The sequence below is a fragment of the Nicotiana tabacum genome, chromosome 19 (assembly GCF_000715075.1).
Source record: "Nicotiana tabacum cultivar K326 chromosome 19, ASM71507v2, whole genome shotgun sequence".
NCBI lineage: Eukaryota > Viridiplantae > Streptophyta > Magnoliopsida > Solanales > Solanaceae > Nicotiana > Nicotiana tabacum.
This window is the reverse complement of record NC_134098.1, coordinates 121243533-121301322: the sequence shown is the minus strand read 5'-3', so window position 1 is coordinate 121301322 and position 57790 is coordinate 121243533. Positions and strand designations below refer to the sequence as shown.

Below are 57790 nucleotides of genomic sequence, written 5' to 3'. Positions count from 1 at the left end.
CCGAGCAGATTGCTATTGATATTTGTGCTGAGCATCCTAGTGCTTTTTGGAATCGAAAAAAGCATATTGTCACTCTTCCATATGAAGACAATTTCTCTGAGGATGATATTCCTACTAAATTTCGACCTAGTCAGATGAACGCAGAATTAGTAGAATTTTGCAAAAAAGAGATTGATAGCTTGCTACAAAAGGGTTTGATAAAACCCTCAAAATCTCCTTGGTCTTGCACAGCTTTTTATGTTAATAACGCAGCTGAAAAGGAACGTGATATTCCTAGATTAGTCATTAATTATAAACCCTTGAATAAATATTTGAAGTGGGTTAGGTATCCTATTCCTAATAAAAGAGATTTATTGTCTAGATTATATGATGCCAATATATTTTCAAAATTCGATTTAAAATCTGGATATTGGCAGATTCAAATATTTAAAGAGCATACTTATAGAACTGCTTTTAATGTTCCATTTGGGCAATATGAATGGAATGTTATGCCTTTTGGTTTGAAGAATGCCCCTTCAGAATTCCAAAAAATTATGAATGATATTTTCAACCCCTATCTAGATTTCATCATTGTTTATATCGATGACATTTTAGTATTTTCCAAAATACTTGAAATGCATATTAAGCATTTAGATATTTTTTAAAGAATTGTTATACAAAATGGTTTGGTTATCTCAAAACGAAAAATGAGTTTATTCCAAACAAACATTAGATTTTTAGGACATTATATCTGTCAAGGAAAAATTGCTCCTATTCAAAGATCGATTGATTTTGCTTCAAAATTTCCCGATGTTATTACTGATAGAACTCAGTTACAAAGATTTTTAGGAAGTTTAAATTATATTTCGCCTTTTTATAAAGATTTGTCGTGTGATTTAGCCCCCTTATATGATAGGCTAAAAAAGAATTATAAAAATCCTTGGACTGATAGTCATACTACTTTGGTTAAAAATATTAAGCAACGTATTAAATCTTTACCTTGCTTAACCCTTGCTAATCCTGCATGGCAAAAGATTATAGAGGCTGATGCGTCTAATATTGGTTACGGAGGGATTTTGAAACAGATAAATCCCAATGATAAGCATGAATATCTGATTAGATTCTACTCTGGTAAATGGTCTGAAGCCCAGAGAAAATACGCTACTGTGGCACATGAAATGTTAACCATAGTAAAATGTGTTTTAAAATTTCAGGACGACTTATACAATCAAAAGTTTTTAATAAAAACTGACGCACAATCTGTTAAATATATGTTTAATAAAGATTTTAAACATGATGCCTCGAAAATGATATTTGCAAGATGGCAGGCTCAATTAGCCCCTTTTGATTTTGAAATACAATATATAAAGGGAATTGATAATTCTCTGCCAGATTTTTTATCCCGTGAATATTTACAGGATGGAACCCCCCTGGGGTAGGGGAAGAGGTAGAGGCTGGGGAAGATCATCCCCACAGTCCAGAGGAAGATCATCACCTTCAGGATCGTCATACGGATCCACATCAAACTCCCCAGTTATATAAATGGGAAGAAAGAGTTTAACCAATGAGAGGATATCTCTCAGAGAAGAATCATCGATCGGACCATCTGTCCATCTGGAAGATATTCCAGAGATAGCCCGTTATACGCACATTTGCAGGTCTATTTGACTGCTCAAAAATAGAAAGATATTTCTGCCAAGCAAAGTGATACTTTTGCTTCCATCACAAAAGATGACAATGATGATATCAAGTCATATGAGAAAATGTCAAAAAAGGAAATGATATTTCTTTTAGAAAACTCTGACATTCAGAGAAAAGAAGAGCCGTGGAAGATATTCCAAAGGTATTTAATAAATGGTTTATATTATCCGGGTGAGTCATACAAAACCCGCTCCTATTATGAAACAATACTAACCAGTACGGGCAGTGCAGATTTTCAGCACTTTTCTGGGTATAGCACAGACGAGAACGTTTATAACTTCTCAAATATTATAATTAAACAGATCATATCTGTTGAAGACTGGGGTATATCAACAATGAAAGAAAGGCAGATAAGCCTTAACAAATCTAGAATGAATTTTACCTATTGGGATTATATCCAGGCATTTGATAAAGTGTTATACTACAATAATGATCGACACAAACATACATGGTTTATTAAAGTATGTGCAAAGATATTTGCAGAAGTTGTTCCTAATTGGTTTCCGAACTGGTGGTCATACCACGGTCCAACAGTAAAAATTTTACCAAATTCATTTCTCTGGTTATATAAAGAATAGATAAAAATTTCCCCTTTTATAAATAACTTATATCACTTAGATCATATATGTTACCCAGATAAAATTAACTAGATTTCTTTCTTTCTGGAATTCTCTATTCCCTGGATACACAAATGGAATCCAGAAGTCGGATTCACCGAAGAACAAGTCCCATGCTTATACAGGACTTTTTACAACAACTTTTGGGACAAGTTAATGAAGAAGGATCCCAAAACAAAGACTTTATATGGTCAAGAACTCTTGGATTCAATCGAAATAAAAATCCAAGAGTATTCCAGCCAACCTCAGAAAGAGGTAATTGATGACAGCTCAGTAAGGCATATTGCCAGAAGAATTTCTTTTCAAGAAGGAGATAAAGCAGAAATGATTAACAACTACTTGGAAGAAGTCAAAAGAAATTTACTTCATTCCATTAATCAATATGACAAATCACACACTTCTATGCAGAGTGAAACCAGCAACGATGATATCGCTGAAGATTCTCAACCCCTTGAATCAGAAAAAATACTTTCTGATGAAGATTTACGGAATGCGGAAGAATTCATCCGCAAAATGAAAGAAACAGACAAAAGACCAGCACGGTGAAACAGCTACACCCCACAAGAGACCCTCTCTCTGTAGAATTCTCTCTCTCTCTTCAAGTGTAATTAAGAGTTTGTAGTTTGAAGTTTTTGTAACAGAAGAACAAGTAAATAAAGTTTTCAGTTCTTCATCTTCAGGCCTTGCATCCCGGCCAAAAGGTACTGTTTTCTTTCTTAGTTAGTTTTTCTTCTAGTCTCTCCTCTCTGGCCGTGACGATGTCCGGCTAAGAGACTTCATATCTATGTTGAGTATCTAACTTCTCTCCTATATAAACCATGAAAGAGACGACATCTATTTAAATATAAATGAACTTTATATATAGAGTTTTGACTTGGTGTCAAGATGGTTGGTACAGTCTAATATAACACTGCTCTTATTGGCTTTGCCTTAGTGGCTTCGTCTAGCCAGCCGTGAACCTCAGCCCGATAAAGGAGTTAAAAGGGCATCTTCTTTCACGGTTAGAACTGCTAGACACATGGGCTCAATAAAAGTATGTATTATATTATGACAGACCCCTTGCTTGAGTAAAGGTTTTTAACCTTCCATACAGTCATTAAACTATATATAAAATTCAAGTATATTTCAATTCTTATATCCTTACTGATTGTGCGGATTACCGCCAGTCTTTAAATATAAGGGTACTGAATTAGCTAGATTAAGAATTCTCAAGTATGTTAAAATAGAAGTCTTTAACTGGTGGAAACCTTCCAGACATATAAATGTCAGATGAGAGGTGCGAAACAAGTCCAGTTCCCGGTCAAACGGTGATTTTTGTTTTAGTTTAATTAAGAAGGCATGGCGGATTACCGTCCGCCACTTGATCCTGTTAAAATATCAATTTTTAAATCATCGAAAGAAGAATCTTTTGCTGGAGTTGTATTTTTGTTCAACAGACGGTTATTAACCTCTAGTAAAGAATAAGGTGGAGAATATTCAAATTCTTTTTCAAAAGGTTTTACAAAACTAGAACTTGAATTAGAACCTGAACTAGCAGCCAAATTAATAATTTTTTCACGAAGTTTTTCATCAGTAACTTCCTTTAAAAGTTCTATTACATTATCAGATGTAATAATTTTCATGTTCAAAATTTTAAATTGTGATTGTAATTTATAAAATTCATCATCACAAGCACATGTATCACCTTTGCAAGTTGTACAAGTATTATCAACATTTTTATCACTATCAGATAAATCAAGTAAATCTATTTCAGCTTCGGATTCTGACTCAGAATAATAATCCGATTCTGATCCAGAAGTGTATAACAATCTTGACACCAAGTCAAAACTTTATATATAAAGTTCATTTATATTTAAATAGATGCCGTCTCTTTCATGGTTTATATAGGAGAGAAGTTAGATACTCAACATAGATATGAAGTCTCTTAGCCGGACATCGTCACGGCCAGAGAGGAGAGACTAGAAGAAAAACTAACTAAGAAAGAAAACAGTACCTTTTGGCCAGGATGCAAGGCCTGAAGATGAAGAACTGAAAACTTTATTTACTTGTTCTTCTGTTACAAAAACTTCAAACTGCAAACTCTTAATTACACTTGAAGAGAGAGAGAGAATTCTAGAGAGAGAGGGTCTCGGTTCGCTTCCCTTTCTTCTGAACGAATGAAACGTATAAATAGAAAAGAAAAGAATCTATGAACAGTAAAATTGGGTCCCGTGGGTCCCTGTTACAGTATTTTTACTATACAAAACAGTATTTTTACTGTTGAAACAGTGTATCTACTGTTGATGAACAGTGTATCTACTATTTAAGTGGGGTCTGGCGGCTTCACTGTGCTGTGGGTCCGGCAGCTTCACTGTTTTTGTGGGGTCCAGCTGTTTCACTATGCTGGTTTTTTGTCTGTTTCTTTCATTTTGCGGATGAATTCTTCCGCATTCCATAAATCTTCATCAGAAAGTATTTTTTCTGATTCAAAGGGTTGAGAATCTCCAGCTATATCATCGTTGCTGGTTTCACTCTGCATAGAAGTGTGTGATTTCTCATATTGATTAATGGAATGAAGTAAATTTCTTTTGACTTTTCCAAGTAGTTGTTAATCATTTCTGCTTTATCTCCTTCTTGAAAGGAAATTCTTCTGGCAATATGCCTTACTGAGCTGTCATCAATTACCTCTTTCTGAGGTTGGCTGGAATACTCTTGGATTTTTATTTCGATTGAATCCAAGAGTTCTTGACTATATAAAGTCTTTGTTTTGGGATCCTTCTTCATTAACTTGTCCCAAAAGTCGCTGTAAAAAGTCCTGTATAAGCATGGGACTTGTTCTTCGGTGAATCCGACTTCTGGATTCCATTTGTGTATCCAGGGAATAAAGAATTCAAGAAAGAAATAAATCTGGTTAATTTTATCTGGGTAACATATATGATCTGAGTGATATAAGTTGTTTATAAAAGGGGAAACTTTTATCCATTCTTTATATAACCAGAGAAATGGATTTGGTAAAATTTTTACTGTTGGACCGTGGTATGACCACCAGTTCAGAAATCAATTAGGAACAGCTTCTGCAAATATCTTTGCACATACTTTAATAAACTAAGTATGTTTGTGTCGATCATTATTGTAGTATAACACTTTATCAAATGCCTAGATATAATCCCAATAGGTAAAATTCATTCTAGATTTGTTAAGGCTTATCTGCCTTTCTTTCGTTGTGGATATACCCCAGTCTTCAACAGATATGATCTGTTTAATTATAATCTTTGAGAAGTTATAAACGTTCTCGTCTGTTCTATACCCAGAAAAATGCTGAAAATCTGCACTGCCCGTACTGGTTAGTATTGTTTCATAATAGGAGCGGGTTTTATATGACTCACCCGGATAATATAAACTATTTATTAAATACATTTGGAATATCTTCCATGGCTCTTCTTTTCTGTGAATGTCAGAGTTTTCTAAAAGAAATATCATTTCCTTTTTTGACACTTTCTCATATGACTTGATATCATCATTGTCATCTTTTGTGATGGAAGCAAAAGTATCACTTTGCTTGGTAGAAATATCTTTCTGTTTTTGAGCAGTCAAATAGGCCTGCAAATGTGCGTATAACGGGCTATCTTCTGGAATATCTTCCAGATGTACAGATGGTCCGATCGATGATTCTTCTCTGAGAGATATCCTCTCATTGTTAAACTCTTTCTTTCCATTTGTATAACTGGGGAGTTTGATGTGGATCCGTATGACGATCCTGAAGGTGATGATCTTCCTCTGGACTGTGGGGATGATCTTCCCCAACCTCTACCTCTTCCCCTACCCCAAGGGGGTTCCATCCTGTAAATATTTACGGGATAAGAAATCTGACCGAGAATTATCAATTCACTTTTTATATTGTATTTCAAAATCAAAAGGGGCTAATTGAGCCTGCCATCTTGCAAATATCATTTTCGAGGCATCATATTTAAAGTCTTTATTAAACATATATTTAACAGATTGTGCGTCAGTTTTTATTAAAAACTTTTGATTGTATAAGTCGTCCTGAAATTTTAAAACACATTTTACTATGGTTAACATTTCATGTGCCACAGTAGCGTATTTTCTTTGGGCTTCAGACCATTTACCAGAGTAGAATCTAATCAGATATTCATGCTTATTATTGGGATTTATCTGTTTCAAAATCCCTCCATAACCAATATTAGACGCATCAGTCTCTATAATCTTTTTCCATGCAGGATTAGCAAGGTTAAGCAAGGTAAAGATTTAACACGTTGCTTAATATTTTTAACCAAAGTAGTATGACTATCAGTCCAAGGATTTTTATAATTTTTTTTTAGCCTATCATATAAGGGGGCTAAATCACGCGACAAATCTTTATAAAAAGGCAAAATATAATTTAAACTTCCCAAAAATCTTTGTAACTGAGTTCTATCAGTAATAACATCGGAAAATTTTGAAGCAAAATCAATCGATCTTTGAATAGGAGTAATCTTTCCTTGACAGATATAATGTCCTAAAAATCTAATGTTTATTTGGAATAAACTCATTTTTTGTTTTGAGATAACCAAACCATTTTGTATAACAATTCTTTTAAAATTATCTAAATGCTTAATATGCATTTCAAGTGTTTTGAAAAATATCAAAATGTCATCGATATAAACAATGATGAAATCTAGATAGGGGTTGAAAATATCATTCATAATTTTTTGGAATTCTGAAGGGGCATTCTTCAAACCAAAAGGCATAACATTCCATTCATATTGCCCAAATGGAACATTAAAAGCAGTTCTATAAGTATGCTCTTTAAATATTTGAATCTGCCAATATCCAAATTTTAAGTCGAATTTTGAAAATATATTTGCATCATATAATCTAGACAATAAATCTCTTTTATTAGGAATAGGATACCTAACCCATTTCAAATATTTATTCAAGTGTTTATAATTAATGACTAATCTAGGAACACCACGTTCCTTTTCAGCTGCGTTATTAACATAAAAAGCTGTGAAAGACCAAGGAGATTTTGAGGGTTTTATCAAACCCTTTTGTAGCAAGCTATCAATCTCTTTTTTGCAAAATTCTACTAATTCTGCGTTCATCTGACAAGGTCGAGATTTAATAGGAATATCATCCTCAGAGAAATTGTCTTCATATGGAAGAGTGACAATATGCTTTTTTCGATTCCAAAAAGCACTAGGATGCTCAGCACAAATATCAATAGCAATCTGTTCGGAAATCAATTGATTTTTTCTTGTACTTTAGTAGAATTCAAAGTATCAAATATATTCATACTAAACAATTCTAATTGTAAAGAATCAACATGTTGTTGCTTCATATCAATTAAAGCATTAATATCTCTAGTTACTGGATCTGTAACAAAAGTATAACTTATTTCTTTATCCTTATAAATAGCAGTAAAACCTTTCGAGTCTATGCTAGTAAAAGGATAAATGGCGTTAATAAACGGTGTTTCGAGTATAATTGGAGGGTATAACTGGTTTTTTACCAAGAAAAAGAAGTGAGGAATACAGACTTTATTCTGACAAATACCCATATTAGGAAGCTTATACTTTATAACTAAAGCATATCCGGATGCAGATCTAACCATATGAGTAGTTTTTTGAAAATATTTCGTAGGTATTAAACCTTCTTGAATGCAGCTAACATCTGCTCCACTATCAATCATGGCAATGTTTGTAATTGAAAAACTATTATCAATGAGAATAGTACATTTGATATACCATTTATGAGCAGTAATAATTTGCATCATTCCCAAAAACATATCATGTTTAGGATTAAAACTAATAGTTTTTTCTTCAATATCATCTTTACAAATACCTTTGTTTTTATCATTAGATTTCTCAGCTGGAGAATCGATTTTCTCAATCTGAGTAATCCTATGATCACAAATCATTTGATTTTGTTTAAGAGATTTTATCTCTCGTTTCAAGTTTTCAACTTCAATTTTTAAATCATCGAAAGAAGAATCTCTTGCTGGAGTTGTATTTTTGTTCAACAGACGGTTATTAACCTCTAGTAAAGAATAAGGTGGAGAATATTCAAATTCTTTTTCAAAAGGTTTTACAAAACTAGAACTTGAATTAGAACCTGAACTAGCAGCCAAATTAATAATTTTTTCACGAAGTTTTTCATCAGTAACTTCTTTTAAAAGTTCTATTACATTATCAGATGTAATAATTTTCATTTTCAAATTGTGATTGTAATTTATAAAATTCATCATCACAAGCACATGTATCACCTTTGCAAGTTGTACAAGTATTATCAACATTTTTATCACTATCAGATAAATCAAGTAAATCTATTTCAGCTTTGGATTTTGACTTAGAATAATAATCCGATTCTGATCCAGAAGTGTATAACAAACCATAAACCTTATCACGTAACTCATCGTCTAGTCTTAAGGTTTTCAGCTTTTGAAGCTTACAATTCGGAGCTATATGGCAAAATTTACCACACTTATAACACTTAATGTCAGCTAGATCTCTCTTAGACCTATTTTTGGTAAATCTAGTAGCCTTACGATGGGCTTTCTTAGCTTCTCGTTCTTCTTTGGATCTATATCTAGATCTCTTTCTCCTATAAGGTCTGTCTTGGTTTGGGTATCTATGATACTTATATTTCTTCTTCTTATGAGTAGAAGTCTCGGATAGACTGAACTGAGTACAAAAATCTCCTAACTGGGATTTTTCCCTAAGCTTATCCATTTTAAGCTGTCTGGACAATCTTAATTCATTGCACAAGTTTAATCCTTCCTGTGTGCAAATTCTATCAACTTACCATAGGTATAGTCTCTGTATGAAATTTCACCATAACTACCTCTTAGAACCTTCTTAACTCTTTCAGCAAATAAGGAGGGAAGGCCATCTATAAACTTAGCTTTCCAATATTCAATCTTATTCTCTGGTAGTTCCATCACTCTACTCAGAAAAGTGTCTTTATACCATCTAAACTCACCTAAGGTCTTACATCTAAGGCCATTAAGAAGAGTATGGACAGTCTCATTCTGATTGGTAAATCTACCATTAAAGTGTTCTAAAATAGTAAGAATAAGGGTATAAACGGCATCTTCTCTATTTGCCACTAGGGCCATGCCTAAGTTATCAACTCCTTCGTCAGTGGCTTGAGCATTAATAACCATTGTTCTTTCTTCGATAGTCAAATAATTGTCCCACCAATCATGAAGTTGGCCAGTAAAACCTGCAACAATCATCCTGCAAATATTCCTATCTGTATTTTTTTACACTTTTACAGATAGTTGCATACATAAGTATTCTATGTACAAGAATAGTTAACTACCTATCAGTCAAACCATCAAGATTCCATTTATAAATTTCGGAACCACTATAAGACGTATTAGTCTGATTCCAATCACGTTCCTCTATTAGAACATCTTGAGGAGTAGGACGATTGTAATAATAAGTTTGCATTCTGGGTTTGTCAGCATATCTGCTATCAGTAAACTTACTATTCTTTTTGGGATAACTTTTGAGTTTATTAAACTCTAACAAAACATCATTTTTATAATCATAAGTAGCATCCATTTTATCAGCAAAATCTTTTGATAGATCAATAGGTTTGATATTCAAACCGGATAACTTTTTATCAAGAAGTTCTTCTAAATCATTAAAAGATTTAAATTTAAAATTCTGAATCTTAGGGGGTCTTTGAATATGAGTAAGAACAATTTGAGCTCCTGATTTGCTTCCTGAAGTAGAGGCAATATCAGTTATTTTCTTGCTAGTACTCATATCTTTTATCAAAACTGTTAAATCATCAAATTTTTTATCAAGAAAACTAATTTGTTCTCTCAAAACCTTAACATATAAGCTCAAATAATTATTTTGAGAAATTAACTTATTAATTTCTGCGATGCTGACTGCAACAACATCTTCATCAATAAATTTTTGAAATGCAGTAAAAGTAATACCTGTATTATTAGGTAAAACAAAAGGTGCTTGAGGAGGGTAAATGGCTTTAGTAATATTGCCACTCCCGTCTTTATAGGATCTTTCTAAAACTTTTATAAAAAGTGGTAAATATGTGGTTATAAACCAAGGAACAAAGTACATAATTTGAATATGTAAAGCACAAGTTTCATAAAATTCTTGAGAAATATTGTTCAAATCCTCTTTACTATAAGTATCAAAAAACCAAGTTTTAAACTGGTTCCATTTATCACGAAAAAATTCTTTTTGAATATAACCTCTAGCTTGTGACCCTGGACTAAAATCAATTTGGTGTGGAATCATTTAAACATCATTTGGGTCAAATCCATCTCGGACGCAGAAGGAATATCCTTATCAGGAATATTATCATTATCCTGAACAATATTTGTCTTGGGGGTTAATATTAACCCTTTCAACTGGCTTATCACCCACTTTAGTAGAAATTGTGTGTAAAGATGCAGCACGATTTCTAGCTGGTCCATAGACTGGTTCAACAGGAGAAATGTGTTGAATATCAGGCAACAATCTATGATTGGTAAAGGAATGTCTAATATAATTAGAACTAATAGTAGGCAATAGTCTATTAGTGGAAAATGACTGTCTATTATAAGTGGAACTATTATCGTCAAACTGAATGCAAATCCTACTATCCGGATTTTGAGTAATATGAGAATATTCAGTATTACTGACAGCATCAGTTATCTGACTAGGGGATATAACCGAATCCAAAGTCCATGTAGTTGGAAAATTAATTTCCTCCCACTTAATAGGTCTCCTCGTGGTGACCTTAGACTTTGCAAAATTCGTTTCCACTAAAATAGTCTGATCAGATGTAGGATATTTATAAGATAGATATGAAATATTCGACATAGATATGTTTCTGAAATATGGATTTAGGAGAAACTAGTATGAAAAATACTAGGTTGGAAGAGGTAGATATACCTCAAAACTTTGATTTGTTAAACAAATAGACTATTACTAAAGTCCCTAATAGAACAATCTATGATTATGGATGGTTTGATAAACTCTCTTCTAAATAACTTGTTAAAACAACTGAGCAATCTTTAGCTTTGAATTCGTCTGAACAGACTATTCGTTTGTTAAACAAGCATGATGTAGATGTTTATAAACACCAGTATAATTATTTGCATATTGGTATGGTACAAATTGCTTTTAAGCCATTAACCCTTAAAGGGTTACTAGAGACATTTTTAGCCGCTCTTAGAGATGCTAGAAATCTGAATTTCAGACAGTCTCTAATGGGTTCTATTGAATCTACTGTTGCCTACGGCCCAGTATATTTTAATACTCAACCCAATCTGCAATTATCTTTATCTGATGTTAATATACTTGATGCATTAACATTAAATGTGAAAACGCATGGTTATAATTATGTGCCTGGTTCTGAACTTATATGTTTATCGTATAGGATTTATTTCAAATTGCTATCTACGTTAAACCCCAGATGTAAATTATATGATACATCTGATCAGACTATTTTAGTGAAAACGAATTTTCCAAAGTCTAAGGTCATCACGAGGAGACCTATTAAGTGGGAGAAAATTAATTTTCCAACTACATGGACTTTGGATTCGGTTATATCCCCCAGTCAGATAACTGATGCTGTCAGTAATACTGAGTATTCTCATATTACTCAAAATCCGGATGGTAAGATTTGCATTCAGTTTGACGATAATAGTTCCACTTATAATAGACAGTCATTTTCCACTAATAGACTGTTGCCTACTATTAGTTCTAATTATAATAGACATTCCTTTACCAATCATAGACTGTTGCCTGATATTTAACATATTTCTCCTATTGAACCAGTCTATGGACCAGCTAGAAATCGTGCTGCATCTTTACACACAATTTCTACTAAAGTGGGTGATAAGCCAGTTGAAAGGGTTAAGATTAACCCCAAGACAAATATTGTTCAGGATAATGACAATATTTCCTGATAAGGATATTCCTTATGCGTCCGAGATGGATTTTGACCCAAATGATGTTTAAATGATTCCACACCATATTGATTTTAGTCCAGGGTCACAAGATAGAGGTTATATTCAAAAAGAACTTTTCAATGATAAATGAAACCGGTTTAAAACTTGGTTTTTTGATACTTATAGTAAAGAGGATTTGAACAATATTTCTCAAGAATTTTATGAAACTTGTGCTTTACATAATCAAATTATGTACTTTGTTCCTTGGTTTATAACCACATATTTACCACTTTGTATAAAAGTTTTAGAAAGATCTTATAAAGACGGGAGTGGCAATATTACTAAAGCCATTTACCCTCCTCAAGCACCTTTTGTTTTACCTAATAATACAGGTATTACTTTTACTGCATTTCAAAAATTTATTGACGAAGATGTTGTTGCAGTCAGCATCGCAGAAATTAATAAATTAATTTCTCAAAATAATTATTTGAGCTTATATGTTAAGGTTTTGGGAGAACAGATTAGTTTTCTTAATAAAAAAACTTGATGATTTAACAGTTTTGATAAAAGATATGAGTACTAGCAAGAAAATAACTGATATTGCCTCTACTTCAGGAAGCAAATCAGGAGCTCAAATTGTTCTTACTCATATTCAAAGACCCCCTAAAATTCAGAATTTTAAATTTAAATCTTTTAATGATTTAGAAGAATTTCTTGATAAAAAGTTATCCGGTTTGAATATCAAACCTATTGATCTATCAAAAGATTTTGCTGATAAAATGGATGCTACTTATGATTATAAAAATGATGTTTTGTTAGAGTTTAATAAACTCAAAAGTTATCCCAAAAAGAATAGTAAGTTTACTGATAGCAGATATGCTGACAAACCCAGAATGCAAACTTATTATTACAATCGTCCTACTCCTCAAGATGTTCTAATAGAGGAACGTGATTGGAATCAGACTAATACGTCTTACAGTGGTTCCGAAATTTATGAATGGAATCTTGATGGTTTGACTGATAGGCAGTTAACTATTCTTGTACATAGAATGCTTATGTATGCAACTATCTGTAAAAGTGTGAAAAATACAGATAAGAATATGTGCAGGATGATTGTTGCAGGTTTTGCTGGCCAACTTCGTGGTTGGTGGGATAATTATTTGACTATCCGGTTAATGCTCAAGCCACTGACGAAAGAGTTGATAACTTAGGCATGGCCCTAGTGGCAAATAGAGAAGATGTCGTTTATACCCTTATTCTTACTATTTTAGAACACTTTAATGGTAGATTTACCAATCAGAATGAGACTGTCCGTACTCTTCTTAATGGCCTTAGATGTAAGACCTTAGGTGAGTTTAGATGGTATAAAGACACTTTTATGAGTAGAGTGATGGAACTACCAGAGAATAAGATTGAATATTGGAAAGCTAAGTTTATAGATGGCCTTCCCTCCTTATTTGCTGAAAGGGTTAAGAAGGTTCTAAGAGGTAGTTATGGTGAAATTCCATACAGAGACTATACCTATGGTAAGTTGATAGAAATTTGCACACAGGAAGGATTAAACTTGTGCAATGAATTAAGATTGTCCAGACATCTTAAAATGGATAAGCTTAGGGAAAAATCCCAGTTAGGAGATTTTTGTACTCAGTTCGGTCTACCCGAGACTTCTAATCATAAGAAGAAGAAACATAAGTATCATAGATACCCAAACCAAGACAGTCCTTATAGGAGAAAGAGATCTAGATATAGATCCAAAGAAGAACGAGAAGCTAAGAAAGCCCATCGTAAGGCTACTAGATTTACCAAAAATAGGTCTAAGAGAGATCTAGCTGACATTAAGTGTTATAAGTGTGGTAAATTTGGCCATATAGCTCCGAATTGTAAGCTTCAAAAGCGGAAAACCTTAGGATATTTTTAAAAGAATTGTTATACAAAATGGTTTGGTTATCTCAAAACAAAAAATGAGTTTATTCCAAACAAACATTAGATATTTAGGACATTATATCTGTCAAGGAAAGATTACTCCTATTCAAAGATCGATTGATTTTGCTTCAAAATATTTCGATGTTATTACTGATAGAACTCAGTTACAAAGATTTTTGGGAAGTTTAAATTATATTTCGCCTTTTTATAAAGATTTTTCGCGTGATTTAGCCCCCTTATATGATAGGCTAAAAAAGAATTATAAAAATCCTTGGACTGATAGTCATACTACTTTGGTTAAAAATATTAAGCAACGTGTTAAATCTTTACCTTGCTTAACCCTTGCTAATCCTGCATGGCAAAAGATTATAGAGACTGATGCGTCTTATATTGGTTAAATCCCTAGACAATAGGGATTTATTGTCTAGATTCAGGGTTTGATACGTCTTACAGTGGTTCCAAAATTTACGAATGGAATCTTGATGGATTAACTGATAGACAATTGACTATTCTTGTACATAGAATGCTTATGTATGCAACTATCTGTAAAAGTGTGAAAAATACCGATAGAAATATATGCAGAATGATTGTTGCAGGTTTTACTGGCCAACTTCGTGGTTGGTGGGACAATTATTTGACTATCGAAGAAAGTGGAATGGTTATTAATGCTCAAGCCACTGAAGAAGGAGTTGATAATTTAGGCATGGCCCTAGTGGCAAATAGAGAAGATGTCGTTTATACCCTTATTCTTACTATTTTAGAACACTTTAATGGTAGCTTTACCAATCAGAATGAGACTGTCCGTACTCTTCTTAATGGCCTTAGATGTAAGACCTTAGGTGAGTTTAGATGGTATAAAGACACTTTTATGAGTAGAGTGATGGAACTACCAGAGAATAAGATTGAATATTGGAAAGCTAAGTTTATAGATGGCCTTCCCTCCTTATTTGCTGAAAGAGTTAAGAAGGTTCCAAGAGGTAGTTATGGTGAAATTTCATACAGAGACTATACCTATGGTAAGTTGATAGGAATTTGCACACAGGAAGGATTAAACTTGTGCAATGAATTAAGATTGTCCAGACAGCTTAAAATGGATAAGCTTAGGAAAAAATCCCAGTTAGGAGATTTTTTTACTCAGTTCGGTCTACCCGAGACTTCTAATCATAAGAAGAAGAAACATAAGTATCATAGATACCCAAACCAAGACAGTCCTTATAGGAGAAAGAGATCTAGATATAGATCCAAAGAAGAATGAGAAGCTAAGAAAGCCCATCGTAAGGCTACTAGATTTACCAAAAATAGGTCTAAGAGAGATCTAGCTAACATTAAGTGTTATAAGTGTGGTAAATTTGGCCATATAGCTCCGAATTGTAAGCTTCAAAAGCTGAAAACCTTAGGATATTTTTAAAAGAATTGTTATACAAAATGGTTTGGTTATCTCAAAACAAAAAATGAGTTTATTCCAAACAAACATTAGATATTTAGGACATTATATCTGTCAAGGAAAGATTACTCCTATTCAAAGATCGATTGATTTTGCTTCAAAATTTTTCGATGTTATTACTGATAGAACTCAGTTACAAAGATTTTTGGGAAGTTTAAATTATATTTCGCCTTTTTATAAAGATTTTTCGCGTGATTTAGCCCCCTTATATGATAGGCTAAAAAAGAATTATAAAAATCCTTGGACTGATAGTCATACTACTTTGGTTAAAAATATTAAGCAACGTGTTAAATCTTTACCTTGCTTAACCCTTGCTAATCCTGCATGGCAAAAGATTATAGAGACTGATGCGTCTTATATTGGTTAAATCCCTAGACAATAGGGATTTATTGTCTAGATTCAGGGTTTGATACGTCTTACAGTGGTTCCGAAATTTACGAATGGAATCTTGATGGATTAACTGATAGACAATTGACTATTCTTGTACATAGAATGCTTATGTATGCAACTATCTGTAAAAGTGTGAAAAATACCGATAGAAATATATGCAGAATGATTGTTGCAGGTTTTACTGGCCAACTTCGTGGTTGGTGGGACAATTATTTGACTATCGAAGAAAGTGGAATGGTTATTAATGCTCAAGCCACTGAAGAAGGAGTTGATAATTTAGGCATGGCCCTAGTGGCAAATAGAGAAGATGTCGTTTATACCCTTATTCTTACTATTTTAGAACACTTTAATGGTAGCTTTACCAATCAGAATGAGACTGTCCGTACTCTTCTTAATGGCCTTAGATGTAAGACCTTAGGTGAGTTTAGATGGTATAAAGACACTTTTATGAGTAGAGTGATGGAACTACCAGAGAATAAGATTGAATATTGGAAAGCTAAGTTTATAGATGGCCTTCCCTCCTTATTTGCTGAAAGAGTTAAGAAGGTTCCAAGAGGTAGTTATGGTGAAATTCCATACAGAGACTATACCTATGGTAAGTTGATAGGAATTTGCACACAGGAAGGATTAAACTTGTGCAATGAATTAAGATTGTCCAGACAGCTTAAAATGGATAAGCTTAGGAAAAAATCCCAGTTAGGAGATTTTTTTACTCAGTTCGGTCTACCCGAGACTTCTAATCATAAGAAGAAGAAACATAAGTATCATAGATACCCAAACCAAGACAGTCCTTATAGGAGAAAGAGATCTAGATATAGATCCAAAGAAGAATGAGAAGCTAAGAAAGCCCATCGTAAGGCTACTAGATTTACCAAAAATAGGTCTAAGAGAGATCTAGCTAACATTAAGTATTATAAGTGTGGTAAATTTGGCCATATAGCTCCGAATTGTAAGCTTCAAAAGCTGAAAACCTTAGGATATTTTAAAAAAATTGTTATACAAAATGGTTTGGTTATCTCAAAACAAAAAATGAGTTTATTCCAAACAAACATTAGATATTTAGGACATTATATCTGTCAAGGAAAGATTACTCCTATTCAAAGATCGATTGATTTTGCTTCAAAATTTTTCGATGTTATTACTGATAGAACTCAGTTACAAAGATTTTTGGGAAGTTTAAATTATATTTCGCCTTTTTATAAAGATTTTTCGCGTGATTTAGCCCCCTTATATGATAGGCTAAAAAAGAATTATAAAAATCCTTGGACTGATAGTCATACTACTTTGGTTAAAAATATTAAGCAACGTGTTAAATCTTTACCTTGCTTAACCCTTGCTAATCCTGCATGGCAAAAGATTATAGAGACTGATGCGTCTTATATTGGTTAAATCCCTAGACAATAGGGATTTATTGTCTAGATTCAGGGTTTGATACGTCTTACAGTGGTTCCGAAATTTACGAATGGAATCTTGATGGATTAACTGATAGACAATTGACTATTCTTGTACATAGAATGCTTATGTATGCAACTATCTGTAAAAGTGTGAAAAATACCGATAGAAATATATGCAGAATGATTGTTGCAGGTTTTACTGACCAACTTCGTGGTTGGTGGGACAATTATTTGACTATCGAAGAAAGAGCAATGGTTATTAATGCTCAAGCCACTGAAGAAGGAGTTGATAATTTAGGCATGGCCCTAGTGGCAAATAGAGAAGATGTCGTTTATACCCTTATTCTTACTATTTTAGAACACTTTAATGGTAGCTTTACCAATCAGAATGAGACTGTCCGTACTCTTCTTAATGGCCTTAGATGTAAGACCTTAGGTGAGTTTAGATGGTATAAAGACACTTTTATGAGTAGAGTGATGGAACTACTAGAGAATAAGATTGAATATTGGAAAGCTAAGTTTATAGATGGCCTTCCCTCCTTATTTGCTGAAAGAGTTAAGAAGGTTCTAAGAGGTAGTTATGGTGAAATTCCATACAGAGACTATACCTATGGTAAGTTGATAGGAATTTGTACACAGGAAGGATTAAACTTGTGCAATAAATTAAGATTGTCCAGACAGCTTAAAATGGATAAGCTTAGGGAAAAATCCCAATTAGGAGATTTTTTTACTCAGTTCGGTCTACCCGAGACTTCTAATCATAAGAAGAAGAAACATAAGTATCATAGATACCCAAACCAAGACAGTCCTTATAGGAGAAAGAGATCTAGATATAGATCCAAAGAAGAACGAGAAGCTAAGAAAGCCCATCGTAAGGCTACTAGATTTACCAAAAATAGGTCTAAGAGAGATCTAGCTGACATTAAGTGTTATAAGTGTGGTAAATTTGGCCATATAGCTCCGAATTGTAAGCTTCAAAAGCTGAAAACCTTAGGACTAGACGATGAGATACGTGATAAGGTTTATGATTCGTTATACACTTCTGGATCAGAATCGGATTATTATTCTGAGTCAGAATCCGAAGCTGAAATAGATTTACTTGATTTATCTGATAGTGATAAAAATTTTGATAATACTTGTAGAACTTACAAAGGTGATACATGTGCTTGTGATGATGAATTTTATAAATTACAATCACAATTTGAAAATTTGAACATGAAAACTATTGCATCTGATAATGTAATAGAACTTTTAAAGTAAGTTACTGATGAAAAACTTCGTGAAAAAATTATTAATTTGGCTGCTAGTTCAGGTTCTAATTCAAGTTCTAGTTTTGTAAAACCTTTTGAAAAAGAATTTGAATATTCTCCACCTTATTCTTTACTAGAGGTTAATAACCGTCTGTTGAACAAAAATACAACTCCAGCAAGAGATTCTTCTTTCGATGATTTAAAAATTGAAGTTGAAAACTTGAAACGAGAGATAAAATCTCTTAAACAAAATCAAATGATTTGTGATCATAGGATTACTCAGATTGAGAAAATCGATTCTCCAGCTGAGAAATCTAATGATAAAAACAAAGGTATTTGTAAAGATGATATTGAAGAAAAAACTATTAGTTTTAATCCTAAACATGATATGTTTTTGGGAATGATGCAAATTATTACTGCTCATAAATGGTATATCAAATGTACTATTCTCATTGATAATAGTTTTTCAATTACAAACATTGCCATGATTGATAGTGGAGCAGATGTTAGCTGCATTCAAGAAGGTTTAATACCTACGAAATATTTTCAAAAAACTACTCATATGGTTAGATCTGCATCCGGACATGCTTTAGATATAAAGTATAAGCTTCCTAATACGGGTATCTGTCAGAATAAATTCTGTATTCCTCACTTCTTTTTCTTGGTAAAAAACCAGTTATACCCTCCTATTATACTTGGAACACCGTTTATTAACGTTATTTATCCTTTTACTAGCATAGACTCGAAAGGTTTTACTGCTACCTATGAGAATAAAGAGATAAGTTATATTTTTTTTACAGATCCAGTAACTAGAGATATTAATGCTTTAATTGATATGAAGCAAAAACATGTTGATTCTTTACAATTAGAATTGTTTAGTATGTATATATTTGATACTTTAAATTCTACTAAAGTACAGAAAAAAAATCAAATTGATTTTCGAGCAGATTGCTGTTGATATTTGTGCGGAGCATCCTAGTGCTTTTTGGAATCGAAAAAAGCATATTGTCACTCTTCCATATGAAGATAATTTCTCTGAGGATGATATTCCTACTAAATCTTGACCTTGTCAGATGAACGCAGAATTGGTAGAATTTTGCAAAAAAGAGATTGATAGCTTGCTATCAAAGGGTTTGATAAAACCCCCAAAATCTCCTTGGTCTTGTACAACTTTTTATGTTAATAACGCAACTGAAAATGAATGTGGTGTTCCTAGATTAGTCATTAATTATAAACCCTTGAATAAATATATGAAGTGGGTTAGGTATCCCATTCCTAATAAAAGAGATTTATTGTCTAGATTACATGATGCCAATATATTTTTAAAATTCGATTTAAAATCTGGATATTGGCAGATTCAAATATTTAAAGAGCATACTTATAGAACTGCTTTTAATGTTCCATTTGGGCAATATGAATGGAATGTTATGCCTTTTGGTTTGAAGAATGCCCTTTCAGAATTCCAAAAAATTATGAATGATATTTTCAACCCCTATCTAGATTTCATCATTGTTTATATCGATGACATTTTGGTATTTTTCAAAACACTTGAAATGCATATTAAGCATTTAGATATTTTTAAAAGAATTGTTATACAAAATGGTTTGGTTATCTCAAAACAAAAAATGAGTTTATTCCAAACAAACATTAGATTTTTAGGACATTATATCTGTCAAGGAAAGATTACTCCTATTCAAAGATCGATTGGTTTTGCTTCACAATTTCCCGATGTTATTACTGATAGAACTCAGTTAGAAAGATTTTTAGGAAGTTTAAATTATATTTCGTCTTTTTATAAAGATTTGTCGCGTGATTTAGCCCCCTTATATGATAGGCTAAAAAAGAATTATAAAAATATTTGGACTGATAGTCACACTACTTTGGTTAAAAATATTAAGCAACGTGTTAAATCTTTACCTTGCTTAACCCTTGCTAATCCTGCATGGCAAAAGATTATAGAGACTGATGCGTCTAATATTGGTTACGGAGGGATTTTGAAATAGATAAATCCCAATAATAAGCATAAATATCTGATTAGATTCTACTCTGGTAAATGGTCTGAAGCCTAGAGAAAATACGCTACTGTGGCACATGAAATGTTAACCATAGTAAAATGTGTTTTAAAATTTCAGGACGACTTATACAATCAAAAGTTTTTAATAAAAACTTACACACAATCTGTGAAATATATGTTTAATAAATACTTTAAACATGATGCCTCGAAAATGATATTTGCAAGATGGCAGGCTCAATTAGCCCCTTTTGATTTTGAAATACAATATAAAAAGGGAATTGATAATTCTCTGCCAGATTTCTTATCCCGTGAATGTTTACAGGATGGAACCCCCCTGGGGTAGGGGAAGAGGTAGAGGTTGGGGAAGATCATCCCCACAGTCCAGAGGAAGATCATCACCTTCAGGATCGTCATACGGATCCACATCAAACTCCTCAGTTATACAAATGGGAAGAAAGAGTTTAACCAATGAGAGGATATCTCTCAGAGAAGAATCATCGATCGGACCATCTGTCCATCTGGAAGATATTCCAGAAGATAGCTCGTTATACGCACATTTGCAGGCCTATTTGACTGCTCAAAAACAGAAAGATATTTCTGCCAAGCAAAGTGATACTTTTGCTTCCATCACAAAAGATGACAATGATGATATCAAGTCATATGAGAAAGTGTCAAAAAAGGAAATGATATTTCTTTTAGAAAACTCTGACATTCAGAGAAAAGAAGAGCCGTGGAAGATATTCCAAAGGTATTTAATAAATGGTTTATATTATCCGGGTGAGTCATACAAAACCCGCTCCTATTATGAAACAATACTAACCAGTACGGGCAGTGCAGATTTTCAGCATTTTTCTGGGTATAGCACATACGAGAACGTTTATAACTTCTCAAAGATTATAATTAAACAGATCATATCTGTTGAAGACTGGGGTATATCCACAATGAAAGAAAGGCAGATAAGCCTTAACAAATCTAGAATGAATTTTACCTATTGGGATTATATCCAGGTATTTGATAAAGTGTTATACTACAATAATGATCGATACAAACATACTTGGTTTATTAAAGTATGTGCAAAGATATTTGCAGAAGCTGTTCCTAATTGATTTCTGAACTGGTGGTCATACCACGGTCCAACAGTAAAAAATTTACCAGATCCATTTCTCAGGTTATACAAAGAATGGATAAAAATTTCCCCTTTTATAAACAACTTATATCACTCAGATCATATATGTTACCCAGATAAAATTAACCAGATTTATTTCTTTCTGGAATTCTCTATTCCCTGGATACACAAATAGAATTCGGAAGTCGGATTCACCGAAGAACAAGTCCCATGCTTATACAGGACTTTTTACAACAACTTTTGGGACAAGTTAATGAAGAAGGATCCCAAAACAAAGACTTTATATGGTCAAGAACTCTTGGATTCAATCGAAATAAAAATCCAAGAGTATTCCAGCCAACCTTAGAAAGAGGTAATTGATGATAGCTCAGTAAGGCATATTGCCAGAAGAATTTCCTTTCAAGAAGGAGATAAAGCAGAAATGATTAACAACTACTTGGAAGAAGTCAAAAGAAATTTACTTCATTCCATTAATCAATATGAGAAATCAGACACTTCTATGCAGAGTGAAACCAGCAACGATGATATCGCTGAATATTCTCAACCCTTTGAATTAGAAAAAAATACTTTCTAATGAAGATTTACGGAATGCGGAAGAATTCATCCGCAAAATGAAAGAAACAGACAAAAAACCAGCACAGTGAAACAGCTGGACCCCACAAAAATAGTGATGCCGCCGGACCCACAGCACAGTGAAGCCGCCGGACCCCACTTAAATAGTAGATATACTGTTCATCAACAGTAGATACACTGTTTCAACAGTAAAAATACTGTTTTGTATAGTAAAAATACTGTAACAGGGACCCACGGGACCCACTTTTTACTGTTCATAGATTCTTTACTTTTCTATTTATACATTTCATTCGTTCAGAAGAAAGGAAGCGAAATCGAGACCCTCTCTCTCTAAAACTCTCTCTCTCTATCTCTAAAGTTGTAAGTAAGAGTTTGTAGCTGGTAGCTTGTAATAGAAGAACAAAAGTAAATAAAGTTTTCAGTTCTTCATCTTCAGGGCCTTGCATCTTGGCCAAAAGGTACATATTTCTTTCTTAGTTTGTTTTTCTTCTAGTCTCTCCTCTCTGGCCGTGACGATGTCCGGCTAAGAGACTTCATATCTATGTTGAGTATCTAACTTCTCTCCTATATACACCATGAAAGCGACGGCATCTATTAAAATATAAATGAGTTTTATATATAGAGTTTTGACTTGGTGTCAAGATGGTTGGTACAGTCTGATATAACACTGCTCTTATTGGCTTTGCCTTAGTGGCTCCGTCTAGCCAGCCGTGAACCTCAGCCCGATAAAGGAGTTAAAAGGGCATCTTCTTTCACGGTTAGAACTGCTAGACACATGGGCTCAATAAAAGTATGTATTATATTATGACAGACCCCTTGCTTGAGTAAAGGTTTTTAACCTTCCATACAGTCATTAAACTATATATAAAATTCAAGTATATTTCAATTCTTATATCCTTACTGATTGTGCGGATTACCGCCAGTCTTTAAATATAAGGGTACTGAATTAGCTAGATTAAGAATTCTCAAGTATGTTAAAATAGAAGTCTTTAACTGGTGGAAACCTTCCAGACATATAAATGTTAGATGAGAGGTGCGAAACAAGTCCAGTTCCCGGTCAAACAGTGATTTCTGTTTTAGTTTAATTGAGAAGGCATGGCGGATTACTGCCCGCCACTTGATCCTGTTAAAATGGTATCAGAGCCTAGGTACTTTCATGGTATATATAAGATAGATATGAAATATTCGACATAGATATGTTTCTGAAATATGGATTTAGGAGAAACTAGTATGAAAAATACTAGGTTGGAAGAGGTAGATATACCTCAAAACCTTGATTTGTTAAACAAATGGACTATTCCTAAAGTCCCTATTAGAACAATCTATGATTATGGATGGTTTGATAAACTCTCTTCTAAACAACTTGTTAAAACAACTGAGCAATCTTTAGCTTTGAATTCGTCTGAACAGACTATTCGTTTTTTAAACAAGCATGATGTAGATGTTTATAAATACCAGTATAATTATTTGCATATTGGTATGGTACAAATTGCTTTTAAGCCATTAACCCTTAAAGGGTTACCAGAGACGTTTTTAGCCGCTCTTAGAGATGCTCGAAATCTGAATTTCAGCTCTAATGGGTTCTATTGAATCTACTATTGCCTAAGGCCCAGTATATTTTAATACTCAACCCAATCTGCAATTATCTTTATCTGATGTTAATATACTTGATGCATTAACATTAAATGTGAAAACGCATGGTTATAATTATGCGCCTGGTTCTGAACTTATATGTTTATCGTATAGGATTTATTTCAAATTGCTATCTACGTTAAACCCCAGATGTAAATTATATGATACATCTGATCAGACTATTTTAGTGGAAACGAATTTTGCAAAGTCTAAGGTCACCACGAGGAGACCTATTAAGTGGGAGGAAATTAATTTTCCAACTACATGGACTTTGGATTCGGTTATATCCCCCAGTCAGATAACTGATGCTGTCAGTAATACTGAGTATTCTCATATTACTCAAAATCCGGATAGTAAGATTTGCATTCAGTTTGACGATAATAATTCCACTTATAATAGACATTCCTTTACCAATCATAGACTGTTGCCTGATATTCAACACATTTCTCCTGTTGAACCAGTCTATGGACCAGCTAGAAATCGTGTTGCATCTTTACATACAATTTCTACTAAAGTGGGTGATAAGCCAGTTGAAAGGGTTAAGATTAACCCCAAGACAAATATTGTTCAGGATAATGATAATATTCCTGATAAGGATATTCCTTCTGCGTCTGAGATGGATTTTGACCCAAATGATGTTTAAATGATTCCACACCAAATTGATTTTAGTCCAGGGTCACAAGCTAGAGGTTATATTCAAAAAGAATTTTTCAGTGATAAATGGAACCGGTTTAAAACTTGGTTTTTTGATACTTATAGTAAAGAGGATTTGAACAATATTTCTCAAGAATTTTATGAAACTTGTGCTTTACATAATCAAATTATGTACTTTGTTCCTTGGTTTATAACCACATATTTATCACTTTGTATAAAAGCTTTAGAAAGATCTTATAAAGACGGGAGTGGCAATATTACTAAAGCCATTTACTCTCCTCAAGCACCTTTTGTTTTACCTAATAATACAGGTATTACTTTTACTGCATTTCAAAAATTTATTGATGAAGATGTTGCTACAGTCAGCATTGCAGAAATTAATAAGTTAATTTCTCAAAATAATTATTTGAGCTTATATGTTAAGGTTTTGGGAGAACAGATTAGTTTTCTTGATAAAAAACTTGATGATTTAACAGTTTTGATAAAAGATATGAGTACTAGTAAGAAAATAACTGATATTGCCTCTACTTCAGGAAGCAAATCAGGAGCTCAAATTATTCTTACTCATATTCAAAGACCCCCTGAGATTCAGGATTTTAAATTTAAATCTTTTAATGATTTAGAAGAACTTCTTGATAAAAAGTTATCCGGTTTGAATATCAAACCTATTGATCTATCAAAAGATTTTACAGATAAATTAGATACTACTTTTGACTATAAAAAGGATGTTTTGTCAGAGTTTAATAAACTCAGAAGTTACCCCAAAAAGAATAGTAAGTTTGCGGATAACAGATACGCTGATAAACCCAGAATGCAAACTTATTATTACAATCGTCCTACTCCTCAAGATGTTCTAATAGAGGAACGTGATTGGAATCAGACTAATACGTCTTACAGTGGTTCCAAAATTTATGAATGGAATCTTGATGGTTTGTATCACGACCCAATTTCACCTGTAGGTCATGATGGCGCCCACCAACACTACAGCTAGGCAAGCCAACTAATAAATTAAGCATACATTGATTAAACTTTTATTCCAAGAAAATAATAAAATACCAACTTCTACCAATGTGTGTGCCAAGACCCGGTGTCACAAGTGAATGAGCATCTAGTAGATTATACAAAACTCCAAATACTGTCTGAAATAAAATAGACAGAATATAAATATCAGAAGAGACACTGGTAGCTGCAGAACGGCTCAGAAAGGCAGCTCACCACTATGCCTCTGGATGACGTGGGTATGTGATGATAGGTCCTCCACTAGTACCTGTCTCAGATCCTGCACAAAAAGTGCAGCAAGTGTAGTATGAGTACGTAAACAACGTGTACCCAGTAAGTATCAAGCCTAATCTCAAAGTGGTAGAGACGAGATGGCCCACTTTGACACTCACTATAGGTCAATAACAATTGAAATAAAACTAGGATATTTAAATCAATGTGATTTACAGAATTTATTTAATCAGCCGAAATAATCAAATTCCTTCAAATGTATCAATTTTCAATATATTAATTAAATTCTAATTTATCAATTAAATGTCATTTACAGGAGTAACAATTAACTCCATAAACAAGCAAGAATAATAATTCATTAAATTTCAAAGATTTTCCAAATAATTAATTAGCTTCTCAAGCTGAAATAGATTATTTAAGTATCATGTAATTATTATTATTAAGCATGATTTCTGCCGAGGACGTACGGCCCGATCCAGAGTGTCATGTACACTACCGAGGGACGTGCGGCGCGCTCCATAGATGTATCTATCCTGCCGAGGCGTTCGGCCCGCTCCACAAGAAAGGAGGACATTTTCTTATATGCCTCCGGAAGGACAGTATGTTTATTATATGATAAATTTGGGAGGAGAACAATTTCTTTTGACAATTAATTGATTTAAAAAGAAATCAAGCCTATGAGATTTTCATCCTTTAATATCTTTATCAAACAATTCACAATATATTCATATATATATATATATATCAATTAATATTAATATATATATATATATATATATATATATATCAATTAATATTAATTAATCAAAGAATACAATTTACACAAGTAATACATGCTTTGAGTCCTAAACTACCCGGACTTTAGCATTAATAGTAGCTACGCACGGACTCTCGTCACCTCGTGCGTACGTAGCCCCCACAATTAGCAACAATTATTTAATCTTAATCACCTATGAGATAATTTCTCCCTCACAAGAATAGACAAGAGACTTACCTCGTCTTGCTCCAATTTAATCCAAGATTTTGCCTTTTCCACGATTATCCAACTCTGTCTGGCTCGAATCTAGCCAAAATAATTCAGTACAATCACTAAAAATTGTAGGGAATAACTTCTATAAGGAAATACTATATTTTTAATAAAAATCCCGAAATTAATTAAAAATTCGCCCGCGGGACCCACATCTCGGAATCCGGTGAAAGTTATGAAATCCGATAACCCATTTAATTACGAGTCCAACCATACCAATTTTGCTCAAATCCGACTCCGAATCGATACCGAAATCTAAAAATTTCATTTCTATGAGATTTTTAAATTTTTCCAAATTTAAATCCCAAAACACTAATTAGATTGTGAAAACAATGATATATTTATGTTCATAAGCCAAATCCAAGTTAGAATCACTTACCCCAATATTTTTCCCTTGAAGATCTGCCAAAAATCGCCTCTGCTCAAGCTCAAGTTCGCCAAAAATGGCAAATGGGACGAAAGTCCTCTGTTTTTATAACTGCCCAGCAGTTCAGAACAGGGCCTCGAACAGGGCCTCGATCGCGGCATCGAGCTCGTGCCTTCGATCAGGGCGTCGAGGGTTGTCTTCGATCTCAGGCTCGAGCATGGTCCTTCGATAGTGACCCTCGAGCCTTGCTCTCGATCATGGAATCGAACTGGACCTTCGATCCTGGCCCTCGTACTAGACTTCGATCAACCAGCTCGAGCCTGGATCTCGGTCATGGCATCGATCATGGCATCGAGTTGAGTCTAAGGTTACGACCCTCGATCTTGGGTCTCGATCCTATCCCTCGAGCTTTGCCTTCGATCATGGCCCTCGAGATGGGCCTTCGATCATGGCTTCGATACCTAAGCTCGAGCCTGAGCCTCGTCAACTCTGGCTTGATGCCTGGGTTCGATGCCTGGGTTCGAGGTCTTGACTCGAGGTCTGGGCTCGATGACAGTCCAGAATGCCCAACAGAAGAGGAAAAATTGCAGCAGCTTTTTAAGTCAAAATTCTGATCTGTTAACTATCTGAAACTCACCCGAGGCCCTCGGGACCTCAACCAAATATACCAACAAGTCCTAAAACATCATACCAACTTAGTCGAACCTCTAAATCACATCAAACAACGCTTAAACCATGAATCATACCCCAATTCAAGCTTAATGAAACTAGGAGTTTTCTACTTCTACATTCAATGTCGGAACCTATCAAATCAATTCCGAATGACCTCAAATTTTACACACAAGTCATAAATTACATAACGGAGCTATGAAAATTTTTGGAATTGGATTCCGACTCCGATATCAAAAAGTCAACCCCCCGGTCAAACTTTCAACCTTTAAATTCCTATTTTAGCCATTTCAAGCCTAATTTAACTACGGACTTCTAAATAAAATTTCGATCACGCTCCTAAGTCCAAAATCACCATATGGAGCTGTTGGAATCATCAAAATTCTATTCCGGGGTCGTTTTCTAAAAATATTGACCGAAGTCAAACTTAGAACTTTAAGGCCAACTTAAAGAATCAAGTGTTCCGGTTTCACCTCAAACACTTCCAAATCCCGAACCAACCATCCCCGCAAGTCATAAATCATTACAAGAACCTACGGAAAGTTTTATTTTAGGGAACGGGGTTCTAAAAGTTAAAATGACCGGTTGGGTCATTACAGTTTGACTGATAGGCAGTTAACTATTCTTGTAAATAGAATGCTTATGTATGCAACTATCTGTAAAAGTGTAAAAAAAATACAAATAGGAATATTTGCAGGATGATTGTTGCAGGTTTTACTAGCCAACTTCGTGGTTGGTGGGACAATTATTTGACTATCGAAGAAAGAGCAATGGTTATTAATGCTCAAGCCACTGACGAAGGAGTTGATAACTTAGGCATGGCCCTAGTGGCAAATAGAGAAGATATCGTTTATACCCTTATTCTTACTATTTTAGAACACTTTAATGGTAGATTTACCAATCAGAATGAGACTGTCCGTACTCTTCTTAATGGCCTTAGATGTAAGACCTTAGGTGAGTTTAGATGGTATAAAGACACTTTTATGAGTAGAGTGATGGAACTACCAGAGAATAAGATTGAATATTGGAAAGCTAAGTTTATAGATGGCCTTCCCTCCTTATTTGCTGAAAGAGTTAAGAAGGTTCTAAGAGGTAGTTATGGTGAAATTCCATACAGAGACTATACCTATGGTAAGTTGATAGGAATTTGCACACAGGAAGGATTAAACTTGTGCAATGAATTAAGATTGTCCAGACAGCTTAAAATGGATAAGCTTAGGGAAAAATCCCAGTTAGGAGATTTTTTTACTCAGTTCGGTCTACCCGAGACTTCTAATCATAAGAAGAAGAAACATAAGTATCATAGATACCCAAACCAAGACAGTCCTTATAGGAGAAAGAGATCTAGATATAGATCCAAAGAAGAACGAAAAGCTAAGAAAGCCCATCGTAAGGCTACTAGATTTACCAAAAATAGGTCTAAGAGAGATCTAGCTGACATTAAGTGTTATAAGTGTGGTAAATTTGGCCATATAGCTCCGAATTGTAAGCTTCAAAAGCTGAAAACCTTAGGACTAGACGATGAGATACGTGATAAGGTTTATGATTCGTTATATACTTCTGGATCAGAATCGGATTATTATTCTGAGTCAGAATCCGAAGCTGAAATAGATTTACTTGATTTATCTGATAGTGATAAAAATATTGATAATACTTGTACAACTTGCAAAGGTGATACATGTGCTTGTGATGATGAATTTTATAAATTACAATCACAATTTAAAAATTTGAACATGAAAACTATTACATCTGATAATGTAATAGAACTTTTAAAGGAAGTTACTGATGAAAAACTTCATGAAAAAATTATTAATTTGGCTGCTAGTTCAGGTTCTAATTCAAGTTCTAGTTTTGTAAAATCTTTTGAAAAAGAATTTGAATATTCTCCCCCTTATTCTTTACTAGAGGTTAATAACTGTCTGTTAAACAAAAATGCAACTCCAGCAAGAGATTCTTCTTTCGATGATTTAAAAATTGAAGTTGAAAACTTGAAACGAGAGATCAAATCTCTTAAACAAAATCAAATGATTTGTGATCATAGGATTACTCAGATTGAGAAAATCAATTCTCCAGCTGAGAAATCTAATGATAAAAACAAAAGTATTTGTAATGATAATATTGAAGAACAACCTATTAGTTTTAATCCTAAACATGATATGTTTTTGGAAATGATGCAAATTATTACTGCTCATAAATGGTATATCAAATGTACTATTCTCATTGATAATAGTTTTTCAATTACAAACATTGCCATGATTGATAGTGGAGCAGATGTTAGCTGCATTCAAAAAGGTTTAATACCTACGAAATATTTTCAAAAAACTACTCATATGGTTAGATCTGCATCCGGACATGCTTTAGATATAAAGTATAAGCTTCCTAATACGGGTATTTGTCAGAATAAAGTCTGTATTCCTCACTTCTTTGTCTTGGTAAAAAACCAGTTATATCCTCCAATTATACTTGGAACACCGTTTATTAACGCCATTTATCCTTTTACTAGCATAGATTCGAAAGGTTTTACTGCTACTTATAAGGATAAAGAAATAAGTTATACTTTTGTTACAGATCCAGTAACTAGAGATATTAATGCTTTAATTGATATGAAGCAAAAACATGTTGATTCTTTACAATTAGAATTGTTTAGTATGAATATATTTGATACTTTGAATTCTACTAAAGTACAAGAAAAAATCAAATTAATTTCCGAGCAGATTGCTATTGATATTTGTGCTGAGCATCCTAGTACTTTTTGGAATCGAAAAAAGCATATTGTCACTCTTCCATATGAAGACAATTTCTCTGAGGATGATATTCCTACTAAATCTCAACCTTGTCAGATGAACGCAGAATTAGTAGAATTTTGCAAAAAAGATATTGATAGCTTGCTACAAAAGGGTTTGATAAAACCCTCAAAATCTCCTTGGTCTTGCACAGCTTTTTATGTTAATAATGCAGCTGAAAAGGAACGTGGTGTTCCTAGATTAGTCATTAATTATAAACCCTTGAATAAATATTTGAAGCGGGTTAGGTATCCTATTCCTAATAAAAGAGATTTATTGTCTAGATTATATAATGCCAATATATTTTCAAAATTCGATTTAAAATCTGGATATTGGCAGATTCAAATATTTAAAGAGCATACTTATAGAACTGCTTTTAATGTTCCATTTGGGCAATATGAATGGAATGTTATGCCTTTTGGTTTGAAGAATGCCCCTTCAGAATTCCAAAAAATTATGAATGATATTTTCAACCCCTATCTAGATTTCATCATTGTTTATATCGATGACATTTTGGTATTTTCCAAAACACTTGAAATGCATATTAAGCATTTAGATATTTTTAAAAGAATTGTTATACAAAATGGTTTGGTTATCTCAAAACAAAAAATGAGTTTATTCCAAACAAACATTAGATTTTTAGGACATTATATCTGTCAAGGAAAGATTACTCTTATTCAAAGATCGATTGATTTTGCTTCAAAATTTCCCGATGTTATTACTGATAGAACTCAGTTACAAAGAATTTTGGGAAGTTTAAATTATATTTTGCCTTTTTATAAAGATTTGTCGCGTGATTTAGCCCCCTTATATGATAGGCTAAAAAAGAATTATAAAAATCCTTGGACTGATAGTCATACTACTTTGGTTAAAAATATTAAGCAACGTGTTAAATCTTTACCTTGCTTAACCCTTGCTAATCCTGCATGGCAAAAGATTATAGAGACTGATGCGTCTAATATTGGTTACGGAGGGATTTTGAAACAGATAAATCCCAATAATAAGCATGAATATCTGATTAGAAGGTACATATTTCTTTCTTAGTTAGTTTTTCTTCTAGTCTCTCCTCTCTGGCCATGACGATGTCCGGCTAAGAGACTTCATATCTATGTTGAGTATCTAACTTATCAGCAAAATCTTTTGATAGATCAATAGGTTTGATATTCAAACCGGATAACGTTTTATCAAGAAGTTCTTCTAAATCATTAAAAGATTTAAATTTAAAATCCTGAATCTCAGGGGGTCTTTGAATATGAGTAAGAACAATTTTAGCTCCTGATTTGCTTCCTGAAGTAGAGGTAATATCAGTTATTTTCATGCTAGTACTCGTATCTTTTATCAAAACTGTTAAATCATCAAGTTTTTTATCAAGAAAACAAATCTGTTCTCCCAAAACCTTAACATATAAGCTCAAATAATTATTTTGAGAAATTAATTTATTAATTTCTGCGATGCTGACTGCAACAACATCTTCGTCAATAAATTTTTGAAATGCAGTAAAAGTAATACCTGTATTATTAGGTAAAACAAAAGGTGTTTGAGGAGGGTAAATGGCTTTAGTAATATTGCCACTCCCGTCTTTATAAGATCTTTCTAAAACTTTTATAAAAAGTGATAAATATTGGTTATAAACCAAGGAACAAAGTACATAATTTGATTATGTAAAGCACAAGTTTCATAAAATTCTTTAGAAATATTGTTCAAATCCTCTTTACTATAAGTATCAAAAAACCAAGTTTTAAACCGGTTCCATTTATCACTGAAAAATTATTTTTGAATATAACCTCTAGCTTGTGACCCTGGACTAAAATCAATTTGGTGTGGAATTATTTAAACATCATTTGGGTCAAAATCCATCTCGGACGCAGAAGGAATATCCTTATCAGGAATATTATCATTATCCTGAACAATATTTGTCTTGGGGTTAATCTTAACCCTTTCAACTGGCTTATCACCCACTTTAGTAGAAATTGTGTGTAAAGATACAGCACGATTTCTAGCTGGTCCAAAGACTGGTTCAACAGGAGAAATGTGTTGAATATCAGGCAACAGTCTATGATTGGTAAGGAATGTCTATTATAATTAGAACTAATAGTAGGCAACAGTCTATTATTGAAAAATGACTGTCTATTATAAGTGGAACTATTATCGTCAAACTGAATGCAAATCTTACCATCCGGATTTTGAGTAATATGAGAATACTCAGTATTACTGACAGCATCAGTTATCTGACTGGGGGATATAACCGAATCCAAAGTCCATGTAGTTGGAAAATTAATTTCCTCCCACTTAATAGGTCTCCTCGTGGTGACCTTAGACTTTACAAAATTCGTTTCCACTAAATTAGTCTGATCAGATATATCATATAATTTACATATGGGGTTTAATGTAGATAGCAATTTGAAATAAATCCTATACGATAAACATATAAGTTCAGAACCAAGCGCATAATTATAACCATGTATTTTTACATTTAATGTTAATGCATCAAGTATATTAACATCAGATAAAGATAATTGTAGATTAGGTTGAGTATTAAAATATACTGGGTCGTAGGCAACAGTAGATTCAATAGAACCCATTAGAGACTGTCTGAAATTCAGATTTCTAGCATCTCTAAGAGCGGCTAAAAACGTCTCTGGTAACCCTTTAAGGGTTAATGTCTTAAAAGCAATTTGTATCATACCAATATGCAAATAATTATACTGGTGTTTATAAACATCTACATCATGCTTGTTTAACAAATGAATAGTCTGTTCAGACGAATTCAAAGCTAAAGATTGCTCAGTTGTTTTAACAAGTTGTTTAGAAGAGAGTTTATCAAACCATCCATAATCATAGATTGTTCTAATAGGGACTTTAGGAATAGTCCATTTGTTTAACAAATCAAGGTTTTGAGGTATATCTACCTCTTCCAACCTAGTATTTTTCATACTAGTTTCTCCTAAATCCATATTTCAGAAACATATCTATGTCGAATATTTCATATCTATCTTATATATACCATGAAAGTACCTAGGCTCTCATACCATTTTAATAGAATCGAGTGGCGGGCGGTAATCCGCCATGCCTTCTCAATTAAACTAAAACAGAAATCACCGTTTGACCGGGAACCGGACTTGTTTCACACCTCTCATCTGACATTTATATGTCTGGAAGATTTCCACCAGTTAAAGACTTCTATTTTAACATACTTGAGAATTCTTAATCTAGCTAATTCAGTATCCTTATATTTAAAGACCGGTGGTAATACGCACAATCAGTAAGGATATAAGAATTGAAATATACTTGAATTTTATATATAGTTTAATGACTGTATGGAAGGTTAAAAACCTTTACTCAAGCAAGGGGTATGTCATAATATAATACATACTTTTATTGAGCCCATGTGTCTAGCAGTTCTAACCGTGAAAGAAGATGCCCTTTTAACTCCTTTATCGGGCTGAGGTTCACGGCTGGCTAGACGAAGCCACTAAGGCAAAGCCAATAAGATCAGTGTTATATTAGACTGTACCAACCATCCTGACACCAAGTCAAAACTCTATATATAAAGTTCATTTATATTTAAATAGATGCCGTCTCTTTCATGGTTTATATAGGAGAGAAGTTAGATACTCAACATAGATATGAAGTCTCTTAGCCGGACATCGTCACGGCCAGAGAGGAGAGACTAGAAGAAAAACTAACTAAGAAAGAAATATGTACCTTTTGGCCAAGATGCAAGGCCCTGAAGATGAAGAACTGAAAACTTTATTTACATGTTTCTGAAATAAAGTTATACTTTATATCTATCTTATACTATACTATATATACATCTCATAAGATATATAAGCTATATTCGATATACATATATATATATATATATATAAGCTTATATATATACTATACTATACTATATATACATCTTAAGATATACTAAGTATACTAGATATACTAGATATATATATAGTATAGTATAGTAGATATACATGTATATATAGTATATCTTAAGATGTATACTATCGAATATGGCTTATATACTATGTATATATAGTATAGTATAGTATAGTATAGTATATATATACTATATATACAACTTAAGATATATAAACTATATTCGATATACTATATATATATCTTAAGATATACTATATATACTATACTATATATACATCTTAAGATATACTATATATACTATACTATACTATACTATATATACATGTTTGACCGACGAACTACGTGGGAAAATAGTATATATAGTATATATAGATATACATGTATATATAGTATATCTTAAGATGTATATATAGTATATAAATCGAATATAGCTTATATATAGTAAGATGTATATATATTATAGTATAGTATAGTATAGTATAAATATAAGCTTTTATATATATATATATATATATATATATATATATATATATATATATGTATGTATGTATATCGAATATATCGAATATAGCTTATATATCTTAAGTTGTATATATAGTATATACTATACTATACTATAATATATATACATCTTACTATATATATTATATATATCTTAAGATGTATACTATCGAATATGACTTATATACTATGTATATATAGTATAGTGTGTGTATATATAAGATGTATATATAGTATAGTGTGTGTATATATATATATATATATCTTAAGATGTATATATAGTATATCTTAAGATGTATACTATCGAATATGACTTATATACTATGTATATATAGTATAGTGTGTGTATATATATATATATATATATATCTCTTAAGATGTATATATAGTATATAAATCGAATATAGCTTATATATCTTAAGATGTATATATAGTATAGTATAGTATATATATAAGGTATTAATAATAAATTATATATTAGTTAAATATATCATTAATATATTATATTTAATGTTTAATTATTACCTATATTACCCACAATTATACTATAACGTTATAATATTATTTATCATATAATATTTATATGATATATATCGTAATTAATATTTATATAATAATGTATAATATACACTATAATATACTATATATATACTATAATATATATACATAGTTTATAAGTCATATTCGATAGTATACATCTTAAGATATACTATATATACATCTTACTATATATATATATATATATAGAGAGAGAGAGAGAGCTTATATATCTTAACATGTATATATAGTATATTTTAGAGCTTATATATCTTAAGATGTATATATATCTTAAGATCTACTATACTATACTATATATATATATAGTATATCTTAAGATGTATATATAGTATATTTTAAGATGTATACTATGTATATATAATATAGTATATATATATTTTAAGATGTATATATAGTATATAAATCGAATATAGCTTATATATCTTTATTACTATTTTTTTCCTCTAACTTCTATAAAAAAAAATTAAAAATAGAAAGTTTCTGTTGGGCCCGTTTAGGCCCGGGACCGGCCCACTTAACCCGGGACCGTTAGTTCGTGGTCCCGGTCCCGAGCCGGTTCCAGCAATAAGCCCGCAAAGCCCGGGACCGTTTAGGACCGGACCGCATAGGACCGGCCCACTTAGGACCGGGCCCGCGAAGCCCACTTAGGATCGGGCCCGGCCCACTTGCCACCCTTAGTTTGGGTGCTTGTTTTAGTCCGTAAAGAGACTTAACAAGTCTACATACCTTCTTTTCTTTACCTGGAACCACAAACCCTTTAGGTTGTTCCATGTAAATTTCTTCCTCCAACTCTCCATTTAAGAAGGTCGTCTTAACATTCATTTGATGAATTTTCAAGACCATACACTGCAGCTAATACTACTAACATCCGTATGGACGTAATTCTTGTAACTGGAGAGTATGTATTTTTCTATTAAAAATCCATCATCTTTGATTTTTCTCTTAAAAATTCATTTAGAACCCAAAGGTTTATTTCCAGGAGGAAGATCAACCAATTCCCATGTATGGTTGTTCAATATGGATTCTATTTCACTATTGACTGCCTCTTTCCAAAATAATGATTCGGAAGAAGTCATAACTTCTTTACATGTTTGAGGCTCATTCTCCAATAAGAAAGTCACAAAATCTGGTCCAAATGAAGTAGACATTCTTTGACGTTTACTACGTCTTGGATCCTCCTGATTACATGTACTTTCTTTTGTTTCTTCCCGAGGTCGTTTAGATCCTTCACCAAACGACTCACATTCCTTTTTATACGGATATATATTTTCAAAGAACTCAGCATTATCTGATTCTATAACCGTATTATTATGAATGTCGGGATTTTCTGATTTATGAACCAGAAATCGATATGCTTTACTATTTGTCGCATATCCTATGAAAACACAATCAACGGTTTTCGGTCCTATATTTACACTTTTGGATTTAGAAACTTGCACTTTTGCCAAACACCCCCACACTTTAAAATAATTCAAGTTGGGCTTCCTTCCTTTCCATTTTTCATATGGAATGGATTGTGTTTTGCTATGGGGCATTCGATTTAATATTCGATTAGCCGTAAGAATGACTTTCCCCCCACAAGTTCTGTGGCAAACCAGAACTTATCAACAAAGCGTTCATCATCTCGTTTAATGTGCGATTCTTTCTTTCCGCAATCCCATTAGATTGGGGCGTGTAAGGGGCTGTTGTTTGATGAATAATTCCATATTCTAAACATATTTCTTCAAAAGGAGATTCATATTCACCACTCCCTATCACTTCTTATCATTTTTACTTTCTTGTTAAGTTGCATTTCAACTTCATTTTTGTATTGCCTGAATGCGTCTATTGCTTCATCTTTACTATTCAGTAAGTAAATATAGCAATATCGAGTACCATCGTCAATAAAAGTTATGAAATACTTCTTTCCACCGCGAGATGGTATTGACTTCATGTCATAAATATTTGTGTGAATTAAGTCTAAAGGATTTGAATTCCTTTCAAGTGACTTATAAGGATGTTTAACATACTTAGATTCCACACATGTTTGACATTTTGATTTTTCGCATTCAAACTTAGGCAGTACTTCCAAGTAAATCATTTTTCGCAAGGTTTTATAATTGACATGACCCAAACGTACACGCCATAAATCATTTGACTCAAGTAAGTAAGAAGAAGCTGAAATATTATTATTGTTTTTCACAACCATTACATTTAGATTGAAAAGGCCCCCGGTGAGGTAACCTTTTCCTACAAATATTTCATTCTTACTTATGACAACCTTGTTGGACACAAAAACGCACTTAAAATCAAGAAGTCCAGTAGAGACTAAATTCTTTCTCATTTCGGGAACATGAAGGACATTGTTCAAAGTCATGACCTTGCCAGAAGTCATTTTCAGAAATATCTTCCCATATCCTTCAACTTTTGCTGTTGAAGCATTTCCCATATAAACTGTCTCTCCGGGTCCAGCAGGAGCATAAGTAGCAAAAGCTTCTCTAACTGCACAAACATGGCGAGTGGCTCCAGAATCAAACCACCACTGTTTAGGATTTCCCACCAAGTTACATTCAGAAAGCATGGCATACAAGTTATCAACATCATCATGCTTTACTACCATGTTTGCTCGACCCCTTTTCTTATCTTTCTTCGGAGCACGACACTCCGTAGATTTGTGTCCGATTTTCCCACAGTTGTAGCAGTTTTCACTGAACCGCTTCTTGCTTGGGTTGTATTTCGGAACAGAAGCCTTCTTCCTCTTTTTGGTATCTTCAACAATATTTGCTCCCATTATTGTTGAATTTCCACGGCCTCTCCTTTCAGTAGCTTTATTGTCCTCTTCGATTCTCAACCGAACAATGAGATCTTCAAGGGACATTTCCTTTCGTTTGTGTTTCAAATAATTTTTGAAATCCTTCCACAACGGAGGCAACTTCTCAATCATTGCTGCTACTTAGAATGCTTCATTGATGACAAGACCTTCAGCAAGTAGATCATGAATAATCACTTGCAATTCCTGGACTTGGGTAATAACAGACTTGCTATCTACTATTTTGTAGTCCAAAAATTTTACGGCAACGAATTTCTTTATCCCGGCATCTTCAGTTTTATATTTCTTTTCAAGCGCATTCCACAATTCTTTTGACGTCTCCACGCCATTGTATACATTATACAGATTATCATCCAGTCCGCTAAGAATATAATTCTTGCATAAAAAATCAGAATGCTTCCACGCTTCAATCACGACAAAGCGTTCATTCTCTGGAGTTTTATCTGGCAGATCAGGAACATCTTCCTTGATGAACTTCTGTAGACATAACGTAGTTAAGTAGAAGAACATCTTCTGCTGCCAGCGCTTGAAATCAATCCCGGAAAATTTTCTGGGTTTTTCTGCCGGTGCCAACGCCTGTGTTCGGCTTGTCGATGCGTTGGCAGTCACCGTCGGAACAACTTGATTTTCGCTTTCAGTCGTCATTTTTTCTGTAAAAGAATGACACAAACAAACGTTTAATAAACGTTTCAAACTGGAGTAAAAATCATGTAGATTTTAATCTCCAACAAAACGCCACGAAGGCTTTACTCTCCAAAACGGGAGTACACAAAACCACAAAGGTTTTAGTTTGCAGAATAATAAGAATAACACAAATACAGAAATAAATATTAAATTCCTTAAGATTGTTAGTCCCGCCAATATTACTGTATTTGTAAATAATAATTCTAGGAAATATAAGTTATCGTAATGAAACAATAATTAATTCGAGCCCACTGAATTCACAGTGTTTCCTTAAGGAATTTAATCCCCTCCTAGTACCCAAGGTTATGGATTATTTCCTCCCAGGATAGAACGAATTATACACTGGTGTAGCGGTACTTCAAACCCCAATGTTTCAGCGAACACAAAGTTCGGTAGCAAATCACACTTACAGTTGCTTTGTTTGAAGTTAAAACAATGCAGAACAAAGGAGTAGAAACTCAGAAAATCATATGGAAATGCTGAGAGGAAGGAGTGCAATGTGTAGCCAAAGTTGAGCGTTTCAGTTTGGTGTGTTTCTTCAACAGCTGCTGCACATATTTATAGCAGTCAGCTTTGAAGATGAACGACCCTCCACCCTCCATGGTGGAGCATGCACTAGCTTGTTTGTGGAGCAAGCAATAAATTTGGTCCAAAAAATTAATCAATCAATCATTTGACCGAATCCGAAGCCGAGCGAGCGACGACGACGACGGCGCGAGGCTTGCTTTCTTCTTAACTCTTTAAGAGCTACAAGAAAAGCAATTATATATATATACCCACCAAAAATATTTTTCTCTTTCAATATGGGACAATGTCTCATTGTCAAGAGGGGAAAACTTAAAATTTTACTCAAAAATTTTATTTTTCCCTCCATTTCCCATTCACCCTCATTTTAAGATTATTTCATCTTAAATAACAAAACCTCAACAGTATTTCCCTCTTACACACCCTTAAAAAAATATTAAATATGAAAAGTTTTTGACTGTTTACTGTTATTTATGTCTTAAGTTTTTGACTATTTAAAGCGAATTCTTTTGTTTGCTTCATTGCCGTGATAAGTGAATAACGATACTATCCTCATTGTCTTTTGACATGTCAACATGGATGCTCTGTTTTTACTAGTTTGTAGCACCCTTTTTTAGCACAAATTTACTGTAACTAATTTGACAAAAAAAGAAAAGGAAGTGTTTTACCCAATTAGAGCAGGATACCAGTTAGAAGTTAATCAAGTTTGATGGAGTATGTCTGATTGTTTGTTCACCAATTAGGTTTTAACTGTATGCTCGCGTCCTTTTGTTTTATACGCTGTGTAAATTCTGGAAACGTACGTACGTATATATATGGGGCTGCAATGCAAAATGCTAGTGCCTAGTTGCATATGCGATTGGAATTGAAACACCTCTTTGTATATAGCTAACTGCGTGCTAAAGATTGAATTTGTTTCTGAATCGTTATTCAAAACTTGAAATTTAGAGGCACTATTTCCATCATTGACTGATTATATATTACTTGTCCATCGTTATTCAAAACTTGAAATTGGAGAACAATCATTAAACTAACTACATAGGAGGAACACTGCATATAAAAATAAAAGTTTGAATTTTATTTCATGATAAGCTGAATCAAAGATACCTACGAACAGAAACTACTTGGAAATTCATAGATAGAAACTAAAACTAAAATAACTACAGCTAGAATTTTAATGAATCTTAAAGAATAAGAATATGTGATCAATAAGATATAAATCCAACGTAACAATCAATGATATTGTTAATTCTTCTCTCCTTTGTCTCCTTTAGGTGGAGATGTAACAGGTGGATACATGTATGGCCATAGACGATGATAGAAAAAATTATGATGAAAACCAGCAGCAGGCATTGGAGGATGAACGAATGGCCATGGATGAGGATGTAGCCATGGATGTGGATGAAACCATGGATGGTACCAATCTAAGTCTTTTTGTATATTAGCCGCACCTTCATGTGAGGATGAATTTGTGGGGTCCATCCCATAAATTAAGGAAGAAAAGTTTCTTCCTTTGATTGGCAACCATCTTCTCTTTTGCATTGTCAAAAATGGTAGGCTGCAGAAGGAAAATGTCAAATTGTTAGGCGGAAGAAAGAAAAAATTTGCATTGCAAATTTTCAACCAATCCTTCATTCTGATTGGTTGAAGAGGTAGGCTATTTCTCCTATAAAAGGAGAGCTTCGGCTTCTTCATTTCAACACACAGAAAGAGAAGCAACACAATAGTTGCAGAGAGTATTTCTCAGGCATTGTGAGAAATAGATTGTGTAGAGGAAAAAGAGAGAGTGAGCGATATTGTAGTGAAGCGGGAATATCAAAAGAGGGTTATTTCTTTTGAGTGTTGTAGTGATCTTTGGAGTATTTTACTCGGGCCTACAAAGAGTAAAATTCTTTGCTATAGTGATATTAGTTGCTCGTCTCGGGGCCGTGATTTTTTCCCTTATTCAAAAGGGATTTTCACGTAAAAATCTTGGTGTCGTTGTCATTCTTTTATTCTTGTTAACTACCGTATCTCGGTGCTACATTATTATTTCGCTTTAAGTACCGTAAATATTATTTATGTGGGGGTTTATTCCCAATAACTAGTATCAGAGCACATTTTCTGTTCGTTCACAGAAATACTATTCACTGTCGGTAGTACTATACTCGATGAAAAATAAAAATATCCGGAGTAAAGTACGAGATATCAAAATTTAACGGAGATAGCGGTTTCTCAACATGCCAAAGAAGGACGAAAGATCTGCTCATCCAACAAGGATTACACAAGGTACTAGATGTTGATGCCAAAATGCATGATACCATGAAAGCTGAGGATTTGGCTGACTTGGATGAAAGGGCTGCTAGTACAATCAGGTTGAACTTATCAGATGATGTGGTAAATAACATCATTGATGAAGATACCGCATGTGGCATTTGGGGAAGGTTGGAAAGTTTATACATGTCCAAAACGCTAACAAATAAATTGTACCTGAAGAAGCAGCTATACGCCCTACACATGGGTAAAGGTACGAATTTTTTGTCACATTTAAATATGTTTAACGGACTAATCACACAGCTCGCCAATCTCGGAATGAAAATCGAGGAAGAAGATAAAGCCATCTTGCTGTTGAACTCGTTTCCATCTTCGTACGATAATCTGGCAACAATCATCCTGCACGGTAAGACTACCATTGAGTTGAAAGATGTCACATCGACTCTTTTACTCAATGAGAAGATGAGAAAGAAGCCTGAAAATCAAGGACATGCTCTCATCACAGAAGGTAGAGGCATGAGTTATAAAAGGAGTTCGAACAACTATGGTAGATCCGGAGCTCGTGGAAAGTCTAAGAACCGGTCCAAATCAAGAGCTAAAAATTTCTACAATTGTGATCAACCAGGTCACTTCAAAGGAGATTGCCCAAATTCAAGGAAGGGCAAAAGTGAAACTAGTGGCTAGAAGAATGACGACAACACAGCCTCCATGGTGCAACACAATAATAATGTTGTCCTCTGTATAAATGAGGAAGAGGAATGCATGCACTTATCAGGTCCAGAGTTAGAATGGGTGGTTGATACAGCAACATCTTACCATGCCACACCGGTAAAAGATCTTTTTTTTTGCAGATATGTAGCAGGTGATTTCGGCCTTGTGAGAATGGGTAACACAAGTTACTCAAAGATTGCGGGGATTAGTGATATTTGTATCAAGACAAATGTCGGATGCACATTAGTTCTGAAGGACGTGCGACATGAACCTGATTTGTGGATAAACTTGATCTCGGGAATTGCTTTAAACCGAGATGGATACGAGAACTATTTTACAAATCAAAAGTGAAGACTCACCAAGGGATGATTGGTGATTGCAAAGGGAGTTGCTCATGGCACATTGTACAGGACAAATGCAGAAATATGCCAAGGTGAATTGAACGCGGCACAAGATGAGATTTCTGCAGATTTGTGGCACAAAAGAATGGGTCATATGAGCGAGAATGGATTGCAGATTCTTGCCAAGAAATCACTCATTTCTTATGCCAAAGGTACAACGGTAAAACCCTATGACTACTGTTTATTTGGTAAGCAGCATAGAGTCTCATTTCAGACATCATCTGAAAGAAAATTGAATATACTTGATTTGGTATATTCTGATGTTTGTGGTCCAATAGAAATTGAATCGATGGGCGGTAACAAATATTTTGTTACTTTTATTGATGATGCTTCACGAAAATTATGGGTTCATATTTTGAAAACCAAAGATCAGGTGTTTCAAGTTTTCTAGAAGTTTCATGCTATGGTGGAAAGGGAGACAGGCCAAAAGCTAAAGCATCTCCGAAGTGACAATGGAGGTGAGAACACTTCAAGGCAATTTGAAGAGTACTGTTCTAACCATGGGATCAGACATGAAAAGACAGTTCCTAGAACCCCACAACACAATGGCGTAGCCGAAAAGATGAACCACACCATTGTGGAGAAGGTGAGAAGCATGCTCAGAATGGCTAAATTGCCTAAGTCATTTTGGGGTGAAGCAGTTCAGATAACCTGTTACTTGATCAATAGGAGTCCATCAGTTCCGTTGGCGTTTGACATCCCAGAGAGAGTTTGGACCAACAAGGAGGTGTCCTACTCGCATGTGACGGTGTTCGGTTGCAAAGCCTTGCACATGTACCAACTGAGCAGAAAATAAAGCTGGATGATAAATCTGTTCCTTGCATATTCATCGGATATGGAGATGAAGAATTCAGATACAGATTGTGGGATCCCGTAAGGAAGAAGGTCATCAGAAGCAGAGATGTAGTCTTTCGAGAAAGTGAAGTTGGAACTGCTGATGATATGCTAGAGAAGGCCAAGAATGGTATTATTTCTAACCTGGTTACTATTCCTTCTACTTCTAACAATCCCACAAGTGCAGAAAGTACGACCGACGAGGTTGACGAGCAGGGGGAGAAACCTGGTGAGGTTATTGAGCAGGGGGAGCAACCTGGTGATGATGTCGAGCAAGTGGATCACCCTACTCAGTGAGAAGAACAACCTCAACCTCTGAGGAGATTAGAAAGGCCAAGGGTAGAGTCATGCAGGTACCCTTCGACGGAGTATGTCCTCATCAGTGATGAGGGGGAGCCAGAAAGTCTTAAGGAGGTGATGTCCTATCCAGAAAAGAACCAGTGGATGAAAGTCATGTAAGAGGAGATGGAATATTTGCAGAAAAATGGCACGTACAAGTTGGTTGAACTTCTAAAGGGTAAAAGACCACTCAAATGTAAGTGGGTCTTTAAACTCAAGAAAGATGAAAATGACAAGCTGGTCAGATACAAAGCTCGATTGGTTGTAAAAGGCTTCGAGTAGAAGAAAGGTATTGATTTTCATGAAATTTTCTCACCTGTTGGCAAAATGACTTATATTCGATCAATCTTGAGCTTAGCAGCTAGCCTGGATCTTGAAGTGGAATAGTTGGATGTGAAAACTGCATTTCTTCACGGAGATTTGGAAGAAGAGATCTATATGGAGCAGCCAGAAGGATTTGAAGTAGCTGAAAGGAAATACATGGTGTGCAAACGGAATAAGAGTCTTTATGGGTTGAAGCAAGCACCAAGGCAGTGGTACAAGAAGTTTGACTCATTCATGAAAAGTCAAACTTACACAAAGACATATTCTGACCCATGTGCATACTTCAAAAGATTTTCTGAAAATAACTTTATTATATTATTATTGTATGTGGATGACATGTTAATTGTAGGAAAAGACTAGGGGCTGATCGCAAATTTGAAGGGAGATGTGTTCAAGTCATTTGATATGAAGGACTTGGGCCCAGCACAACAAATTCTGGGTATGAAGATAGTTCGAGAGCGAACAACCAGAAAGTTGTGGCTGTCTCAGGAGAAGTACATTGAACGTGTACTGGACACCTCTTGCTAGTCATCACACCTCTTGCTAGTCATCTAAAGTTGAGCAAGAAGACGTGTCCTAGTAGTGTGGAGGAGAAAGGGAACATGGCTAGAGTTCCTTATTCTTCAGCAGTCGGAAGCTTGATGTATGCAATGGTATGCACCAAACCTGATATTGCTCATGCACTTGGTGTTGTTAGTAGATTCCTTAAAAATCCTGGAAAGGAACATTGGGAAGCAGTCAAGTGGATACTCAGGTACCTGAGAGGTACCACGGGAGATTGTTTGTGCTTTGGAGGATCTCATCCAATCTTGAAGGGCTATACAGATGCTGATATGGCAGGTGACATTGATAACAGAAAATCCACTACTGGATATTTGTTTACATTTTTAGGGGGAGCTATATCATGGCAGTCTAAATTGCAGAAGTTTGTTGCACTTTCAACAACTGAAGCAGAGTACATTGCCGCTACAGAAGCTGTCAAAGAGATGCTATGGCTCCAGCGGCTTCTTCAAGATCTGGAATTGCATCAAAAGAAGTATGCCGTCTATTGTGATAGTCAAAGTGCACTTGAGCAAGAACTCTATGTACCATGCAATAGCAAAGAATATAGATGTGAGATATCATTAGAATCGTGAGCAGGTGGAGAACGAATCTTTACAGGTCAAAAAGATTCACATGAGTGAAAATCCTGCTGATATGTTGACCAAGGTGGTACCAAGAGACAAGTTCAAGCTATGCAAAGAACTTGTCGGCATGCACTCAAACTAGAAGACAGTGCTACCTCCTTCAAGTGAATGGGACTGGAGGGGGAGATTTGTGGGGTCCATCCCATAAATTAAGGAAGAAAAATTTCTTCCTTTGATTGGCAACCATCTTCTCTTTTGCATTGTCAAAAATGGTAGGCTGCAGAAGGAAAATGTCAAATTGTTAGGCGGAAGAAAGAAAAATTTGCATTGCAAATTTTCAACCAATCCTTCATTCTGATTGGTTGAAGAGGTAGGCTATTTCTCCTATAAAAGGAGAGCTTCGGCTTCTTCATTTCAACACACAGAAAGAGAAGCAACACAATAGTTGCAGAGAGTATTTCTCAGGCATTGTGAGAAATAGATTGTGTAGAGGAAAAAGAGAGAGTGAGCGATATTGTAGTGAAGCGGGAATATCAAAAGAGGGTTATTTCTTTTGAGTGTTGTAGTGATCTTTGGAGTATTTTACTCGGACCTACAAAGTGTAAAATTCCTTGCTATAGTGATATTGGTTGCTCGTCTCGGGGCCGTGATTTTTTCCCTTATTCAAAAGGGATTTTCACATAAAAATCTTGGTGTCGTTGTCACTCTTTTATTCTTGTTAACTACCGTATCTCGGTGCTACATTATTATTTTGCTTTAAGTACCGTAAATATTATTTATGTGGGGATTTATTCCCAACAACTAGTATCAGAGCACATTTTCTGTTTGTTCACAGAAATACTATTCACTGTCGATAGTACTATACTCGGTGAAAAATAAAAATGTCCGGAGTAAGGTACGAGATATCAAAATTTAACGGAGATAGCGGTTTCTCAACATGCCAACGAAGGACGAGAGATCTGCTCATCTAACAAGGATTACACAAGGTACTAGATGTTGATGCCAAAATGCATGATACCATGAAAGCTGAGGATTTGGCTGACTTGGATGAAAGGGCTGCTAGTACAATCAGGTTGAACTTATCAGATGATGTGGTAAATAACATCATTGATGAAGATACCGCATGTGGCATTTGGGGAAGGTTGGAAAGTTTATACATGTCCAAAACGCTAACAAATAAATTGTACCTGAAGAAGCAACTATACGCCCTACACATGGGTAAAGATACGAATTTTTTGTCACATTTAAATGGGTTTAACGGACTAATCACACAGCTCGCCAATCTCGGAATGAAAATCGAGGAAGAAGATAAAGCCATCTTGCTGTTGAACTCGTTTCCATCTTCGTACGATAATCTAGCAACAATCATCCTGCACGGTAAGACTACCATTGAGTTGAAAGATGTCACATCGACTCTTTTACTCAATGAGAAGATGAGAAAGAAGCCTGAAAATCAAGGACATGCTCTCATCACAGAAGGTAGAGGCATGAGTTATAAAAGGAGTTCGAACAACTATGGTAGATCCAGAGCTCGTGGGAAGTCTAAGAACCGGTCCAAATCAAGAGCTAAAAATTTCTACAATTGTGATCAACCAGGTCACTTCAAAGGAGATTGCCCAAATTCAAGGAAGGGCAAAAGTGAAACTAGTGGCTAGAAGAATGACGACAACACAGCCTTCATGGTGCAACACAATGATAATGTTGTCCTCTGTATAAATGAGGAAGAGGAATGCATGCACTTATCAGGTCCAGAGTTGGAATGGGTGGTTGATACAGCAACATCTTACCATGCCACACCGGTAAAAGATCTTTTTTTTGCAGATATGTAGCAGGTGATTTCGGCCTTGTGAGAATGGGTAACACAAGTTACTCAAAGATTACGGGGATTGGTGATATTTGTATCAAGACAAATGTCGGATGCACATTGGTTCTGAAGTACGTGCGACATGAACCTGATTTGCGGATGAACTTGATCTCGGGAATTGCTTTAAACCGAGATGGATACGAGAACTATTTTACAAATCAAAAGTGAAGACTCACCAAGGGATGATTGGTGATTGCAAAGGGAGTTGCTCATGGCACATTGTACAGGACAAATGCATAAATATGCCAAGGTGAATTGAACGCGGCACAAGATGAGATTTCTGCAGATTTGTGGCACAAAAGAATGGGTCATATGAGCGAGAATGGATTGCAGATTCTTGCCAAGAAATCACTCATTTCTTATGCCAAAGGTACAACGGTAAAACCCTATGACTACTGTTTATTTGGTAAGCAGCATAGAGTCTCATTTCAGACATCGTCTGAAAGAAAATTGAATATACTTGATTTGGTATATTCTGATGTTTGTGGTCCAATAGAAATTGAATCGATGGGCGGTAACAAATATTTTGTTACTTTTATTGATGATGCTTCACGAAAATTATGGGTTCATATTTTGAAAACCAAAGATCAGGTGTTTCAAGTTTTCTAGAAGTTTCATGCTATGGTGGAAAGGGAGACAGGCCAAAAGCTAAAGCATCTCCGAAGTGACAATGGAGGTGAGTACACTTTAAGGCAATTTGAAGAGTACTGTTCTAACCATGGGATCAGACATGAAAAGATAGTTCCTAGAACCCCACAACACAATGGCGTAGCCAAAAAGATGAACCACACCATTGTGGAGAAGGTGAGAAGCATGCTCAGAATGGCTAAATTGCCTAAGTCATTCTGGGGTGAAGTAGTTCAGACAACCTGTTACTTGATCAATAGGAGTCCATCAGTTCTGTTGGCGTTTGACATCCCAGAGAGAGTTTGGACCAATAAGGAGGTGTCCTACTCGCATGTGAAGGTGTTCGGTTGCAAAGCCTTGCACATGTACCAACTGAGCAGAAAATAAAGCTGGATGATAAATCTGTTCCTTGCATATTCATCGGATATGGAGATGAAGAATTCAGATACAGATTGTGGGATCCCGTAAGGAAGAAGGTCATCAGAAGCAGAGATGTAGTCTTTCGAGAAAGTGAAGTTGGAACTGCTGATGATATGCTAGAGAGGGCCAAGAATGGTATTATTTCTAACCTGGTTACTATTCCTTCTACTTCTAACAATCCCACAAGTGCAGAAAGTACGACCGACGAGGTTGACGAGCAGGGGGAGAAACCTGGTGAGGTTATTGAGCAGGGGGAGCAACCTGGTGATGATGTCGAGCAAGTGGATCACCCTACTCAGTGAGAAGAACAACCTCAACCTCTGAGGAGATTAGAAAGGCCAAGGGTAGAGTCATGCAGGTACCCTTCGACGGAGTATGTCCTCATCAGTGATGAGGGGGAGCCAGAAAGTCTTAAGGAGGTGATGTCCTATCCAGAAAAGAACCAGTGGATGAAAGCCATGCAAGAGGAGATGGAATATTTGCAGAAAAATGGCACGTACAAGTTGGTTGAACTTCTAAAGGGTAAAAGACCACTCAAATGTAAGTGGGTCGTTAAACTCAAGAAAGATGAAAATGACAAGCTGGTCAGATACAAAGCTCGATTGGTGGTAAAAGGCTTCGAGTAGAAGAAAGGTATTGATTTTCATGAAATTTTCTCACGTGTTGTCAAAATGACTTCTATTCGATCAATCTTGAGCTTAGCAGCTAGCCTGGATCTTGAAGTGGAGTAGTTGGACGTGAAAACTGCATTTCTTCACAGAGATTTGGAAGAAGAGATCTATATGGAGCAGCCAGAAGGATTTGAAGTAGCTGAAAGGAAATACATGGTGTGCAAACGGAATAAGAGTCTTTATGGGTTGAAGCAAGCACCAAGGCAGTGGTACAAGAAGTTTGACTCATTCATGAAAAGTCAAACTTACACAAAGACATATTTTGATCCATGTGTATACTTCAAAAGATTTTCTGAAAATAACTTTATTATATTATTGTTGTATGTGGATGACATGTTAATTGTAGGAAAAAACAAGGGGCTGATCGCAAAGTTGAAGGGAGATGTGTTCAAGTCATTTGATATGAAGGACTTGGGCCCAGCACAACAAATTCTGGGTATGAAGATAGTTCGAGAGCGAACAACCAGAAAGTTGTGGCTGTCTCAGGAGAAGTACATTGAACGTGTACTGGACACCTCTTGCTAGTCATCACACCTCTTGCTAGTCATCTAAAGTTGAGCAAGAAGACGTGTCCTACAAGTGTGGAGGAGAAAGGGAATATGGCTAGAGTTCCTTATTCTTCAGCAGTCGGAAGCTTGATGTATGCAATGGTATGCACCAAACCTGATATTGCTCATGCACTTGGTGTTGTTAGTAGATTCCTTAAAAATCCTGGAAAGGAACATTGGGAAGCAGTCAAGTGGATACTCAGGTACCTGAGAGGTACCACGGGAGATTGTTTGTGCTTTGGAGGATCTCATCCAATCTTGAAGGGCTATACAGATGCTGATATGGCAGGTGACATTGATAACAGAAAATCCACTATTGGATATTTGTTTATATTTTTAGGGGGAGCTATATCATGGCAGTCTAAATTGCAGAAGTTTATTGCACTTTCAACAACTGAAGCAGAGTACATTGCCGCTACAGAAGCTGGCAAGGAGATGCTATGGCTCAAGCGGCTTCTTCAAGATCTGGAATTGCATCAAAAGGAGTATGCCGTCTATTGTGATAGTCAAAGTGCACTTGAGCAAGAACTCCATGTACCATGCAATAACAAAGAATATAGATGTGAGATATCATTAGATTCGTGAGCAGGTGGAGAACGAATCTTTACAGGTCAAAAAGATTCACATGAGTGAAAATCCTGCTGATATGTTGACCAAGGTAGTACCAAGTGACAAGTTCGAGCTATGCAAAGAACTTGTTGGCATGCACTCAAACTAGAAGACAGTGCTACCTCCTTCAGGTGAATGGGACTGGAGGGGGAGATTTGTGGGGTCCATCCCATAAATTAAGGAAGAAAAGTTTCTTCCTTTGATTAGCAACCATCTTCTCTTTTGCATTGTCAAAAATGGTAGGCTGCAGAAGGAAAATGTCAAATTGTTAGGCGGAAGAAAGAAAAAATTTGCATTGCAAATTTTCAACCAATCCTTCATTCTGATTGGTTGAAGAGGTAGGCTATTTTTCCTATAAAAGGAGAGCTTCGGCTTCTTCATTTCAACACACAGAAAGAGAAGCAACACAATAGTTGCAGAGAGTATTTCTCAAGCATTGTGAGAAATAGACTGTGTAGAGAAAAAAGAGAGAGTGAACGATATTGTAGTGAGGTGGGAATATCAAAAGAGGGTTATTTCTTTTGAGTGTTGTAGTGGTCTTTGGAGTATTTTACTCGGATCTACAAAGTGTAAAATTCCTTGCTATAGTGATATTAGTTGCTCATCTCGGGGCCGTGATTTTTTTCCTTATTCAAAAGGGTTTTCCACGTAAAAATCTTGGTGTTGTTGTCACTCTTTTATTCTTATTAACTACTGTATCTCGGTGCTATATTATTATTCCGCTTTTAATAACGTGAATATTATTTCTGTGGGGGTTTATTCCCAACAGAATCAGATTTCTCAGTCGCAAAACATAGGTTGACAAGTAGGAAAATGCAAAGGAGAAAAGTCAGAAGGGAATTAGAAGATAAGCTTCTCTTGGCCATGGCTAATAGTATAGAAATTTTGCACTCTAATTATGATGAAATATGAAGGTTGGTATAGTGGGGACTTTAATTTATAGGAAAGATGACTTTCATTTGGCTTAGGAGAGGTTTAAGTTTATCGAATACATTGTATTTTTCTTAATAATGTCAATTATAATTCTTAAGTACTGAAGTTTGTGTCCAAAAAGAATTCTTAAAATACCTGGATAAGTAGCTAGAGTTTGGTTTTAAAATTTCTCCTTACTACTCTCATCAGCTCAAGGACTCATGGCGTGCGAGAAGGAAACTCTTTGAGTTTTTTAATACATGAGGGGAAGCATTGGCTTAAATTTTAACAGAAACCAAATAATTTCTTAGAGTATTTGGGTCGAGCAGCTTTAGTTAAAAGCTGAAATTCAAAATAAAAATATTAAGAAATATTATTCTATTTAATTTCCTAAACGTGCATGTGTTGTTTAAAATTCTACATAAATATTTAATATAATGGTATTCCTTTCTTCGTACAATAAACATTTGTGGTCCGACCCTTCTTCGGATTCCGCATATACCGGGAGCTTAGTACACCGGGGGCTTTTTTGTTCATGGATAAAAGTTGAAATAAATAGTAAAATAGTTAATGTGGAGATAGGTAAAATTACGAAGTTAAAAATACAAGTACCTTAAAGACAAAATAGAATTAACTCTAACAAAATATCCTTTTTATAGTCAAAAGTAGAATCTAATTTATCAGCAAAATCATTTGATAAATCAATGGGTTTGATATTCAAACCGGATAACTTTTTATCAAGAAGTTCTTCTAAGTCATCAAAAGATTTAAATTTAAAATCCTGAATATCAGGGGGTCTTTGAATATGAGTAAGAACAATTTGAGGTTCTGATTTGCTTCCTGAAGAAGAGGCAATATCAGTCAAAGTCTTTTTAGTATTCATATCCTTAATCAAGACTGTTAAATCATCAAATTTTTTATTAAGAAAACTAACGTTTTCACCCAAAACTTTAACATATAAACTCAAATAATTATTTTGAGAAATTAGTTTATTAATTTCTGTGATGCTGACTGCGGCAACATCTTCATCAATAAATTTTTGAAATGCAGTAAAAGTAATACCTGTATTATTAGGTAAAACAAAAGATGATTGAGGAGGGTAAATGGCTTTAGTAATATTGCCATTCCCGTCTTTATAAGATCTTTCTAAAACTTTTATAAAAAGTGGTAAATATGTGGTTATAAACCAAGGAACAAAATACATAATTTGATTATGTAAAGCACAAGTTTCATAAAACTCTTGGGAAATATTATTTAAATCCTCTTTACTATAAGTATCAAAAAACCAAGTTTTAAACTGGTTTCATTAGTTACTTTAAATAAACTAAATGATTTGAAATATCTTATAAATTTTAAGTTTTCTTCTTCGTAGATGGAATTTGGACATTATAGATGGATGTATAATAAAAATCATTTGAATCGTACGAGCAGTAGCGCTACCAGTTAAGGCGGTGTTTATTTACCCTTAAAATTAGATAACAATTAAACTTATAATGAGATTCTAAGGATACACAATTTCACTTAATACCGATAGACAAATATGAAGGTCAATAACAGAAATGAACTATAAAATAAAGCGAACCGGTATTGAAACGGAATTCAACCCTCTAGGGTGCCCTCGAACTGACTGATACTAAAATAGTTAAAAATAAAGCAAAATTGATGAACAATCGTATCAACAAAAAAGAAAATTGTATTGCTTTTTTACGTGAGAACTGTGTGTTACAAATTATTAATACTCCCCTTTATATAATAGAGGAGTTCTACTTATGGGATAACTCTAATTACAGAAGAAAATCACATGATTAGCTAATTAACCGTTTCTGATTTGATCCGTTCCGAGATTTACGCCATGATCCTCGAGACCGAACAAAATCGAGATCAGGCGAGATCGAGAGAAATTTTCCAAACCGAATAACAGAAGGACAAAATATCCGTGATCGGTTGTAGATCACGGCGAAAATCTCGGCACGTATCAAGGATAGGCCGATTAAGTAGCTAATCATGAGATTTCTTACCTCATATGGAATTGTATCAAGAGTAAGACTCCTCTACTATATAAATGGGGTCTGATCATTTGTAAAAGAACATACTACGTAACATAAATCAATATACTGTCATTCTCTAGCTTTTATTATCTTGTTATTCTATTCATACATCAGTTGAGACATCTCTTGGTTCAAGGGTGATCGAACTCGAGGGCCAAGACTATTCGATTTGTGTGCACTACAACATTTTAGGCCTCTAGCCACCCCTGAGAAGTGTGGCCTAATATGCCAAGAAGTGTAGCATTTGGTTAAAGGCAACACTTTACGGCTTTAGACAACACTTTTGGGGGTGGTCAAAAGTACCGTAACCTTTGACTATTGGCCACGCTTTGTAAGTGTTGCCTTAAAAGCCACGCTTTAAAAGTGTGGCCGATACGGTACAAAGGCCACACTATATTTTCTTATATAGCTACACTTTTATGACATAAGGCTACACATTTGAAGCGTGTTCTTTGTCACCTTATAAACTACGCTTTTAAAGTGTGGGTTCTAAAGCAACATTTATCATTAAGAACGCCAGATTGACAATCCCTATGGCCACTCTTTCTAAGCGTGGCAATTTTGTCTACACTATGAATCAATTTTTAAATATTTATATTAGCCACAATTTTGTGGTTAAAAAATATATTTGCTTACATTAAATTCTGTTCACATTTATTTCAAGTATATACATTATGATCTCAAGCATTAAATTAGATAATAAGTAACAGAATAAAAATAATTCAAATACATATACTTGAAATAAACTTCAATAAAGAAACATACTTTGTGTACTATCCATAGTAATAAAGCACTGTTGGTTCAAGTTCACTAGCAAAGAGCTCTACAAAACAAATGTATTCATATTTATAATATCAATAAAAATAAACATAACAAATGTTCAAAAGGTCTTCACCATACACTTTAATAGATCAAATTGATTTGTGGCCACCATTTTCAATTGCATCACCCGTATTTTTTTACACATTTAAAATAAAATTAAAAATTAAAAAGAAACATATATATATATATATATATATATATATATATATATATATATATATATATATATATATATATATTATGCACTGGTTATAGCTTACTAAGAACTAATGAGATTTATTTTCACTATTATAGCACAACTAAGTCAACCACTAAAAAGTGAAAGAAAAGCAACAATTAAATTACTATAAACTAAAACATTACGGACTGAAAAAAAGATGTACAATTGAAAGAGAAGCAACAATTTATCATCTTGGTAGTTCTTCAGTGTTATGAAGCAATATGAGGCAGACATTGTAGGAACTACTTTCTCAAGAAACATTACGGACTGTAATATGCTTATGCTTAAATGTAGAAGTAGATTACACTCCAACGAGTAAATAAGTTACCAAACAAGTAACATACTATAATTCATCAATAAAAGTGTTTTTATGAAAAATATTTATTTGTAAGTGATTCCTCACTAAGACTTAGCTATTACTCCAATTAACATAAGTTCCATACATAGTAAAAGACGAAATTGTTGTCAAATAAAATAGAGTGAAATACACGATTTGAAGAGAAAAATGTGGAGAACTAAATAATGAGGACCCATCAAAAGTTAAACATGAAAGATTTTTTAGATGAGAGATTCTATCAAAACTCATTTTCATAGTGTTCTTAGTGGAGACCGGAGAGTATGTGATAGTAGGTTTCAATATTTTCCACTTCTGACTTGGGATCAATGATGAGGGACTTTTGAAGAGTCAAGGTTTAATTACTGTGGTACCTGCCAATAATAGTTCAAACTTTGATCAATCTGTTTTGCCTTACGACTTTAAGAGACACTTGGGATACCATCCAAATTCAATGAATCCAATGGTTTTGAATCTTTCTCCTTCCGGCAAAATACATAGAGAGCCTCAAACTAAAACCTACACATCTTCTATTAGAAAGTATACTTTAATTGTTATATACTAATATTAATACTTAATATATTCTTCTCAAGATTCTTAACCACACCCCCAACATTGGATGGCTGGATGAAGGGTGTTGGGCTGGAAAAAGAACTTATCCATCTTGTACTAAAAATATCTCCAACGTGACATCTCAACATGCTTCTTTAAGTCTAGTTTGTAACAGGAGGGACAGAGAATACAACTATTAATATTATGTTTCTGGATGGTTAGATCGTTATGCATTTCAGTATATTCCTAGAGAAGTAACTATTCCCTCTTTCATATGATTACAATGCGTTTATACCAATTCTTGTACATGCCATTTTCCATCTTATTCATGTCCAATCAACTAGTTGCTCAAGAACAATTCACTTAAAGACAACTCAATAAATAGCTTTAAGTTTTTAAGGACAACTCAATAAGTTAAGATTGAGGTAGTTTTTGGAATTGTGAAATATAAATACCTTTTCAAGACTCGGAGCATGAGTTGAGCCAGAAGAATATGGTAGATTTTGGCCTCTCATTGCATCAACCGGTGAAGGAATATTAGATCCAATATACACTTGTATATCATGAAAATCCAGTCCAAGTCCAGGGTTTTTTTCACCAATTGACTAAAAAAATATCGATTTGTGTGGTTTGCATTTATTCTTTTATCGTCAATTTCAATTCTAATCTGTTTCCTTAATGTGTATCAAGTTATATCATGTATCCTTAAAACCGCGTATAAATTCAATTGTTATCCGATTTTTTGGGTAAACAGTTTGGCGCCCACTGTGGGGCTAAGGATAGTAGTGATTACCTGGTACAAACTTTCATAACACACACTATTTTACACATGTTCTTTGGAGTATCTTTGATTCCACGATCAAAATGTCGAATTCTCAGTCAGCACCCCTACACGTGGACAATGATTTCGGTCACCACGATGAAAATGATAACATAGCACCAGGGAACGACGTACCTCCAATTGGTCTCGACGGAGTTCCGGCTGTAGATCCAATCGACGACAGCTCGCATATAGCCGTCAATGCAAATTTGGCTGCCGATCCCAAGGGCAGCAACCATAGAGACGTTCGATCAGCCGCTCAAAGCACACATGGCGGCGAAGAATGCGGGATCGGCTTGCGGGTGATCTTCGAAATGTTGTAGGCTCAACATGCAGCGATAGCCCAACTCCAAAACCAGAATCACCCACCGAGCAGGATCGAGCTCGGGCCGTCCCAGAGGGTTGTCCACAGGGTCGATTCGGTTTCAAGGAAATCAAACGAAAATGAATCGGGGGTCGATCCTGCAATCATAAAGATGCTCAAAGAACCGACAAAACGAGTTGAGTCCGGGGGAAAGAAGATCGAGGCAAACGACAAGAATGTGGAAACTTACAATTCCAAGGTCGATCAAATCTCGGGGGCACCACCAATATTGAAGGGTCTGGATTCCAAAAAGTTCGCGCAAAAACCCTTCCCCCCGAGCGCGGCTCCCAAACTGATTCCCAAGAATTTCTGCATGCCCGAGATTCCTAAATACAATGGAATGACCGACCCAAACGAGCATGTCACCTCTTACATATGTGCTATTAAAGGGAATGATCTAGAGGATGACGAGATCGAATCTATTTTGCTAAAGAAATGTGGGGAAACCCTATCAAAGGGAGCTATGATGTAGTACCACAATTTACCACCTAACTCTATTGATTCGTTTGCTATGCTTGCAGATTCTTTTGTAAAGGCACACGCTGGGGCCATCAAGGTCGAAACCAGGAAGTCGGACCTTTTCAAGGTAAGGCAGAAGGACAACGAAATGCTCAAAGAATTCGTATCTCGATTCCAAATGGAACTAATGGATCTGACACCGGTCGCCGATGATTGGGCTGTTCAAGCTTTCACCCAAGGACTCAATGTTCGAAGTTCAGTGGCTTCGCAGCAGTTAAAGAAGAATTTGATAGAATACACGATTATTACTTGGGCTGATGTGCACAATCGGTATCAATCAAAGATCAGGATCGAAGACGGCTAGCTTGGGGCTCCTTCCGGGTCCGTTTATCCTATCAGGCCCGTTGATAGAATCAAGAGGGACATTGACTGAGAACCGAGGTTGAACATGGATCGGTACCGGTCGTATAATAGAGATCGTAGGAGCAGCGGATCTGGGCAAAATCCTGTACGAAATGAAAGGATGAGTGATCGAGGCCAGAGCTCTCGAGGGCTTATGAGTAAGAACAACTTCGACAGACCTATCGGACCTAAAGAGGCACCACGATTATCAAAATATAACATTAATGTTGACGCATCCGCTATCGTATCAGCTATCAGACGCATCAAAGATACCAAATGGCCTCGACCTTTACAAACTGATCCAGCCTAGAGAAATCCCAACCAAATGTGCAAATATCATGGCATACATGGTCACAGAATGGAAGATTATCGACAGTTGAGAGAAGAAGTAGCCAAGTTATTCAACGACGGGCACCTTCGGGAGTTTCTGAGCGATCGAGCCAAGAATCATTTTAGAAACAGGGATTCCAATAAACAAAATGAGCAAGAAGAACCTCAGCATGTCATTCAT

General features: G+C 34.7%; 2 protein-coding genes across 2 annotated transcripts; one reads left to right on the top strand and one right to left on the bottom strand.

The window, feature by feature from the left end:
- Positions 1-4674: 4674 nt before the first annotated feature.
- LOC142173695 (uncharacterized) lies at positions 4675-10048 on the bottom strand. The gene is made up of 8 exons (XM_075239318.1): positions 10045-10048; positions 9640-9915; positions 9074-9497; positions 8646-9014; positions 8062-8242; positions 7188-7423; positions 4962-5091; positions 4675-4809 (listed from the first exon to the last, which is right to left on the bottom strand). The coding sequence occupies exons 1-8, from the start codon at positions 10046-10048 to the stop codon at positions 4675-4677; spliced, it is 1755 nt and encodes a 584-aa protein (XP_075095419.1).
- Positions 10049-16108: 6060 nt separating this feature from the next.
- On the top strand, positions 16109-50688 carry LOC142173694 (uncharacterized). Its single transcript, XM_075239317.1, has 13 exons — positions 16109-16364; positions 17534-17776; positions 25213-25488; positions 28594-29017; positions 29078-29446; positions 29858-30038; positions 30678-30908; positions 40908-41054; positions 45392-45523; positions 45621-45689; positions 50098-50229; positions 50327-50395; positions 50590-50688. The coding sequence occupies exons 1-13, from the start codon at positions 16109-16111 to the stop codon at positions 50686-50688; spliced, it is 2628 nt and encodes an 875-aa protein (XP_075095418.1).
- The last annotated feature ends 7102 nt before the right edge of the window (positions 50689-57790 follow it).

Excerpts from the sequence above, each read along its gene's own strand:
- LOC142173695 (XM_075239318.1), bottom strand. Across the intron at positions 9,498-9,639 it reads GACTAATACGTCTTATAGTG|GTTTTACTGGCCAACTTCAT; the intron begins GTTCCGAAATTT and ends TGATTGTTGCAG. Across the intron at positions 9,015-9,073 it reads AGAGACTATACCTATGGTAA|ACAGCTTAAAATGGATAAGC; the intron begins GTTGATAGAATT and ends AAGATTGTCCAG.
- LOC142173694 (XM_075239317.1), top strand. The coding sequence starts at position 16,109 with ATGATTGTTGCAGGTTTTACTGGCCAACTTCGTGGTTGGTGGGACAAT. Across the intron at positions 29,018-29,077 it reads AGAGACTATACCTATGGTAA|ACAGCTTAAAATGGATAAGC; the intron begins GTTGATAGGAAT and ends AAGATTGTCCAG. Across the intron at positions 30,039-30,677 it reads GTTTTAATCCTAAACATGAT|AATTTCTCTGAGGATGATAT; the intron begins ATGTTTTTGGAA and ends CCATATGAAGAC.